The sequence below is a fragment of the Podarcis bocagei genome (genome assembly GCF_964188305.1).
Source record: "Podarcis bocagei genome assembly, chromosome: 14".
NCBI lineage: Eukaryota > Metazoa > Chordata > Lepidosauria > Squamata > Lacertidae > Podarcis > Podarcis bocagei.
Window position 1 is genome coordinate 9,428,812 of NC_138139.1, and position 72,089 is coordinate 9,500,900.

At 44.6% G+C, this 72,089-nt stretch overlaps 1 protein-coding gene and 1 long non-coding RNA gene across 2 annotated transcripts; both read left to right on the top strand.

Annotated features, from left to right (window-relative positions):
- Nucleotides 1-12,633: 12,633 nt before the first annotated feature.
- TBC1D21 (TBC1 domain family member 21) lies at nucleotides 12,634-54,696 on the top strand. Its single transcript, XM_081169252.1, has 11 exons — nucleotides 12,634-12,887; nucleotides 17,537-17,644; nucleotides 30,113-30,216; nucleotides 31,758-31,852; nucleotides 37,896-38,006; nucleotides 38,993-39,093; nucleotides 40,916-41,012; nucleotides 42,468-42,565; nucleotides 52,011-52,127; nucleotides 54,199-54,288; nucleotides 54,627-54,696. The coding sequence occupies exons 1-11, from the start codon at nucleotides 12,795-12,797 to the stop codon at nucleotides 54,666-54,668; spliced, it is 1,056 nt and encodes a 351-aa protein (XP_081025378.1). The 5' UTR covers nucleotides 12,634-12,794; the 3' UTR covers nucleotides 54,669-54,696.
- Nucleotides 54,697-59,047: 4,351 nt separating this feature from the next.
- LOC308572848 lies at nucleotides 59,048-60,307 on the top strand. The gene is made up of 2 exons (XR_014001894.1): nucleotides 59,048-59,435; nucleotides 59,750-60,307. It is a non-coding gene; the product is annotated as an uncharacterized lncRNA (long non-coding RNA).
- Nucleotides 60,308-72,089: the final 11,782 nt, after the last annotated feature.

Sequence of the window (72,089 nt, forward strand, 5' to 3'; positions counted from 1 at the left end):
CAATAAAGTGAGTGGAACAACTCTCTGCACCACCACCTCCCTCTCTTTCTCTTCCCAATCCCACTTTGTTTTCTGTCTTAGTTTTGACTGAGAGTTGACATGAAAGAAAGAGGAACATGCATCTTGAAAAACTGCACCTGCTAAGAGATGAAAACTTCTTTCCCCACTATGGAGATAGTTTGGCAGTCTCACAAAATGATGTGAAACCCGTCACCCTTTCAGAGTGAAGGCAGGAAGCATTGGCCACACTCCAGTTTGGTTTTGGGACAATAATCTGATATCATCATGGTAGCTTTGTGATCCGTGATTAGATGGCTTATATGATCAACAAAAGGAAGAGGCGAGGTGCCAAGAAGTACAGTGTAGAAAGAGTGAACTGGTGTGAAGTAAGAAGTGTGCATGCACACGAAAGCTCATACCAATAACAAACTTAGTTGGTCTCTAAGGTGCTACTGGAAGGATTTTTTTAAAATTTTGGTGTGAAATAGTTCACTCCTTAAAAATCACCTCTGCCCTAACTAATCCTTTCTCATTCATTCATAAGGTGGGGTCCTGAGAGAACCCCTTGACAACAAGGGATATAATAATAATAATAATAATAATAATAATAATAATAATAATAATAATAATAAATATATTATTTATTATTTATACCCCACCCATCTGGCTGGGTTTCCCCAGCCACTCTGGGCGGCTTCCAACCGAATATTAAAACCAATACAGCATCAAACATTAAAAACTTCCCTAAACAGGGCCACCTTCAGATGTCTTTTAAAGATAGGATAGCTGCTTATTTCCTTCACATCTGAAGGGAGGGTGTTCCACAGGGTGGGCACCACTACCAAGAAGGCCCTCTGCCTGGTTCCCTGTAACCTGACTTCTCACAGCGAGGGAACCACCAGAAGGCCCTCGGCGCTGGATCTCAGTTTCTGGGCTGAACGATGGGGGTGGAGACGCTCCTTCAGGTATACAGGACCGAGGCCGTTGAGGGCTTTAAAGGTCAGCACCAACACTTTGAATTGTGCTCGGAAACGTACTGGGAGCCAATGCAGATCTCTCAGGACCGGTGTTATGTGGCCCTGGCAGCCGCTCCCAGTCACCAGTCTAGCTGCCGCATTCTGGATTAATTGCAGTTTCCGGGTCACCTTCAAAGGTAGCCCCACGTAGAGCGCATTGCAGTTGTCCAAGCGGGAGTTAACTAGAGCATGCACCACTCTGGCAAGACAGTCCATGGGCAGGTAGGCTCTCAACCTGCGTACCAGATGGAGCTGGTAGACAGCTGCCCTGGACACGGTACTGACCTGTGCCTCCATGGACAGCTGTGAGTCCAAAATGACTCCCAGGCTGCGCACCTGGTCCTTCAGGGGCACAGTTATCCCATTCAGGACCAGGGAGTCCTCCACACCAGCCCACCCCCTGTCCTGGGACTGCTAGAAAATAGTTAATGGGAAGATAAATGACACTTGCACCTCAACTGTTATGTTAGTGAACATTCCATGACATAGCAGCAGTCAAGCCAATGAGGTCGCAGGTAACAGGCAATGAGAACATAGCATATATTACAGACAAAATATGCTTTCTGATTCTCCCACATCTGATTTTTCTGAACTGTACTCTGGTAAACCACACCAGAAGTGCAGGCCCATTCTGCCATTGTTTGTGGATGACACATCAACTGCATTATAATCACTTTGACACGATTAGAGCATCTCTCCACTACAAATGATTTGGGGTTTTTCAGGACTTGGGATTGCCCCCTGTTCCTTTGTCATAGGCAGCGGTGGGGAAACGTTTTCAGCTCAAAGACCACATTCCAGTATGGACAACCTTCGGGGGGTGGGTAGGCACATAACATTGGTGTGTGAGGCCAGAGGCAAAAGCAGGAAGAGCAATGGATGTGAATCAGATTTCATGTAAAGGGCTGCAGCTCCTCCAAACACATTTCACTATTGTTGATCCAGAAGCATCACAGCCCTTCAAGGACACATTCCAGCCAGGTGGAGCAGGCACAGTGAGGGGGGTGGCCTGGAGAGAGTGGGAGCATCTTCTGGGATGGGGGTGTAGCTAGGCAGAGTCCTGAGGGCCATGCCTGGAGTTTTGCATTCAGCCTCTAGACCTGAGGTCCTTCAGGCCCACAATAAAGAACAGCCTTGTTCTTCTTTACACATGTTAAGAGGATGCTTGGCGTTCCCATCTGTCTTGTCTCATCTGCTGCGATCACTACCGTTGATGTCTACTGCTGCAGGTGTTGCAGCTGTTGTTTCTTATGGATCCTCCTCCTCCTTTTCCTTTTCTGTACCTTAAATCAGAAATGAGATGTAACAGGCATGGGCACATCCCTTCTGAAGAGCATGCCCGTCCCTCGACAGCTGCAGCATCAGTAGACACCTGTGATGCATTTGCTGGTCTGGTGACTGAAGGGATTTCCCTTTGGATTCCTCCGCCGTGGATGGCAAATGAGCAAGCAGTTGGGGGCTTTGCAAGAGTTGGGGATAGGAAAGGAGGGACACAAAGAATCCATCGGAGAACACTCACCCGGAGAGACTGCATGTCAGCCTTTGTAACAATGACAGCTTTATTACAAAGAAAAAGTGGGCTCCCGCCCCCACTCTTCATAGTCCTTCAAGTCTGCTTCGAAGAAATAAGATCAATGACTCACTGCCAGCATTTGCAACTCAACAGAACCCCAACCAACAGCAAAGCCTCTGGTCTCACCCACACCGTACATTTATTTTTTATATTTTTTAAAAATATTTTGATTAACTTTCACGTAACAAATTTAAATTCAAACACATCATTCACCTCTTCATCTCGGATTCTCTGAATCTTTTGGCTTCCCTCCGCCCTTCCATGTTTACCGTTATCAATCTTTTTTTCAACTGCTTTTCTTCTTTTCTCTAATTTGTTAAAGAAATACAATCATACCTCGGGTTGAATATGCTTCAGGTTGAGCGTTTGCAGGTTACACTCCACGGCAACCCGGAAGTAACGGAACACGTTACTTCCAGGTTTCGCCGCTTGCCCATGCGCAGACTCTCAAAATGACATCACGCGCATGCTCGGAAGTGGCGAAACGCGACCCGCACATGTGCAGACGTGCAGACGCGTGTTACGTTCTACTCAGGATGCAAATGGGGCTCCGAAACGGATCCTGTTCGCATCCAGAGGTACCACTGTAATAATCCATTTTTCCATGGTTTTTCGTACATTACAAGCATTACTCAAATCCTGCCAAAGTTTTTAGTTGTTTACAGTGTTCTCTTAAGTACATTGTAATTTTTTCCCATTCCTTCTTGAAATTCTTCTCTTCCTGGTTTCTGATTTTCCCAGTCAGTTTCGCCATTTCGGCATAGTCCATCATCTTCATCAGCCATTCTTGTCTTGTTGGAACTTTGTCTTCTTTCCATCTCTGGGCCAGTAATATCCTCGCTGCTGTCGTCACTTACATGAATAGTCATTTCTGCTCCCTTGGAATCTCTGAACCTAAAATGCCTAGCAAAAAGCCCTGTTTTTTTCCACAAATGTCATTTTAAACATTTTTTTTTTCAACTCATTGTAAATCATTCCCCAGAATGCTTTAGTTATCTTGCATGTCTACCACATATGGTAGAGTTACAGATGGGTAGCCGTGTTGGTCTGCCATAGTCAAAATAAAAAAATTCCTTTCTGTAGCACCTTAAAGACCAACTAAGTTAGTTCTTGGTATAAGCTTTTGTGTGCATGCACACTTCTTCAGATACACTGAAACAGAAGTTGCCAGATCCTTCTATATATAGAGAAGGTGGGGAGGGGTATTACTCAGAAGGGTGGTGGGAATCGGAGATTGGCAGATAGCTGAGATGAGCCTGATGAGCCTGTTGACGACTCTTAACGACTGTAATAGGTCTTACAGGAAAAGGCAAGGGGTGGGAAGGTGAGAAATGGTTTAGTCATGTATAATGAGATAAGAATCCAATGTCTCTGTTCAGACCAGGTCTCTCCATTGTTTTAAGTTTGGTAATGAGTTGCAATTCAGCAGCTTCTCTTTCCAGTCTATTTCTGAAATTCCTTTGTAGTAAAACAGCTACTTTGAAATCTTGTATAGAATGTCCTGGGAGATTGAAGTGTTCTCCTACTGGTTTCTCTGTTTTGTGATTCTTGATGTCAGATTTATGTCCGTTTATTCTTTGGCGTAAGGTTTGGCCTGTTTGTCCAATATAGAGAGCTGAAGGACACTGTTGGCATTTGATGGCATACACAATGTTAGACGATGAGCAATTAAATAGTCCCGAGATGGTATGTGTGATGTTGTTGGGGCCAGTAATGGTGTTGTCCGGGTGTATGTGGCAGCAAAGTTGGCATCTGGGTTTATTGCAGGCTCTGGTGCCAGTGTCCGTGTTAAGTCTGGTTGTAGTATTATTGTGGGTTAGGAGTTGTTTAAGATTGGGTGGCTGTCTGTAGGCAATGAAAGGTCTTCCTCCCAGAGCTTGAGAAAGAGAACTGTCATTGTCCAGGAGAGGTTGTAGATCTCTGATGATGCGTTGAACTGTTTTAACTTGGGAGCTGTATGTGATGACTAGTGGTGTTCTGTTATTTTCTTTTTTGGGTCTGTCTTGCAGCAAGTTCTCTCTGGGTATCAGTCTGGCTCTGTTGATCTGTTGTCTAACTTCATCTGCTGGGTATTTTAGTTCTGAAAAGGTTTGCTGTAGATCTCTTAGGTGAGAGTCTCTGTCTGTAGAATTGGAACAGATGCGGCTGTAACGTAGTGCCTGGCTATATACAATGGACTGTTTGGTATGTTTGGGATGGTAGCTAGAGGCATGTAGATATGTTTGTCGGTCAGTTGGTTTACGGTATAAGGTGGTGTCTATGCGTCCATCCTGTATTTTTATAGTAGTGTCCAAAAAATGTATTTCTTGCATAGAATTATTCATTGTAAGGTTGATTGTGGGGTGAAAATCATTGAATTTCTGGTGAAAGGTGTCCAGGGTCTGTTGACCATGTGTCCAGATGATAAAAATATCGTCAATGTATCGCAGGTACAAGAGAGGTTTGAGTGGGTAGGAGTTTAGGAAACGTTGTTCTAAATCTGTCATGAAGATGTTGGCATACTGTGGGGCCATGTGGGTGCCCATTGCTGTGCCGCTGATCTGAAGGAACAGGTCATCACCGAATTTGAAGTTGTTGTGGGTAAGGACAAATTGGCAGAGTTTGGTGGCAAGGTCCGCTGTGGTTTTATCTGAAATGGTGTTCCTTATAGCTTGTAAACCATCGTTGTGTGGGATGTTGGTATACAGGGATTCCACGTCCATAGTAGCTAGTATAGTATTGTTGGGAAGGTTATTTAAAGATTGTATTTTCCTCAGAAAATCTGTGGTGTCACAGGAACTTTCTATCTTCTACCTAAAATACACAAACCAGGAAATCCAGGACGCCCCATCATTTCAGGTATTGGCACTATTACAGTGGGTGTCTCCGGTTATATGGACTCTGTTCTGAAACCATATGCCATCAGTGCTCCCAGCTATGTACGTGACACCACAGATTTTCTGAGGAAAATACAATCTTTAAATAACCTTCCCAACAATACTATACTAGCTACTATGGACGTGGAATCCCTGTATACCAACATCCCACACAACGATGGTTTACAAGCTTCTGGGAGGAAGACCTTTCATTGCCTACAGACAGCCACCCAATCTTAAACAACTCCTAACCCACAATAATACTACAACCAGACTTAACACGGACACTGGCACCAGAGCCTGCAATAAACCCAGATGCCAACTTTGCTGCCACATACACCCGGACAACACCATTACTGGCCCCAACAACATCACACATACCATCTCGGGACTATTTAATTGCTCATCGTCTAACATTGTGTATGCCATCAAATGCCAACAGTGTCCTTCAGCTCTCTATATTGGACAAACAGGCCAAACCTTACGCCAAAGAATAAACGGACATAAATCTGACATCAAGAATCACAAAACAGAGAAACCAGTAGGAGAACACTTCAATCTCCCAGGACATTCTATACAAGATCTCAAAGTAGCTGTTTTACTACAAAGGAATTTCAGAAATAGACTGGAAATAGACTGGAAAGAGAAGCTGCTGAATTGCAACTCATTACCAAACTTAAAACAATGGAGAGACCTGGTCTGAACAGAGACATTGGATTCTTATCTCATTATACATGACTAAACCATTTCTCACCTTCCCACCCCTTGCCTTTTCCTGTAAGACCTATTACAGTCGTTAAGAGTCGTCAACAGGCTCATCAGGCTCATCTCAGCTATCTGCCAATCTCCGATTCCCACCACCCTTCTGAGTAATACCCCTCCCCACCTTCTCTATATATAGAAGGATCTGGCAACTTCTGTTTCAGTGTATCTGAAGAAGTGTGCATGCACACGAAAGCTTATACCAAGAACTAACTTAGTTGGTCTTTAAGGTGCTACAGGAAGGAATTTTTTTATTTTGACATATGGTAGAGGGTGCCTTCTTTCTCCTTACATTTCCAGCAAACATTGGAAACAGTTCTATACATTTTTGCTAGTTTTACAGGTGTCAAATACCACTGATACATCATTTTCATATAGTTTTCCTTCAACGCACAGCACGCTGTAAATTTTAAATCTTCCCTCCATCATTTTCCTCAAGATGAAAATTGAATATTGTGCCCAATGTCCTGTGCCCATTTTATCATTACTGATTTGACTTCTTCATCCTTAGTATGCACACCGTACATTTAAAGCACATGGCATCCCCACCCAAGAACCACTGGAACTGCTGTTTGTTAAAGGTGCTGAGAATTGGGTTGCTGTGATGGGGAAAACTACAGTTCCCATAATTCTTTGGAGGGAGCCATATGCATTAAATGTGTTTCAAGTGGATGTGACTTCAGTGGGAGTCATATTGATGTGATGAGTTTCAGCGGTTTTGCTAGAATTGAATAAGACCAGCGGACAAACATGGCACAAAAATGCACAATGATCTCTGAGCCACATTTAGGCCAAAGTTAGGGAGCAGTGAATTTGTCAAGTCTTGGTTCTCTCCATTTTTCATTTTTCCAGTCTTCAGTTCAGTTAGCCATATCTCTGTCATTTTTTTGAAAAAGGAAATCTCTCATGAAAATTTGTTATAATAATAATAATTTATTATTTATACCCCATCCATCTGGTTGAGTTTCCCCAGCCACTCTGGGCGGCTTCCAACAAAACACTAAAATACAAAAACCTATTAAACATTAAAAGCTTCCCTAAACAGGGCTGCCTTCAGATGTCTTCTAAAAGTTTGGTAGTTATTTTTATCTTTGACATCTGGTGGGAGGGCCACCAGAAGCCCCTCTGCCTGGTTGGGATTTTAGTGCATATTCTCTCAGCCAGTGGTCTCGGGGTTGCCCGGAGACATCAAACGCCCTGGTAAACAGGGGTGTTTTCAAATTCCTCCTGAAAGTCATTAATAATAGAGACACACGACTCACCAGGGAGGGCATTCCAACAAACAACGGACCACCACCAAAAAGACCCTGTCATGAGTCAATGCCAACCAGGCACGTTCATTAATTTCCATGGGTTTAATCTGAGTAGGATTAACACCGGCTACAATCTGAATGTCAGTGTTAGGCTTCAAAATCAATATTGAGAGGAACCTGGAACTCTATTTACAATGCTTGAACCAAAATCAGAGCATCGCTTGGGAAGAACATTAGGATAAAAACGGTCAAAACAGAAGGAAATCAGATTTGTGCCAAATCCTTTGGCGGGCTTTTATTTAGGACACTTTTTGCAGGCAGGCAGCAAATGAATTGCTTATCAGTTTTGCAGCAGCAAAGCTGTGCATTGATAGCAGCGGTTAGCTGCTTGGCCCTCAGTGCTGGATGAAGCGCACAAGTCCCTCCCCATTCCACTCGCCTCTTGCCGGCACTAAATAACCAAACAATTCTCTCAAGTATTTAAAAGTGGAAGGAGAAGAATTACGAGAGAACATTAAATTTTGTTAACTGGGGAACATTAAACTTTGATGGCTCCGTGTTCGCTCTGTGCAAACCTGTGGGCAGAGACTTCTTTGGCAATTTCCCATTAATGCATCTTCCAGAGTGTTGCCGGGTGTGTAAACTTTAAATAGATGGCTCAGCAGCTGAGAACTGAGCCTTTCATAGATCTCTTTGATAGAGCAGTTTTTTGCTTTGTTTTTTAAGGATAAGAGGTTTTTGAAAATACAGGCAGGGAAAGGAATACTCACCGCCTTCCATCCATTCAAGATGGACGAGGCTGTCAGAGAAGCTAAAAGAGTTAGTATGAATATGCTGGATCCATGAACTTGCAATAAGAAACTCGCCAGCACCACCTCGCCTTTTACCTGGTGGCTTGGTCCATGGCTTCTTTGTTTTCATGACATCTGGGCAGCTAGTTCCTTTGCCAGCTGTTTTCTTTGGTCAGACATTGAATCCTGCAAGACTGGGAGCTGGGAAGATTGGAAGCTGCCTTATATTGGCCCATTTTGCTCATTATTGACAGAGGCTGGCAGCAGCTCTTCGGGAATTCAGACAAGGGATATTCCCAACCCTACTTGATGGCAGGGAAGCACAATTTGCACCATCATATGTGATGTATGTCCCCATATCTATTTCACTGCACAGTGGTACCTCGGGTTACATACACTTCAGGTTACATACACTTCAGGTTACAGACTCTGCTAACCCAGAAATAGTGCTTCAGGTTAAGAACTTTGCTTCAGGATGAGAACAGAAATCATTCTCCGGCGGTGCGGCAGCAGCAGGGGGCCCCATTAGCTAAAGTGGTGCTTCAGGTTAAGAACAGTTTCAGGTTAAGTATGGACCTCCGGAACGAATTAAGTACTTAACCTGAGGTACCACTGTACCTACATTAGGAAGTCATAGCCAATTGCAAGCCGCCATAAGTTTATTAATCTCTATGATTTTTCCCCTTGTCCCAACAGGTCTCTCCAAAAATGATTTGGAAAGTCTTAAATGAAGTGCTTTGAATTTAGCTGGCAGCTGTCTACTCTGATTTTGTCAGGTGCTGTTTATGAAGTCTAACATGCCACCAACCATCAAATAGTGTCCATACCATTGTGTGGATCAAACCTGAGCATTAAATGCTATTTCATGTCTGCTATCAAAGACAGGCAGGTCCTAATTGCCCTTTGAGTCATATATCAATCTCAAATGAAAGCTCGTTGTACATCTGATATTGAGCATTTGGGATATATTCACGTCAAATATTTGAATACAGTGGTACCTCTGGTTAAGAACTTAATTCGTTCTGGAGGTCCGTTCTTAACGTGAAACTGTTCTTAACCTGAGACACCACTTTAGCTAATGGGGCCTCCTGCTGCCGCTGCGCCGCCGGAGCACAATTTCTGTTCTCATCCTGAAGCAAAGTTCTTAACCCGAGGTACTATTTCGGGGTTAGCGGAGTCTGTAACCTGAAGTGTCTGTAACCTGAAGCGTCTGTAACCCGAGGTACCAGAGAATTCCCAGTGACTATATGACATCAGTGTTGCTGGTGGAAAACTGAAGGGAGACCTTTGTGAGCAAATTGGGTGTTTAGTTTTAGAAAGAAGACTGAAGCCCTATTGGAAAGGATAGAGCATGTGTTTGGGGTGAAGATGGCCCCAAATTCAATCCCTGGTATCTCCAGGCAGGACTGAAAACCCTAGAGTGCTGCTGTTAGTCAAATGAATAGAGTACTGAGCTAGATGGACAAATGATCCAACTCAATTAGAGGACAATGAGCTATCACCATGATTTCCTTGAAATTTTCCCTTGCCTAAATCAGCAAACACATCGCTATTTCTGTTTCTTCATCATCGTCCCATCCCCCCATATTGTTTGTAACCCAGTGATCGAAGCGCCAGCGGAGCTTGTGGAGGTCTAGTATCCTCTCCTATTTTGCTTTCTTGAAATGAACATTACTAGCAAAGTGCATTATTTTTCCATTAAAAATTCATTTTCTAGTGTATCACTTTCAGGGCAGGTAATTAACCAACAAGCAACACTGCCGTCTCCATTAACTGTCTCCAGAGTTTAAAGAGGTCCTCTGCTTCTGCTGTTTTTCCTCTTTTCTTCTTCATTTCCTCTTCATTTCATACTCTTCCAACCCATTTGCAATTTCTTTCAGCTTCTATGGCAAGGGTATCAGCAAGACTTCACCACTGAAGCTTCCTGAAGCCCTAAAAGCTTTACTAGTGATGGCATCATCATCTAATCTGATGGGTTTGGGGCCCATCAGATGCATCCGTAAGCATCAATGAACCATTATCAACCTCCTTTTAGGGCTCCCTCAAATGAACCACTTGTTATTTATTTCATTTATGAGCATTTATTGAGCAATCATCCTAATTTGCTTCCACAAAGTTTATGCACAAGTTACATTATATCTTGCCTTTATTGAGCATTCATTCTGCTTCATTATACACTCATCCTGATGTGCTTGTGAGGTATTTATGCATCTACCTGTATAAATACCTATCATTTCTTCCGTACTCCTCGAAACATTTCCCCATGGCTTCCCTAACCACACTGCCAGGCAGCAGAGGATCCAACCCCTGTAGCAGGTGGCCAGGAGCAGATAAGACAATGAAAAGCCCTTGGCATCTGCTCTTTATTCAATATTCACAGAGAGAGGCTTGGGAATGCAGCCTCTTGGAATAATGGCGTTGTCCTGAGTGAGTCTCCACCCTTCCGTCTCTCCCACTTCCTCATGCGTCATTGATATGGATGCTGAAAAGTTCCTTCTGCCTTTGAGTTCTTTGCTCTCCTTCAGTGCTTGTTGGGTTCTGGGAGGTGGAGGGTCTGGAATGCTTTCTAAAGACACTGTGTCTATCAGCTATTGCCCTCCAGGTGCTTCCTCCTCCTCCTGTCCCATTATTTCCCTGCTTTCCCCGTCATCTGCCTCTGAGCTGTGATCTCCCTCAAACCCCTGCTGTAATTCTGAACTGTCTTCTTCTTCTCTGGAAGGGTCAGGCCAGGGAGGTGGTCTCCACCATTTCTCCTCTGCCCAGTCCCTGACACACAAAAAGTAGTTTGTGCTTGGATGACGTAAAGGTAAAGGGACCCCTGACCATTAGGTCCAGTTGTGGCCGAATCTGGGGTTGCAGCACTCATCTCGCTTTATTGGCTGAGAGAGCCGGCGTACAGCTTCCGGGTCATGTGGCCAGCATGACTAAGCGGCTTCTGGCAAACCACAGCAGTGCACGGAAACGCCGTTTACCTTCCCACCAGAGTGGTACCTATTTATCTACTTGCACTTGGACGTGCTTTCGAACTGCTAGGTTGGCAGGAGCTGGGACCGAGCAACGGGAGCTCACCCCGTCGCAGGGATTCGAACCGCGACCTTCTGATCAGCAAGTCCTAGGCTCTGTGGTTTAACCCACAGCGCCAACAAGACTTCAATTGCACGAATCTAAATTTCCTGCTTTGCACTTGAATCCCTTTTGCAAAGTATTAACTTATTTGCCTTTGTGTCAATATCCTCAATAGACGTGGCAACCAAAGGGCACACAAATAGGGATGTGTGGACCACAACTCACGCACAATTTGTACTTATCCATGTTGCCATTTTTACCACTTTCCAAAGGAAGCGAGTCACTATAGACTATTCTATGATCCATAAGAACATAAAATGACTCTGCTGGATTAAGCCAATGGCCTATCTAGTAGCCAACCAGGTGCTAGTGGGAGGCATGTGATCAGGACCTGAGTGCAGTGGCTGCTATTCTCAGCAACTGATATTCAGCAGCATACTGCCTCTCACACGTGCATATCTGCTGGAATATCTATTGATATCTACATCCAGGAGACTCGCAAGGATCCAGCAGCAATGAACCTGATCTCAGAGCAAAGACAGGATTCTAAAATATACTCAGGCGGAGAGTGGCAAGAGGATTGTGGGTGAAACTGAAAAACAAAAGGCTACAAACCAAATCTGTGTGATTGTAGGGTGTGGAGCCTCACTGTTTGCAGAAGTATGGAAGCAATTTTAGGAGATAAAACCTAAAGGGCACTCCATTAAAAGAAAAGAAAGAAAGCAGATTCATGAAGACTGAGCATTCTTGGTTGCCATGCAATGCTGTGTGTGTGTTGGGGGGAGGGAATCTTGGAAGATGACATGGCAAGCTGGGACAGGAACCCTCTAACATTTTGTTGCAGGGCCCACTTGTACAACTCAACATGCCCAAGATACACACTCTCTGTATGTGCAAGAACATCAGTCACCACCAACCAAGTAAAGCAAGCCTGCAGAAGACTTTGTCCCTGGTGGAGGTAGGGTTGATGTTACACCAGCTAGTTTGTCTTAAGGACAGTGACGCACCTCATCCCACCAGTAAGCCACTTCTGCCCATTTTCTAGAGCAGAGATGGATAACCTCTGGCCATCCAGGTGTTATTGGACTCCATTTCCCATCAGCCCCAAATAACATAGTGGTCAGGGATGATGAGAGTTGAAGTCAAGCAACATGAGGAGGCCACAGGTTTCCCAACCCTATTCTAGAAATATAGAAACATCTCTCACACTAAGTATCTCCAAATGCCCTTGCCCCTTGAGAGAACATCCATTCTGCAAATCCTTTCTTCATCCAGTGACCTCATGCCTCTGTGACCTCATGCTTCTATGGTAACCACTTTCAGTTCTGCAGGGGAGAACAGTTGACTTCATCTCCATGAGTCTCATTCATTTGATGGAAAGACAAAGGAAAAGATCAAGGGAGCCTTTGGCTTCTCTAAGAAGTGTAAAGGGAATTCAGATCTGATCAGAGTGATATAAGACTATTTTTTGTGGGACAATGCGGAAAGGGATTTCTGCAGAAAAGGTTGAAGGCCCAACGCCCTCTGAAGAAAATATTGTAGGACTCAGGGCTTCTATCTCAACTCTACTGGTGAGTTCCCCTCCATTAGCATAATGAGGACCAATTGGAAGAGCTGGTGAAGGGAAAATCATGATAAGGCATGATAACTGTCTTCAAATATCTGAAGGGGTGTCATGCAAGAAGATGGATCAAGCTGTGTTCTGTGGTGCTGCAGATGGAACCAAGGGGTGGGAATGGCATGGAAGCATATTTTGGGTAAACAGCAAGAGAAACTTCCCTGACAATTGACCAAAGATGCCCAGCAAGATGTTGTCTACCCATGGTGTAAACCATAATAAGCCAAATGGACCAGCAGTCCGACTCGGTGCAAGTATATGTAATGGTGATGGTGCCAGAAAGGGCTTCCTGTTTGGTGTTAACACACACCCCCCTTCCTATTTGTGTGTTCACCTGTTGAATTTGCATTGTCATCATGGGAAGCCTTGCAAATATCCAAGGCTATCAATTTATCAGTAGGTATAAATGTAGCATTCTCTCCTAGCAGACTTTGGCCAGCTCTCAATTTCCCCGTCAATGATTTTTCAACCCAAAGAGATTCCTGTGCCTTGAAAATCCCATAATTTATTTTTCAATTCCATAGGCCACAGAGCTTCTGTGATTCTGATGAGATTTGCTTAAATGGCCCCCTCTGCCCGATGCCATTGATTTTATTTCCTCAGTCCCTCTCATCTGGTTGTTTGTAACTAATTACACATTCAGTCTTGAAGCTCCTTTGTAACTAAACCTAAGTACAAATATCCCAGCTCAGGTTTCCCAACTGGAAAATGTACCATTTGAGAAGGAAGTGAGAAGAGATATATATGCACACAACGTTTATATACTATTTGATTGTAATAAAACCTCAGAGCAGTCATATAAACATTTTGTTTGTTTGTTTGTTTGTTTGTTTGTTTGTTTGTTTGACATACCACCCTTTATCCAAACATCCCAGCGGAGTACAAAATTAGGATCATAATTTACACAGCATAATAAAAACATAATACACCTAATACAGCATAATAAAATAATAATAATAACAGGCCCTCCACACCACATTTAACAAGCCATAGATTATTTAATGGCTGAAGACCTGGGTAAACAGGAATGCTTTCACCCGGCACCTAAAGAGAGGTAATTATGGCACCAGAAGAGCCTCTCTGGGGAGAGCATTCCATAGACAGGCAGCCACCACAGAAAAGGCCCATTCTCGTGTTGTCACCCTCCAAACCTTGGATGACAAGCGCAGGGTCCTGCTTAGTTCATATAGGAAGAGGCAGTCCTTAAGGTACTGAGGTCCTGAGCCATGTAAGCCTTTATAGGTTAGCACCAGGCCTTGAAACTTATTGGCAGCCAATGCAGTCAGGCCAGGTTCAGTGTGATATGTTCAAACCATGTTGCTCTGTTGAGCAACCTGGCTGTCAAATTTTGCAGCAGCTGCAGTTTCTGAACCATCCTCAGAGGCAGCCCCAAATATAACACACTGCAGTAATCCAACCTAGAGGTTACCAGAGCGTAGGCCACAGAAGTTAGGCTATCTCTGTCCGGATAGCGGCGTGGCTGGGCCACCAGCTGAAGCTGACAGAATGCACTCCAGGCCTCTGAGGCCACTTGGGCCTCTAGTGACAGTAATAGATCCAGGAACACACTCAAGCTATGGACCTTCTCCTTAAGAGGGAGTGTAACCCCCCTCAAGGGTGGGCAACCTACCTTCCATCCTGTCAGGATGCTGTCAGCGGCTCCCGGCTGGTTGCCCAGGAAAGTGTAAAGACAAGGAAAATTTTCTTACCACCCTTTTTTATTTTAATTTACAGGGAGAGGCTATAGAACCCAGCCTCTTGGATAATGGCATTGTCCCGTGTGAATTTACACCCCTGTCTCTCCCACTTCCTCATTCATCTCCTCTACATGTGCAGCTACGTGCCCTCTGAATTTGAGCTCTTTGCTCTCCTACTTTTAAGGCTCGCCAAGTTCTGGGAGATGGAGGGTCTGGGATGCTTTCTAATGACAACGTGTGAGCTGGGTTTTGTTCTGGCTCTCCCATGATTTCCCAACTTTCCCCCTCATCTCCCTCTGAGCTACCTCAAACCCCTGTTGTCAATCTATACTGTCTTCCTCTTTCTCCTCCCTGGAAGGGTCAGGATGGGGAGGCGGTCTCTGCCATTCCTCCTCTGCCCAGTCCCTGACAATCTGGTCTAAGGAGTCACCTACTAACAGTGCCTCTGTCTTATTTGATTTAAGTTTCAGTTTGTTGGCTCTCATTCAGTCCATTACCTGAGGCAAGACAGCCGTCCAGCACATCTACTGCCTCACCTGCAGATGTAAAGGAGAAGCAGAGTTGTGTGTCATCAGCACACTGCTGACAACATACTCCCAAACTCTGGATGACTCCACTCAGAGGCTTCATATAGACATTAAACCACATGGGGAATAAAATATATTTGAGGCTATTATATGACTCCACAGCAAACTTTTTCTTTGACAGTTTTGCAGTGCACTGTAGAAAATGACACGGCCCATTTGGAACGCTGAAAGCTTTTGCAATACCAATAGATCGGTCAATAAATGGTGAGGATCACCCTGTGGAAGGATTTAAAGCAATGCTCAAGGCAAGAATGGTTTGTGTGGCCACATATGAATTGCCACAAAAAGTGGACACAAATTGGCATACAATTTGCATTTGTGAATTTTATATGCCTCTACACAAGTTATAGCTGAATAAGTACAATAAGTCCCCTGTCAGGTTTTACACTGTAGGTTTTAAATCTGTATTTTACCTGCCCTAATTTGATATGTTTTTTATTTAACAGAAGCCATATGCCACATACTCCACAGAAAGCCTCTAAGCAGTTTACAAAGAACAATTCAAATATTCATTTAAAAAAAAAAATACTGATAAAAGCAAGCGCTAAAAACAAATGGGCATAAAATGCCTGTGTGTGTTTGAATATTTGTTAATTTAACAGATTCCTTCTGAAAAGGCTATAAATGCCAGGTAATGTCTTTTAATTGTGTTTATCTCAGTCTGCTAGAAACCATTTATTTATCATTTATTTATTTATATTTTGGTTTTAATGCACTGAATCGAGAATTAAAAAAATTGCAATACAACATCTGCAAAACAAATAGAGAACTCTTTCACACAGATAACTGTCCTCTGTTAAGTAGGACACATGGCCACCTATGCAGCACACCTTCTAATATTTCACACTCTCTTAACATTCTTCTCATCCTAAGAATTTTTGTCCAAACCCTTCTTTCCGTGATATATAATTGCTGTCTTCAGTGCCAGTTCCTCCCAGCAACATCCTCAGGCAATGGCAACACTTGGGACCATAAATTAACCCTGGGTGGTGAAATACCATTTTAATTCTGCAGTGTCCCCAATATAGCATTGCTCCAAGGCACTGCAAGAAATTGAAATGCTAGGAACAATGGGGAGCTGCCATTTTAATTTCCCACAATGACCCCTATTCCCCACACAGAGCTACCTCTGGCATTGCTCACCCACTCTGGGAACTGTAGCTCTGTGCAAGACTATGGGGATTCTCCTAGCGACTCTCAGCACCCTTCAACCGCATCTCTCAGATTTATTTGTCGGAAGCTGTGACTTTTTACAGTGGCATCATAGCACTTTAATTGTATGATTAGAAGGTGGCTGTACACCCCAGGGGGAGGTGAGCCTTTTTTATTCTCTTTTGATATATATGTATTTGCTGTTTTACTGGGTAAACCTCCCCCAAAAGGCAACGATTTGAAACACGCAAGTGGGTTTGAAAAGAACATTGCTGCTGTTTCCTCAGTGGAAGGAAGGGAAAAAATCTTGGATTGGAGTTACCGTATTTTTCGCTCTATAAGACGCACCAGACCACAAGACGCACCTAGTTTTTGGAGGAGGAAAACAAGAAAAAAAAATATTCTGAATCTCAGAAGCCAGAACAGCAAGAGGAATCGCTGCGCAGTGAAAGCAGCAATCCCTCTTGCTGTTCTGGCTTCTGGGGTAGCTGCGCAGCCTGCATTCGCTCCATAAGACACACACACGTTTCCCCTTACTTTTTAGGAGGGAAAAAGTGAGTTATAGAGCAAAAAATACGGTACTTTGTCCTTGGGAGTTGGGAGATGGTGCAAGACTATGGAGGGGTATTCTGGACAGCTGCCCGGAGCAAATGGTGTCTTTTTGTCTGGGATCTGGCGTATTATGGCTTATGTTGGCAGAAACCAAAAATGGAATTGCTGTAAGTGGACAATATTAGGGGGAAATGTTTCACCAGAAATATGAATACCAGTGGTTGCACACTTAAATGAAAACTAAGTGAAGGATTGACATCAGAATGGTTTATTGACTAATTAAGACTAATTAAGAAATGCAATGTGATATTAGATTATTAGCATTACGTGAAATTCAGGGCATGGGAAGTCACCTAAAGATATATAATTTGGCAATATATTTGGCTTTTCTTTTCTTTTTTGGTTGTATTGTATTTTGGAATGTTATAGTCTTGTTTTTATTATATTATTAAATTGGAAAACTCAATAAAATATTATTTTTTAAAAAGAAAGAATGTGGCTTCCCCCAATATTGGCATCCCTACCTGTTTGGCATCCACACCATGGAGTGGGACAGCCTGACGTCCTTTTGCATTGCATCCTGGTTAACGGCAATCCCTTGACTTTGTTTCCAGAGTATGAAGAAGTTGCCCATTGACAGTTCAGAATGGCAAAGTTATTTTGATGAGAGCGGCCAGTTACTCAAGTCAAAAGAGTTCATTTCAGCCAAAATCCTGGAGAGGGTGAGTGGTAGCTGGGAACCTCTGCTTGTAGTGTGTGTGTGTGTGTGTGTGTGTGTGTGTGTGTGTGTGCATAGTGTTTTTTATTTGCACTGTGGGCTTAGTTGTGTTTCATTTCTCATTTTATTTGCACACCACTTGGAAAGCTTTTTTTATCAAGTAAGTGGACGCGGGTGGCGCTGTGGGTTAAAACACAGAGCCTAGGACTTGCTGATCAGAAGGTCGGCAGTTTGAATCCCCACGACGGGGTGAGCTCCCGTTGCTCGGTCCCTGCTCCTGCCAACCTAGCAGTTCGAAAGCATGTCAAAGTGCAAGTAGATAAATAGGTACCGCTCCGGCGGGAAGGTAAACGGCGTTTCCGTGCGCTGCTCTGGTTCGCCAGAAGCGGCTTAGTCATGCTGGCCACATGACCCGGAAGCTGTACACTGGCTCTCTCGGCCAATAAAGCGAGATGAGCGCCGCAACCCCAGAGTCGGCCATGACTGGACCTAATGGTAAGGGGTCCCCCTTTACCTAAGTAGTTTATAAATCTTCTAAATAAATAAAGATACAAGACGGCAGTTTCGTATGCGCAATGCATACAGACTGGAGGTGATGAGGCAGTTTCCATTCTCATGTTTGTTGCTATCATTTGCCATTTTTTACATGCAATATTAGATCTAACCCAGGGGTCAGCAACCCGCGGCTCCGGAGCCGCATGTGGCTCTTTTACACCTTTGCCGCGGCTCCGGGATGGATACTAGCGAGGGGAGGAGGCGCATTGTGCGCCCCGACACTCCCCACTGTGGCAGGCGCTGTACTGGCTGTGACGTCGCATGGGGGCGGTGTGTGCGTTAGTCACGCACCGTCCCGACGTCACCTTCCCGCCCGCCCGCTACATTGTAAGGGACATGTACGCTGGTCACTGCATTGAAAGGGGGCATGTACGGACTTCCGGAGGCGGCGCGAATTAAGTAATGGCGGTCCTCTTTGCGCTGCGAAGAGGGGCTCCGCAGGAAAGGGACGTTCGCTGCGGCAAAGCGACGACCCATTAAGATAAACCACGAGCAGAGCGAGCTCGTGGCCGTGGGATCCGGCGGGCACCTAGAGCGACCCCCAAAACGAAGAAGGGTCCCCGTAAGGGGGTCCGGAAGCGCGGAGGGGAAGCGGTGCTGTGGATTCATCGCTCTTTCTGCGGGAGTGAAGCCGCGCGGCTGTTGCTGATGAGCGCCGACCTTTCTTCCTTAAGAATTGGACTCTAAATCATCTACTCGTGAGTAGGAAGAGTATTAATTTCGGGACTACAAAGTAAAAATTTGGCTGAAAGCGGGAGACGAGAAAAAGGAAGTCCGTCTCCCGGTAGTGCTTAGAGATCAAAGGCAAAGGAACTGACAAGCTGGAAGCAATAGAAAGGGATTTTAAGACGGGAAGTTTCATGCGTCTGGTGGAGTTTGTAACTGAAGGGAAAGGCAAGCTTTTATTTTTCTATTTGCTATTGTGTTGATTTTACTGGAGGATCCTCTCTTTTACTGGACTTTTAAAACTTTAAAAACTTTAAAAACCCCAGTCCCGGGCTTGCAGGGGGTAAAAGGCTCCTTTGCGGATACATATACAAAGTTGAAATGGATACATAGAGGCATCATTGGTGGATACAATTAAATAACTGTATCTTGCATCTTCAGATAAACTATTGGGACAATATTGAAAGGGCTTTGCCAGTGGAAAAAAGTTTTCTTTGAGGACTATTGTTAATTTACTTAACTGCAGGAACTTTAATGGCGACTGAACTTTCTTCCTTCTTTCCTGAACTGCAACAACACTCCCTCTAGTGGAGTTTGGGATTTACAAATTCCTGAGAACCAACTTTGTTTTGACTCTCTGTGGCTTGGTTATTTACTTTGAGGCCTGTCTTTCTCATGGAACATTTGACAGTTTGACCTTGAATCCAAAGGCAGGTGTGGAATGAGTGGCCCACCGAAAACAAGAGCTGCGTCGAAAGCAGGAAAAGGCCAATTAGTACAAACAACTCTGATTTCTCAGGCTCGCAGATCTTCAGTCCCTGCTGTTTTACAGGGAGCTGTACCTTCAACAACAGCTCCATCTAAGGAAGCTGAACAGCCAACAACTGAGGATATGGCAGCAGGGGGATCTGGAACTCTTTTAGAGGAAATGCTACAACAATTTGCAATTTTGAACAAAAAGGTTGATGATCAAACTGCAAAAATTGATTTAGCTACATCTTCAATTACTAAACTTTCTGAACAGGTGGCTAAGCATTCACAAGATATTGGGAGTTTAAAGGATGCTACATCTGAAAATCGGAAATTGGCCGAGGCTGCGAATGAAAAAGCAGGCCAAGCAATTCAGAAAGCGGATGAATTGAAAGGAGAAGTAAGGCCGCTTTACAAACACGTCAGCGACCAGCAGGCCTACCTGTCTATGGTGGAACTGAGAAACAGGGAAAATAATTTGAGATTACGCTCTATCCCAGAGATTGAGAAAGAGGACTTGACTGACTTTTTGACAGCAGAATTTTCTAAATTCTGGGGTATAAAAGAAGATTCAGATTTTAAAATAACAACTGCATTCAGACTGGGAAGAGTTGCCAGGAAGGACAGGCCTAGAGATTGTTTGATCATCTTAAGGACCAAGCAAGAGAGAGACAAACTACTTGACCTACATTTCAATAAAGCACTTGAGATCCAGGACAGAAGAGCTCAAATTTACAAGGATATTCCTAAACAACTACTGGATCTCAGATCAAACTATACTGACCTAGCTGGACTTTTGAGAAGCAACGGAATACCCTACAGGTGGGAGTTTCCACAAGGCCTATCATTCAACTACAAAGGAAAGAAGATTAAAATCAAAACGAAAGAGGATAGCCGGAAGTTTCTGCACGATCACGGAGAAGACCTGCAGAAGGGAATAGCAGGTCCCTGGCCTCCACCTGAGTCTGGGAAAGTGCCAGCACCCTCGGATTTAGACAAGAAAGAAGACACCCCATAAAGAGCAACAACAGATCGATACAGGATGTCTCTACAGCTGTATAGTTGGAATATTAATGGCGCAAATTCCCCGGAAAAACGCAAAAGGATTTTTCATATTTTGAAGAAGGAACATTTGGATATAATCTGTCTGCAAGAAACCCACGTGACCAGGCTTCACAGGAAAGTGTTAATAAACAAAAGACTAGGCCAAGAATTTATCTCATCAGACAGAGTTAAAAAGAGAGGAGTGGTGATCTATGCAAAAGAGAATTTATCACCAAAATTTTTGTTTAAAGATGAACAAGGAAGAATCCTGGCAATTGAAATACAAATTCAAGGAGAAAAAGTTTTGATATTAGGAATTTACGCACCAAATGAGGGGAAATCAGAATTCTACAAGAAGCTTCATGAGACATTACTGGACTATCTGGACTATTCTAACATCATTATGATGGGAGACATGAATGGGGTGGTCTCTACCTATATGGATAAGTCACAGAACCAGAACCTGACTAAAGATGGAAGACTACCAAAGACTTTTTTCGAACTAACTGACAATATGGATTTGATTGATCTATGGAGGACGAGAAACCCCCTAGGTAAAGAAGGAACTTTCTTTTCTGAGGCCCATCTGTCATGGACAAGAATCGACCAAATTTGGACAACTAGAGGTCTGGCACCTAAGACCACAAGAGTAGAAATCTGCCCAAAGACATGCTCCGACCACAACGCTATGAAAATGGAAATGAGATTTACTACTGCCGACTCCTTCAGATGGAAAATGAATGACAACCTGCTAAGAGATCAAGAGATTGTAAAGAAGGCCCAAAAAACTTTAAAGGACTACTTTGAAATTAATCTCAACACCTCGGTGGAAAAAAGAATAATCTGGGACGCAAGTAAAGCTGTTATGAGAGGGTTTCTGATACAACAAAATACGATCAAGAAAAAACTTTGGAATGGGAAAAAGGATAAGATACTAGAGAAGATAAGAGTTGGAGAGAAAAAATTAAGACTGAATCCAAAATCAAAAGAGACTTTAAGAGAAATTAAATTTCACCAGTCACAATATATGAAATTGATCAACCAAGAAGTGGAATGGAAAATTAAACAAATGAACCAAAGATCTTTTGAATCAGCGAATAAATGTGGGAAGCTGCTAGCTTGGCAGTTGAAAAAGAGACAAAAATTAAACTATGTTACCAATCTAGAAGTTGAAGGAAAAAATATTCAGAAACCAGGAGAAATTAGAAAGTGTTTCCAGAAATATTTCAAAAAACTGTACACCCAAGGGCCTGAGGAAGTGACTGAGATAGAACAATTCCTGAAAGATAATGGCCTACCAGAATTATCTCAAGAGAAGAGATCAATCTTGAATTGTAAAATAACACAACAGGAAATTGAGGTTGCCATACAGAACATGCAGTTAGGCAAATCCCCAGGCCCTGATGGACTTACCTCCAAGTACTACAGGATGTTAAAGGACTACTTGACACAACCATTAATGGAGGTTTGCAACCAGATTATGGGGGGAGGGAGGGCACCAGATACGTGGAAAGAAGCATTCATCACTCTGATACCTAAAGTGGAAACTGAAAAGACTCAACTCAAGAATTACCGTCCTATCTCACTCCTAAACGTGGATTACAAAATATTTGCAGACATTTTGGCAAATAGATTTAAAAAGGTTTTAAATGAAGTAATTCATAAGGACCAAGCAGGCTTCCTCCCTGGTAGACATTTGTTTGATAACACCAGGAACATTATTGATATTCTGGAACTTTTACAAACAAATATCAACACTAAAGCAGTGTTAATTTTTATTGACGCGGAGAAAGCCTTTGACAATATCTCTTGGAAATTTATGAAGAGAAACTTGGAAGGGATGGGAGTGGGAAGGGGGTTTGAGAACGGAATAGAAGCAATCTATTCCGAACAAAAAGCTAAGTTGATAGTGAACAATGTGGTGACAGAAGAACTTCAGATTGAAAAAGGAACACGTCAGGGGTGCCCCCTGTCCCCTTTATTGTTTATTTCAGTCCTGGAGGTTTTGCTGAATATGATAAGGAAGGATCGGCAGGTACAAGGAATACGGGTCGGAGTGAAACAATATAAACTGACAGCATTTGCAGATGACTTGGTTTTAACATTACAGGAGCCAGAATCTAGTACAAAAAGAGTTCTGGAACTGATACAGAAATTTGGTCGGGTGGCGGGTTTTAAGTTGAACAAACAGAAAACAAAGGTGTTAGGGAAAAATTTGACAGTTACTGAAACAGAAGAGTTTCAGAAGGAAACAGAACTAAATATTGTTAAAAAAGTGAAATACCTGGGGGTCAATCTCTCTTCCAAGAACCTGAATTTATTCAAAGATAATTATGAGAAATGCTGGTCAGAAGTTAAAAAAGATCTAGAAATTTGGTCAAGACTGAAGTTATCCTTGTTAGGCCGAATTGCAGCTATAAAAATGAACGTTTTGCCAAAGATGTTGTTTTTGTTTCAGGCCTTGCAGATTGTGGACAGAGTGGAATGTTTTGGAAAGTGGCAGAAGGATATCTCTAAATTTGTCTGGCAGGGCAAAAAGCCCCGAATAAAGTTTAAAATACTAACTGATGCAAAGGAGAGAGGGGGATTTGCCCTGCCGGACTTAAGGATATATTACGAAGCTGCAGCCTTCTGCTGGATGAAAGATTGGATCTTGTTGGAAAACACTGATGTCCTAGATCTGGAAGGTTTTAATAACTCGTTAGGTTGGCATGCGTATCTGTGGTATGACAAGGCAAAAACATATGGAATGTTTAAAAACCATATTGTCAGGAAAGCAATATTTATGGTCTGGAAAAAATACAAAGACTTATTAGAAAGCAAAACTCCGAGGTGGGTATCACCAATAGAGGCCAAGGCTCGGAAAAAACCCAATATGGAGGCCGGCTGGCCGAAATATTGGGAAATAATAGAAAACATTGGAGATAACTGGAGGTTGCAGAGCTTTGAAAGGTTAAAGGGTAAAGTGCAAGATTGGTTTCACTATGCCCAAATTAATGAGGTCTTTAAGCTAGATAAAAAAACAGGATTCCAGGTGGAAAAATCGAAACTTGAGACAGAATTGTTAGAACCAAAGACCAAGCTATTATCGAGAATGTATAACTTGCTGCTGAAATGGAACACCCAGGACGAGACAGTTAAATCAGCCATGATAAAATGGGCTCAGGACATTGGTTATAACATCATGTCTGAGGACTGGGAAAGGTTATGGACCACCGGTATGAAGTTTACGGCATGTAATGCCTTGAAAGAAAACATTATGAAAATGGTATACAGGTGGTACATGACCCCAGTCAAGCTTGCTAAGATCTACCATTTGTCCGATAATAAATGCTGGAAATGTAAGGAGGCTGAAGGGACATTCTTTCACCTCTGGTGGACCTGTCCAAGAGTGAAGGCCTTCTGGGAAATGATATACAACGAGTTAAAAAAGGTGTTTAAGTACACTTTCCCTAAGAAACCAGAGGCATTCCTCTTGGGCATTGTCGGCCAGAAGGTGTTAAAGAAGGATAGAACTCTTTTTATGTATGCCACTACTGCAGCAAGGATTCTTATCGCCAAGCATTGGAAAACTCAAGATTTGCCCACACTGGAGGACTGGCAGACGCAACTGATGAACTACATGGAACTAGCCGAGATGACTGCAAGGATCCGAGATTTGGGAGAAGAAGCAATGGAGGAGGATTGGTGTAAATTTAAGGACTATTTGCAAAAGTATTATAAGTTATATGAATCTTAAGACGCCGTATGATTTGGAATATCAGCCCCAGCAACAAAAATGGTTTATATAAGAAATTGGATAATTTTTATGAAAGAACCAAGGTTTAAATGGGTAAAAATGACAATATGTTATATTTTAAAAGTAAATGGAAAACAAGAGATTTAAACTTAAACTGCAATTGTAAGTAAAAAGAAACACATGAAACAAGGTTATAATTTGCTGATAATTTTATTGTCAAGAATGCATTATGTGGGAGATGTGGGGAAGTCCGATAGAAATTGGAAATAAGTTGTTGAAATGGTTGAGATTTTCTGTTTTTTCTTTCTTTCTACTGTCTATGTTCTTTCTTTTCTATCTGTAATTTGGAAAAAAAAACGTAATAAAAATTATTATAAAAAAAGAAAGGGGGCATGTACGCTGGTCACTGTTTTGAAGGGGAGTGAAGAACACACACACAAAAAAGGTAACTTGTTAATTTAATGTTTATTTCTATGAGGAGGAGTAATTCTGAGGGTCAAACAAAGAAATAATAAAAAAGTGACAAAAAAGTTATTTTTATAATGACGAGTTTTGCGGCTCCCAGTTTTTTTTCCTTCGGAAACGGGTCCAAGTGGCTCTTTTTGTCTTAAAGGTTGCAGACCCCTGATCTAACCTTTAAATGTTCCCTTGCAATGCTGATGGTGTGCCCTTTCTCTTGGAAGCTGCTGTTTTTACTCTGGGCCAATATGGGGCATCGGTTAGCATGTTGAATAGCAGCTGGGAAGGCCTGGGTTGAAATTCCCACTTAGCAATGAAGCTCTCACTGGGTGACATTGGGCCCGTCACATTCTCTCAGCCAAACCTACCTCACAGGGCTCTTAGGAAGATAAAGGGGGGGGAACCATGTACACAGTGTTGAATTTCTTGAAGGAAAGGTAGGATAAAAAAGTCACACTCCCCATTGCATCCAGCCAAACAGCATCAAAAGTTTTTAATCATGGAGAGAAAAGAATAAAATTAATTTAATTCAGGGGAGGGTTCTGGAAGAGACCTGAGAGGACAAACTCTAGAGTGGCCACTTATGTATCACTCAAGATGGGTGGGGTATAAATTAATTAATTAATTAATTATATTCTATTATTATTATTAATAATAATACAAAAACAAAAACAAACAATGATACATCCAAATAGTGGTATAATATCATGTGCATATCTAGCCCAGGTTCATTTTCTTACAAATTTGAAATAACTCCAAACAGACCTAAAATCAAAGGTCTATCTCTCCACCCAACCTCCATTAGCCTGGAGCTGTTTTGTCTTCAGGAGAGACTTCATTAGCACACCTTTGTCTTCGGTGGCTTTCAGAGAAAGAAGCACTCTTCAAAATGACAATTTGCAACTGAAGAACCCTCTCACATGATCTAAAGTTAAGCACCACGAGAGAGGTAGCAGAGCAGATACATTAACAGTTTATTAGTAACTGATAAGGTTCCCAGAGAGCTCTTCTTAGATTCAATGGCATTTTCCGTGTTAAACTTTCAGCAATACACATTCAAACACATTTCCCATTTCAGTGTCAATTAAACAATTACTCTTAACATTTAAGACTGGGAAAATGTGAACAGCAGAGAACTGAAACTGTCAGATTTCTCCATCTCTACCTGTTGGACTGCTCAGTCACCCTCAAGGCCTGTACTACTCTGTCTTCTTCAGGTTCTTGATCTTTAAACCAGACTTGGACCAACCAACCAAGTTGTGCTCAGTAAAGCAGACTCCCAAAGCACATAGCCTGCTACAATACCCCCATAGCCAATACCCCCATAGCCCAATACCCCCATAGCCTGCTACAGCCCTGCATTTATTTATTTATTTTATTTTGCAAACATTCAGAATAATACTCAGAGGGAAGGTAAAACATATAATGAAGCTGACATGGGAGAGTGGAGTTGTTTCCTGGGAGTATTGTTACATGATTCATCGCTTCAGATTTTTTCTGTAAGGAGGGGAAATAAGCCTTTTAGAGGCATCACTGGGGCAAGGACACGATGGCCTTGTTTCTACATCCCTGAATGGCCGAGTGGGACTAAGCTGTCTATGAGCATCTAATACATGTGAAAGATTTGTGACTTTCCTTCTGCTAGCTCATTTAGCACATCTCCAGAGCCAAGGTGAGGTTGCCATGGTAATCAGAAGCCCCGGCAGCTTCGGGAAAGGATTCTTCTCCAGGGAAGTTTCTTTTCGTGGCAATGGAAGCGGTCTTGCCCAGCAGATGTAGGTTTGGGGTCAGAAGGATTTTCCGTTCACTGGCGTTCCAGCAGAACCTAGAGAGAACTGGAGAAATCCACCTTGGGGGATGATAATCATCAGTGTTGCAGAGCTGCCAACCAATTAAACTTGGATTAAACAGCTACATTTTAAACCAACTAAACAACATGTGGGTGTTGCAGCAAAATGTTGTAGTGTAGAGTGCTCCTTTTTTAGGATTCCTGCCATTCACTCCCATTTCCCCCCCCCCACCACCACATTTTCTTCCCCATCCCAACAGTCAGTCAACATTCCTTGCCCACTGAGTATGCTTATTCCTCATTAGACTTGGGTTTTGGGGGGAGGGCTTCCCCTCCCCTTATGTTCCCCCGGCACAGTAATGTTTCTTTCTACTTCAAAAAAGCTTTTGTTTCCTGAAGCCCTCTTGTTTATGGGTCATTTCCCTCTTGTTCATGGGTGATACTGTTTTGCCTGCATAAACTATGGCACTCATAGTCTAACCCATGGGTATGCAAACTAAGGCCTGGGGGTCGGATTCGGCCCAATTGCCTTCTAAATCCGGCCCACAGACAGTCCGGGAATCAGTGTATTTTTACATGAGTAGAATGTGTCCTTTTATTTAAAATGCATCTGTGGGTTATTTGTGGGGCCTGCCTGGTGTTTTTACATGAGTAGAATGTGTGCTTTTATTTAAAATGCATCTCTGGGTTATTTGTGGGGCATAGGAATTCGTTCATTATTATTTTTAAAAAATATAGTCCGGCCCCCCACAAGGTCTGAGGGACAGTGGACCAGCCCCCTGCTGAAAAAGTTTGCTGACCCCTGGTCTAAACTTTGGAAATATGAGAAATCATCATGCAGACGCTCCACAAACGTTTTAAGCAGCATGAGTCTTGTCCACAGGCACACAGTGTAACCCATGGATGGTTCTTTCACATGTGGTGGACTTGTAAAAGGGTAAAAGGGTATTGGGAAATAATCCATAATGAATTGAAAAAAAATGTTTAAAAGTACATTTCCAAAAAAAAAAAAAAACACCCCAAAAAAGAAAACAGAGTCCTTTTTGTGGGGACGATCCAGACGGAAATTCACAGGAGCCAAAATAAATTATTTATGTATGCCACTACTGTGGCCCATGTTTTGTTAGCCCAAAAATGAAAATCGAGTGAGGTCCCAACCAAAGAAGTGTAGCAACTTAAGCTGACAGAATATGCACAACTTGCAAACTTAACATAAAGAATAAGAGAACAAGAAGAACATAGGTTTAGAGAAGATTAGAAAATGTTTATTGAATACATGGGGGGAAATGTTGGCAGCATTAAGATAATTTAATGTAAGTGTAAATAAGTATTGATGAATGTAATACAGTGGTACCTTAGGTTACAGGCGCTTCAGGTTACAGATGCTTCAGGTTACAGACTCCGCTAACCCAGAAATAGTATCTCGGGTTAAGAACTTTGCTTCAGGATGAGAACAGAAATCGTGCAGCGGCAGTGCAGCGGCAGCGGGAGGCCCCATTAGCTAAAGTGGTACCTCAGGTTAAGAACAGTTTCAGGTTAAGAATGGACCTCCAGAACTAATTAAGTTCTTAACCAGAGGTACCACTGTAATGGAATATTGAATGGTTTAGTTTTTGTAAAATATGCAGGGATTTAAGATATGTAAAATGAACCATGGAAAGAGAAGAAGGTAAGCCATTGATATTTTAAGGGTGTTTAAATGGGTATTTTAAATTGTAAAACAGAAAAGATAATAAAAATGAGAGAGAGAGAGAGAGAGAGAGAGAGAGAGAGAGAGAGAGAGAGAGAGAACCATGGATGGTTGTTGAACTCCTTCAGCTCCTCTCATCTCTGCCCGTGACCCCTGGTTGTGGCTCATGGGGCTGAATTCCAACGGCATCTGGAGAACACTAGGTGTGGTCAAAACCTTTGCAATCCAACCCTCTACACATTGCCTTGAAATAATTCACATTAAAGACAGTGAGATGTGCTTCCAAGTAAGTGCTTTCTACATGTTGTTGGACTTCAGCTCCCATAAAGCACAGCCAGCATAAGCCAATGGCCAGAACGATGGGAGATCCAACAGTGTAATCTCCAACCAATCCATCTGCCAATTAATCCGATGAAAAGCTTGAACATTTTGCATCTCCCTATCACGTCTTTGGCAAATTAGTTTCACCCATCATGCAAGGGGTTTTTCAAGCAGTCTGCATGTTCTAAAGTTGTTTCTTCAGTCGGTGAGAAGTGCTTTTCCACCTTCATTGGAGGGAAAGAGACAGCCACCAAAGCCCAGATGAACCCAAGGAAACCTAGCACTTCTGAAGAGAGCTGTGAAAATGTTCTCTCTCCCCCCTCAAGAGCTCCACAGTCTGTCATAAATGTTAGTCTTTGCCTTGATAAATTTAGCCAGTGCCATGACCTTGGCAGATCCCATTTGTCTCTCATGTAATTTTATCAAAATTGCCAAGTTATTCCACATCTGCATCCTTTCCCCTTCTCATCTAAACCACAGCATCTGTCTTTGGGACTTGGAGAGTGCTTATTCTCAACCTCTGAACTTGTTGCTTTTCTACCTGGAAAAGCAGTTTGATTGCCACTGATTGCTTACTCAAGTTTAATTATTCTCTAGCGCTTTTAATTTGGCTTCGGGTGAAAGTACTCTATTGGTTAGTTTCTGCCGGCATCAAAACACAGCTAAGCTGCTGAGGGTATGGATGCAAGAAGGCCTCATTTTCCATTCCACCCTTTATTCAGCACATGCAGCACTGTTTCCATTCCACTGCAGTTCACCTTTCACTGGAAAGGACGTTATTTTTTCACCGTCTGCTATGGTGCAATTTACACAACATAATTTACATTGTTATTTTATTATTCCAACTCATTCATGCCAGTGCAAAGGAAACACAATGCAAAGGGTGCGCAGGATGTAATCATTTGCAGACTGAACGCAACAACAGTAAATACCCAATGTATTGGCTGGGTTGATTTATATTCCAAATAAAGGACAAATAAATGAACATTGACAAATTCTCCTCTTGTTTCTGTTTTCGTTGGAATTCTCTGACATTTCATCCCAGTGAAATGGGGGGATCCAGCTGTAGTCTCAGACTATGAAGCTGTTCCTTCAGGGGGAATGCAAGCCCTCCCAGGATAAGACATCCATCTAATTTTTGGAGCTACCTCAACCACAGCACCTCTGTCTTATCAGGATTCAGCCTCTTACATAGCCTTTCACTTCTTGCCTAGACTATAGACCAGGCACCCCCAAACTCAGCCCTCCAGATGCTTGGGGACTACAATTCCCATCATCCCTGACCACTGGTCCTGCTAGCTAGGGATGATGGGAGTTGTAGTCCCAAAACACCTGGAGGGCCGAGTTTGGGGATGCCTGCTATAGACCCTTGTGGTTGGTGGGGGGTGAGAGAGATGGATGAGTAAGCTACCTGATTCACCTTTTTTGGCCTCACCCCCTCCTTTTGTTGTTGTTGCAGGGTTTGGATCCCTCTGTGAGATCAGAAGCATGGAAGTTTCTCACAGGCTATTACTCCTGGAGGAGTTCCTGTGACGAGAGACTGACAGTTGACAGCATGAGGCGGTGTGTGGATAATGTCAATATACAGTTTAGTCACTAAATGGCACTAGGCTTAGTTGTGGCTGGGTGGAGGCAGGAGCTTCCTGTGGCTGTTGTCTCCTCCCTGGAAGGAGACTATAAAGTTCTTGTACAGAGTCCTGTCTTAGATGACAGTAAGAACATGGAACAGGTCTGTTCTTCTCCCACCACATACACACACAAATGCACACATACACACACACATGTAGCACAGATTGGTCCATTAGGGCAAATGGAGCAATGTCTCACTCTTCCCTCAACCACGCCCACCAGCCTGTCTTCTTAGCTACAGCCAATCAGGGTGTGGCTCTGCCTGTCCATGGCTCTGGCTCCATTTACCATTGGTCTCCCTGCCTTCTGCCCCACCAATCAATGGGCACCAGCCACTGCTGCACATATGAGCTTGGGGCAGTCCTCAAAAGAACTTCATATCAACAAAAATCCAAAATATCCCATGAGCAATAAAATCAGAGAGCATGCTGAGTTAGAGTCACAGAATCATACAATTGTGGAGTTGGAAGGGCCCCTGCAATACAATTGCCTGCAATGCAGCGATCTCAACTAAAGCATCCAGATCGACTCCTTTCCTAAGGAGTGTTGCATTCAGTTTGACAGACCTTTGTACAGGGGAGGAATGTGTCTGCTTTTAAAAGTTTTAAGGCACTGGGGGAAAGAGATGCACCTATGATGATCGTCCAGCCTCCTGTTCTGCCCATAGCTGTCAACCGTCCCTTATTTGGTGGGAAAGTCCCTTATCCCAGCACCGTGTCCCGCTGCTGTCCCTTATTGATGATGTCCCTTAAATTTCCCGGGTTTCAAAGGAAGCAGCTCCTCTCCCTCCCTCCCTGCCGGCCAGGGAGGAGGGAGGCTCCAACTGTGTTGCTTGTCTGCATTGCTCACCCAATAAGGAGTCTAAGAATGACTGGGGGGTGGAGCTTGCATGCCTTAAGCCGATCAAATCGGCCACGTTGCCTGGGGACTCGCCTTTGCTCAGCGCTTCCCAGCAGAGAGGTGATGGTGGTTTTCGTTGCTGCATCCCCTTTGCCAGGTTGCTGCACTGTGGGAACCACCGCTTGAGGCTTTGTTTGGCTGCTGGCTGGGCTTTCTGCCTTTGGCTTGGAGGGGCTCAGAAGTTGAACATACCTGTGCTCCGAAAATCCCTTATTTTGGCTGCTGATCCCTTATTTTCGAGGCTGCTGGTCCCTTATTTTCAAATCTGTAAGTTGACAGCTATGGTTCTGTCCCTGTTGCTGCCTTTGCCCACAGGAGGCCAAAGAAGTGTGTCTTGGGAAAACAGATGAAGGAACAAGCAAACCCAGTGGCAGCACTTAATTCACCAAGGCAGTGGCAGAAGTCCCAGCTGCAGGTCTGGCTGATAGTGGCAGCCTTTTTAATATCCCCACAATGCCCCCACAACATCACTTCAATCTGGGCAGTGTAGGAAATTCAAACAGAGGAGGGGTCCACCAGAGGGCACTGGCTTATATTCTGTTCTGTGCAGTGACTATTTCCTCCCTTCCTTGCAGGAAAAGTTACGAATCTTTGTGCAACATGTGTGAAAAGATCCAACCTCTGCTGGAGACTGAGCACAGGGATTTCATGGAGGTGCGAAACATCATCAGTGAGTAGTCAGGAAGGCAGCGGTCAAAATGAAGGGAGCTTTCACAATAAATGGTATCTGGGTTTTAACTAGGTGGCTTAAATGCAATCAATGGGCATTAGGAAACTGACTGATCCTAGGTTTCACCATTGCTCCATCTAGGCTGGGGGTAATGAACATGATGCTCTACAATCCAGATGTTGTTGAACTCCAAATCCCATCAGCCTCAGCCAATAGTCAGGGATGATGGGAGTTGTGGTCAGCAAGATATGGCAGGCATCCTTTGCCTACCCCAAATTTAGCCCAATGTTTTATCGTGTTTTTAATATTCTGTTGGGCGCTGCCCAGAGTGGCTGGGGAAACCCAGCCAGATGGGCGGGGTATAGATAATAAATTGATGATGATGATGATGATGATGATGATGATGATGATGATGATGATGTTATTTGACTGGCAGCAACTGTTTGGCAGAGGTCTTTCTCATGACCTGCTATCTGAACCTTTCTAACTGGAGCTGCTGGAGACTGACCCCTAGACAAAGTACAGATTCTACCACTGAACTATGGCCCTTCCCCAGCCACATCTCTTGTAGGTCTAGCATAAACATGCTTTTATTTACCCTTGTCTTTGTTTTGAAAGCTTTCTAAGAAAGGTCTGTTAAATTGGAAAGTATCTCTGGCCACCTCCAACCACCTAATCCTGGGGCAGCTGCCATGGGGCCATCTCGACGTTTTGCAGGGCAACTCACATCCCTAACCATTGGCCATGCTGGCTGGGACTGACGGGTTTGGAGTCTAACAACATCTGGAGGGCCACAGGCTCACCACCACCACCATGATTGGTTGTCTCTGGCTTGAAAAGAGACCTCGTTTCTACAGGATTACAGCCCTATTAGTAATGAAGAACTGTGTTACTGAATATAATAATAATAATAATAAATTTTATTTATATCCCGCCCTCCCCAGCTAAGCCGGGCTCAGGGCGGCTAACAACAATATACCGTTAACTCTGAGTGGTCTGATAATTCTTTTCACCATCAGCACACCTCTGCTAAACTATGGAGAGAAGGCAATCCTTTCTGCCTTCATGGTGAAGTCATCTTCATTGCAGATTCAGTGGTCTCTATCACCACAGGAAAACACTTTGTCTTAGTTTTCATGGCTTAGTACGAATGTGTGGTCTCCCAGAGTTATGACTAAGTTGCTATTTCTCGAGTCCTCCCATTGCCTTTTTGTGAGCTAACCCACAGTTTGGCTTAGCACATTGTCCAAACGGCCATGGCTTAGTCATTGTTTGGCTTAGCCACTCCTCTGGACTGGGTTATTGAAATGAAATTTTGAAATAAAAATCTGTTTAGATAAAAACAATTTTTAAAAATTGTGAATAAGTTTGAGAATACAAGAAGTAAGGTCACAGGAATCTCAAAAAGCAATTGATAAGCATAAAAAGTGATTTACAAGGAACAGTTTAAGACTACATATGACATGAACATACACACACACACACACACACACACACACAAATGATGGTTTCAAACACTTCAAATATTACATGAGATCTGCTGGATTGCATCCAATTTCATACTTCATCAGAAACAAAATGATAATTTCTTGTAGCTGGCAGCTGTAGATCCCCCTAAAGCCAATTGTTTGATTTTTCCAAAGTGTATCTTGTTCATCCAGTATGGTTCTTCTAAAACAGGTATGTTCAACCTTTTCAGACCCAGGACTCCTTTCTGAAACCTTCACCCTATATTTGCCTGATGGTTGAGCTCCTGATGTGACCCACCTTTGATCAGACGTGACCAACTAGTTGAAGACCAGTGTTCCCCAATACCTTAAATCATTGGAGCTCTGCTACAAATACTTTAATACAAATATAGTATTGCCAAATTTGCAAAGGAGCGATTGTGTCTTGCAGAAGGTCCCAGGGTCAAACTCAGTGGGGCTGAGAGAGACCCCTGCTACCGGTTGCTGTAGTCATTACTGAGCTAGATGGAGCAATGATCTGACTCAGTATCAGTGGCGTAGCGTGGGGGGTGCAGGGGGGGTGGCCGCACCGGGCACAACATCTGGGGTTTAGGGTTAGGGGGCGCAAATTACTTGCCTTGCCCCGGGTGCTGACAACCCACGCTACGCCACTGCTCAGTATAACACAACTTGCTGTGTTCCTACAGTGTTCAAAACATGTGGCTGCTGCTCAAATGATATTTCGCACATGAGTATCAGCAGTGTGGCTTTGTCTTTTTTCTCTGTCACTCTTGGGCTACTTCTCCTTCATTGTTTTGTGTGCATAAGGTTGTTTCGCTTGCCCATACCTGAAGTAGAGCACCCTGAGCTTGTTAAGGGGCAGGAAAGGGTTAACAAAATGTAATTATACAAATGTAATGCACACATAAGGAACGCGGGTGGCACTGTGGTCTAAAGCACTGATCCTAGGGCTTGCCGATTGATGGGGTGAGCTCCCGTTTCTCGGTCCCTGCTCCTGCCCATCTAGCAGTTCAAAAGCATGTCAAAGTGCAAGTAGATAAATAGGTACCACTCCGGTGGGAAGGTAAACGGTGTTTCTGTGCGCTGCTCTGGTTCGCCAGAAGCGGCTTAGTCATGCTGGCCACATGACCCAGAAGCTGTATGCTGGCTCCCTCGGCCAGTAAAGCAAGATGAGCACCGCAACCCCAGAGTCATCTATGACTGGACCTAATGGTCAGGGAACCCTTTACCTTTACCTTTTTAATGCACACATATGTGGGATAAGAGGGAGGCTCCACCTACACTGTGCATTTAAAGCAGTATTATACCACTTTAAACAAGCATGGCTCCCCCCGCCCCAATAAACCCTGGGAACTGCAGTTCGTTCAAGGTGCTGAGAGTGGTTAGGAGACTCCCTATAGTCTTCTCACAAAACCACAGTTCTCAGAGTTGTTTGACAGTCAATCCCCTCTTCCCAGGGAATTGTAGCTCTGTAAGGGAAATAGGGGTCTCCTAACAACTCTCAGCTCCCAGGCTTCATTGGGGTAAGCCATGACTGTTTAAATTGGTATGGTACTGCTTTAAATGCATAGTGCAGATGGGGTCAGAGTTAGAAAATGATGTTCCCAAAGTCCAAGGCCACAAAAGCACCAAAGAGTATATTTTCTCACAAATGACAGGAAGGCAGCACGTAAGTGATTATTATGATTATATTCAGATTCCCATGCAAGCGTCTCCCAGTTGTATAACAAAAAGAATATTAAACGATACCGCAGAATTAATGTTACAAATCAATGTAATGGTCATAAATCTGGCCAAGGGAGCCTAGAGAAAGATTTATAGCTTAGGTGGGACCCAGGCGGGACCTTCAGAGGTAATAGATATTCCATCTCAGCAGAGGATTCCTTAAGCAGGTCACATACCCAGGGAAATGTTCCCCTTTATTACTGCCCTTCGTTCTCCCAGGAATTGGTCTAAAATGAAATCATTTCCCACTTTTATAGAAAAAGATAACGTGTTAGATAGCAGTTCCTCAACGATGAACACTTCAAGGGCACGTGGGGTTTCAAGACATCTCACCTTCACCATTAGATTTTTGAAATTTCCTGTCTTGTTTTAAATCGCCTCACTGCCTTTTATTTTAGATCCCCCCTTTTTTACAATCAGTTTCTTCACTTGACTATGAACTCTTTAACCTCTAGATGTGTGGATGAATTAGCATACATAAACGAGCGGTTTTCACTTCTCTTGCTCTTCTGAGAAAGACAGCAACTCTATTGGTTGCTAACATGGAAGGTAAAGGGACCCCTGACCATTAGGTCCAGTCGTGGCCGACTCTGGGGTTGCGGCGCTCATCTCGCTTTATTGGCCAAGGGAGCCAGCGTATAGCTTCCGGGTCATGTGGCCAGCATGACTAAGCCACTTCTGGCAAACCAGAGCAGCGCAAGGAAACACCGTTTACCTTCCCGCCGGAGTGGTACCTATTTATCTACTTGCACTTTGACGTGCTTTCGACCTGCTAGGTTGGCAGGAGCAGGGACCCAGCAACGGGAGCTCGCCCTGTCGTGGGGATTCGAACCGCCGACCTTCTGGTTGGCAAGTCCTAAGTTCTGTGGTTTAACCCACAGCACCACCTGTGTCCCTAACATAGCCATGTTCTAATGTGTTTTTTAAAGCAAACTGACTAACTGGGAATCATGGTGAGGAAGGAATAGAGAGTTGCAACCCAGCTGGAATGGATTTGGAATGAATCTGCAGCTTTTGCCTGTGTCTGTCTCTGGAAGTGGCAGTAGGGCGATCAACATCAGCCATAGCAGTAAGGGAGAAGGACTTTTGGTTGCAGTAGCAGCAGGTTCATTCCAGCCCTTTTCTTCTCCCTACATCTATCTCTGTCTCATGGCTCTGTCTCTATCAGAGCTCTACTCAACACCTTTCATGGAGAACAGTCTGTGGGGATGAACAGTGCTGGATTTACGTATAAGCTAAAAACCTTGATGTACATTTCCAAAATAAAAGATAAAAAACAAATAAAATAAAACCTACATACAGCAACAGTGTTTTGTGTTGTGTAGGCACCTGCGATGTAAGTAAAGGGCCCCGCCTGCTAGCCTGCTCCCTAAAATATCACTGCTTTGCTCATTTCTATATATAGGGTGCCTCCATTCTGCATGGACTGGTTGCATGTGTTTGCATTATTAAGTTTGTTATGAATAAAAATCATTTTAAGTTAGAGCTTAATAATTATTTCACTATTAATATACTTCTTCTTAATTGTATTCCACTATTAATACACTTCTTCTTAATTGTATTTCAGTTCAACAATTACTTTGATAAAATAGGTCCATCACTTTCCATATAGCATATATTCAACACAAAAAAACAGAGGCAATTTGTTGTTGGCAAAGGACAGCTGGACATATAAAGGGCCCCATTACCTTCAGTAGCTTAGGGCCTCATCAAACCTAAATCCGGCCCTGGACATGAGGGGATACTTTGTGGTGTACAAGAAAGGAGGAGGAGGAGCTAGTTTGTATTTTTCAAAGTAAAGTTTATTTGTTAATTTCAAAAGGTAAGTTTTCGTTTCAGCTGGACATGAGTAGGCATGCCACTTGACTAAGATCTCTGCACAGTCTTGTAGAACTCCTATGATTCTGCCTCTGACATTGTGCAGAAGGGTCCAGAGTGGCCCATGTCAGCAGAGGCAGTGCCATCAGTTCTGCTGCTCCTTCTCAGTGCAACAGTCCAGAGGTGGGAGACCTAAGGCCAGATTCCCCCTGCAGTCCCTCAGCTGACTGAGACACAGATTGTGCAGTGGGCTAGATGCAGTTTAGGGAGTACAAATTTCACACTTCTGAAGAAGAAATAGAAAAGGCCATGTTTCTTAGAGAATGTGCATACTGGCTGAAGAGTGTGCACATTGCCCAGAGAATGCGCAAAATGCAGTTGAGATGTGTCATTCCCCAAAGCCTGTTGGAGGTCATGCATAATGGCCAGATGAGGAACAAAATTCAGTCAATATATGCATATTACCCCAAGCCCTGGTTGGGGATTGTGCATAATGACTGGAGAATGTACTAAAATCTAGTCAATATATGGGCATTTGGAGTTGGAGGTGTATGGAACCTACCAAGACCCACACTGCACTTGGGTCCATTGTCAATCTGGGAGCTTCCTGAGCAATTGCAACAGCAGGGAGGGCACTCAAAAAAAGGGGGCACTGAGAGAAGATTGACTTACCCCACAAATAAAAAACAAAATACCCTGGGGCCATTACTGAACGACACAGTAGGTGACATTCATGAAAAGATCCAAAGATTAAAAGGAGACTGTTGGAATGAATTAGAAGGAGAAAGAGGAGATACTAATGTGCAAATGAGATGTTTTAATGCATGCTGTGAGACCAATCAGCAAGTGAATGTACTGCCTGGCTCACTGGCATCTACTACAGCATAAATTATAATGGTTGAGATCGAATCCAGGTCTTTTGCTTGCAGCAAGCTGGCAATATCACTCAGAGGGGTTGCAGCACCTTTCTCTCCTTGTACTCTGGCTTGGTTTGTGGCAATAGCTCCATGTGGCTATTTCTTTTTCCACAGAATCTGATGTTCAGCGGCTTTACATCAAAGATGCACAGGGCAACACACTTGTAGACAAGAGCCAGCTGGAAAAGATCCTTCTGCTGAACTATGTGTGCAATGTGAAAGCTGGTAAGTAGATGAACAGAAAATCCCCTCGTATCTGGCCTTTGTAGAGGTTAATTCTGATGCCATTGCCAACCCATACTATTTTAGTTTTTTTCTGGTTTTCCTCCCATTTTCCCCAGACCAGATTTCTGGCGTATATAGTTGTTGTTTAAATACAATTACATTGCCTACTTGTCTCATGGTAGACAGGCAAAGTGCTATTGAATTTTTTACAAAGGCTACTGTACCCTTAGTTTAGGGATGCAGGTGGTGCTGTGGGCTAAACCACAGAGCCCAGGACTTACTGATCAGAAGGTCGGCGGTTCGAATCCCCGCAATGGGGTGAGCTCCCGTTGCTCGGTCCCAGCTCCTGCCAACCTAGCAGTTCGGAAGCACATCAAAGTGCAAGTAGATAAATAGGAATTGCTCCGGCGGGGAGGTAAACAGCATTTCCGTGTGCTGCTCTGGTTCGCCAGAAGCAGCTTAGTCATGCTGGCCACATGACCCGGAAGCTGTACGCCAGCTCCCTCGGCCAATAAAGCGAGATGTGCGCCGCAACCCCAGAGTCAGCCATGACTGGATCTAATGGTCAGGGGTCCCTTTGCCTTTACCTTACCCTTAGTTTAAAACTTCCTGGTTGATCTGGGCTAAGTCTGGCAGGACAGCTTACTCTATGGTTTTAACCCCTTCATGCATTAATTTGACTTAAGCTTGTTGGTTATATGAGACTGGTTATCCCACACTTGTGGCATGGGAGTGATGTGGGCTCTCCTGGGGGAGGAAGTCTTCAGAATCAGAGGAGGCTGGTACAGCAGTGTCCTCTGGCCTGGAAGGACGATAAGAGACACCACATCAGTGGTGCTTGAGTGTAGGTTGTAACTGGGGACAAGTTGTAACAATGAATTATCTGGTTAGAAAAATGGGGAACTAGAATAATTATAGAACAAGAGTGATGGGCAGAAAGTTTCATCTCTATCTCCCCATCCCATACTCTTTCTGCTCTCTGGCAGAATATCAGCAAGGCTTCCATGAGATGCTTTTGCTTTTCCGCCTACTTGTGGAGAAGGAGCATGAGATCTACTGGCTCTTCCAATTCTTCCTCCAAAAAACAGTAAGTTGGTTGGTTGGTTAGTTGGTTGGTTGGTTGGTTGGTTGATTTGCACCTTGCCTTTGCAAGAAGAAGTGTCCAAAGCAGGTTGCTATATTTTTAACTATTCAAGAAATTAGCAAAAATCAGAATGGAGCCAATAAAAGAACTCACCAGCAGAAGAAATCAAAATACAGCAGGGAGACTAAAGACTCAGAATGCTAAATGCTTGCTGAAAAGTACATTCTGTAAAGAATGATAGTGATAGTGCGCTGGGTGGCAGAGTTCCGCAGTCTGTATGCTGTTGTGCAGAAGACCTTTCTCCTTGTTTCTCACCAACTGTACAACAGCTGGTAAGAACACAAGAAGAGTGCTGCTGGATCTAGTCCAGGATTCTGTTGTAACCTTCTGGAAAGCCCAAAAGCAGGGCCCAGGTGCAACAGGGCTTTCTCCACTTGTGATCCCCAGCAACTGATATTCGGAGATATGGTTTCTATCAGGTACTGTTAGCCATTATGGGTCCACACAGTCTCCAGAGTCAAAACACTTTAGAGCTGGTAGGGACTTTGGAATTTGTACTCAACCCTCTGCTCAATGCATGGTCTGCAGTGTAGGATTCTACAGAATCCCCGAGAGATGACTATCCAGCCTCTGTTTAAATGCTTGCACCAATGGGAAGCCCCCATCCCCACTTAATGCAATCCATTCCCCTGGTAGTAAGCTCTTACTATTAGGAAGATTTGCTGAAAACAACTTCCCAGCCAGTCCCACTCCTCAGTTCTAGTCTTGGAACAGCTGATAATAAGTCCATTCCATCTTCTACTGCATGCTGAAATATGAGAGGCCACATCAGTATTGGCATTCCACCGGCTCTTGAATACACATGTTTACACAAGCATTCTCCTGACCTCCTGGCTGGAATTCCTCGCTTTGATTGTGGTTTTTGCTGTTACACTGTTTTAATAGGCTTCTTTACTATGTATTTTAATTGGCTTCTTTGTTAATGTATTTTAATTATAGATGTTTTAATGTGGTTGTTTTACTATTTATTTTAATTACAGGTAGCTGTATTTTTATAATTGGTTGATACTCATTATTTGGCTGTGTGCTTTTATTGCTTGTGAACTGCCTCCGTATATCAATTCTAATAACAACAACAGCCACCCTTCAGATATTTGAAGACAGTATACCACTGAATACCAGTATGTTGATGAGCAGCAGGGCTATTATGCTTATCCCCTGCTTGTGGACTTCCACAAGCCCAGCCACTGTGTGAAACAGTAAGCTGGATCCTATTGATAAACATGTATTCTGATACAACAAGGTTCATGTGCTCTAATTCATTTATATATTTGTTAAGCCATCTTGTGGGTCCTGATGGATGGGAAGCTTCGGGTGGAAGTCTTTTTAAAGAGTGCATTTGCTTGATGTAGGAAGGTCTCTGAACGCCAAAGAAATGCTGGGGATTTTCTTTATAAAACAAAATAGAAGACACGGGGCAGTGCACAGCTCCAGTTACAATCTCTTGGAGCAATGAGGCAAAGGACTTTCTGCTGAAGCAGAGGTGCAAGAGTGCCTGTTCTGCATTCTGTGCTGGGGAACAGAAGCTAGCACATCCAGCATTTTGCTAGATATCCACAATAGGGACCCCTCCCATACAGGTCTGGGCAGAGTACAAATGTGTCCCTGGAACAACTATATATTTCAGTTTCCTGGGTGTCTTGGGGAGGACTTATTCCCATCATGTGGACTGACCTATGCAAGATCAGGACGCAGCCAGCCTGTGCCATCTGGCCTCATCATGCTCCTTTGAATATTTTCACAGCCCAGGATTCTTGTTTTCCAGGAGAATAGCTGCATTATGAACGTTGGGGTGGAGAAAAACCTGATCATGCTTAGAGCCTTGATTGCATTTATGGATCCAACCTTTGCAAAGCATTTGGGTAAGTTCTGCCACCTGCCCAGTTTCTTCAGATATCACGCCACATCAACATGCCTGCAACAGTTTTGGGCTTGCCAACCACTCTAGCAGGCCACGGTATATGGGTAGTGAAAAGTATTGCTGGCTTTAAGGGCCAGAAGTTATACAGGCCAAGATATGTGTGCAAAGAGTCCCTATTACTGATATTTAGTTACAGAGACAGATTCTTTTCCTGCTTTTCTTTTATTTGTTATTTTAAATTTTATACACTTCAATAATTTTACAATCATTTTAACATTTCAAAACTCAACTTCCTTGACCCTCTTTCTGTGGTTCCTTAATTTTTTTAATATATTTTCTGCATATTCCAAATTAATTTAATTTACTCATTTATTCATCTACTTTAAATATATAAAACTGCAGGTTATTACAACAATCCTGCCAACGTTCTTATCTGTTTACAGTTTATTTGTAGATACAGTGGTACCTCAAGTTACAAACGCCTCAGGTTACAAACTCTTCAGGTTACAAACTCCGCTAACCTGGAGGAGTTACCTTGAGTTGAGAGCTTTGCCCCAGAATGAGAACAGAAATCATGTGCTGGTGGCACAGCAGCAGCAAGAGGCCCCATTAGCGAAAGAACGCCTCTAGTTAAGAAAAGTTTCAGGTTAAGAACAGACCTCCAGAATGAGTTAAGTTCATAACTAGAGGTACCACTGTATTCCACAAACCATTTCCATTCTTTTTTAACAAGTTTGTTATCTTGATTTCTTATTTTTCCGGTGAGGTTCACCATTTCTGCATCTTCCATAAGTTTTTGTATCCATTCTTCTTTCGCTGGGACTTCTTCATCTTTCCATTTTTGGGCAAGTAACATTCTTGCCACTGTAGTTGCATACATGAATAAATTTCTATACAATTTGGGTATATAATTCCCTATAATTCCCCAAAAAGGAAAGCTACAGACAGATGTGTTCATGGTAAGAGCAATTGGATCATGGAATAATTTGCCTAAAAGGTTGAAGGTCTTCAAGCCAAGGCTGGACAGCCATCTGTTGAGAATACTGTAGCTCTGGATTTCCTGCATAGAGCAGGAAGCTTAAGCAGATGACCTACATGATTCTATGTCTCTACCTTCTGTCCTCAACACAGAAGACAGCAGGACAGGAAGTCTTGTACCTCACTGTTCCAAGATGCCATCAGCTTCATTGATTCACAAAACAACAATAGGAAGGCATTCCCAGGGGTGGTGGGCTCTCCTTTGCTGTCAGTACTTAAGCAGATGCTGGCTGACAGGGCATCCTATCAGGGATATTGTTGTCGCATCCTGCACTGCACTGCGGATCCTACATGGATCAGGAAGTTGAACTAGATGAGCTCAAAGGTACCTATTTGTTCTGTTAGGGCAATCAGCCAGTCCCTCTGGGTTGAGATACAATTCATGGGTTCTAAACTTCCATTTCCTTAATATTTCTAGAAGAGAAAGGTCGAGTGGTACAGTCCTTGTTCCCTTGGTTCTGCCTGTTTTTCCAGCGAGTTTTCAAGTCTTTTGACGATGTCTGGAGACTTTGGGAGGTGAGTGGTTTTTGCTATTTACATGGCTGGAAGTTTATGCTGCTGTAGAGATGCTGGATATAAAACACCCCTCAGTACCTGTTTGGGTGACTAAATGGACAAATCGTCTCGGCTGGTATAAGGCAGCTTCATCTGTGCATCTTAATGCATTGGCATATTTTGCTTGCTACCATGCTGGCTAACTGGATTTAGATTGCTTCCACATGTCATTCCTAAGAGCAACAGTGATAGAGAGGCAGTTCCTAAAGCAAATGCATAATTAAATGAGAATATATATCTAGAGAGAGAAGGAGGGAAAGGGAGATTATCAGCACAGTCCTGGAAACCTGCATTCAGATTCCAGTGAGCAAAATCTTCTCCGTGCAGCGGATGCCACAGTGGATTTTAAATGCAAAATCTGTTTCACTACGGCTGGCAGTTCTCTCCGTTTTGTTGACTCTCTGGGCAAAAATTAGGGGGCTTGGCAGCCTTGCCAGACGAGAAGCAGCCTCTCCATGGTACTGCGCCAGTTGCCTCCCTGATGCTGGCCAGTGATTCCTGCCAGCTACACAGCTGGTGCGCATTAGTGGTTGCGCCACAGCTCCTCTTAAAGCCTTTTTCTTTTCTTTCTTTTCTTTTTTCGCCTTTTTAAGTCGAATCCCAAATGGAGGCCAGGACTGCTGCTGTAGCAGGATGTTCTGACCCCGCCAAACAGCAGCCATTTGTTTAGCAGCCTCAGCCGCCCCTCCTGTACCCCGGTGCCTTTTATTATTTCAATTAATATGTGCAGAGAATTTTTCCCTTGTGTTTGTCCTTCCTGCTGAGTCGGCTTCTGCACACCAGCCGTTTGCCGGTAATTATGTGGAAGGGAGGTGAAAGGGCAAAGCTCCATCTGGGTTGGGAAAGGAAAGTTCTTCGCTATCTCCAAAGAAGCTCAATTAATCCAGGCCATTAGGATTTGCATTGGTGTTATTGTTGTAGCCTCCTAGCCAGTTCCTCTAGGGGTCTTTGGGCTTCAAGCAGTTTATTGCAAATGCTGAATATCCTTCCTAGGGTTGCCAGACCTCAGAGTTTGACCTGATCTTTTAATGGTTCAGGGTTCTTCTATGGGTCTCTAGTAGAAGGAGTAAAATTTCAGGGTGAAGGGTCAAAATCAAAGGGACAAGCTCCTTTCCTTATGGCTTAAGAGGTTTCTTTTTTCTTTTGTAACCCCCTCTTCTCATACGTCTGTCAGTCTCTATCACCAAGAAACCAAGCAAAGGAAGGACTGTGGACCAGTGGTGGGGCATCTGCTTTGTCAGTGTTTGAAAAGGAAAAGGTTCTGACCTCCTTTGTGAAATATACTTGGAGTCAAGAGTGGATTTCATGCTCTTTATTCAGCTCATAGTGGTGAGGAGGAATGGAAGTTCCCCCAGAATGTCTGCTTTATATACATTATTTACACAATGGGCCCCATGTGATTGGCTAATTCCGGGATTCACCTGTAGGCCAATCAGGTTGCAGATTCACTTCCACCTGGAACTGGATTGGGTGGCTCCCATGGACCAATCAGACTGCTGCATTCTGAATCCTATTGTTCTAGGACCAATCAGACTGCTGCCTTTTGGATCCTATTCAACTCAGTACATAACACTTTGCCTCCTTTGCCTGGTCCTTGAGAAAGAGTACTTTGCAGAATGCTGCTTTTATTCTTAAAAGTCGTCTTGTACAACCATGACCAACAGCTTTATACATATCAAACGCAACCATCTTTCTACCATCTGACCAACCCACCGCACACACAACCAATGACAACTCTATATATACAGGCATATGCAGGTGAAAGGTTGTATGAGTCATGCAGGCTTTGCCGATTCATGCTAACTCAGTTCCTTTTGTATTAAAGAAACAGCGGCTAATTTTTAGCCGTGACATGCTTTGCATGTAGAAAGTCTCGCTGCCAATCAGTGCAGACAAATACTGAGCTTCCTACATGCCTTAAGTCAGGCTTGTTCCAGCTATGTGCATTCCTTTGCCCACGTCATACTCAGGGCCGTCTTTACCCGGGGTGCGAGTGGTGCGAGGCACCCAGGCGCTGAATTCTGGGGGGTGCCAGGTGCCCACCGCTGAAGTTGCCTAAGCTCTTAACTGTCTACCTGCTATGAAATAATAAATAATTTTGATCAAGCTAGAAAAACAAAATACATATATACCTAGGTATTACCAAAATGTACACCTACTGTTTCACTAAAGGACTTTAGACTTTCTGCACTCATTTACCAAAGACGCACCACGCTTGTCATTCACAACGGCAGCGCTTGTCAGACTCAATGACAGCGCTTGTCATTCACAACAAGAGATAAGGCATAAGCGTGGTGTCTGACATAAGCATAATAAAAGTTAATTTGGGGGTGCTGGGTGGATCTTTGCACCCTGGCGGTGCATATGCTAAAGACAGGGCTGGTCATAGTTGGGTTACAAGCAGAAGTCTGGGATGAGCCAGGAACCTTGAATTAATAACCATGGAACATAGCTGTCAACGTTTCCCTTTTTTAAAGGGAAATTCCCTTATTCCCAATAGGATTCCTCGCAAGAAAAGGGGGAAGTTGACAGCTATGCCATGGAACCAGTCAGTAAGCAGAGTTGAGGAGCAAGCCAGAACCAAACAACCACCAAAGAAACATGGACACACTAGAGCACAAGAAGACATTCCTGCTCAAATAAAGCTCATCTGGAACAGGAGTCCTTTTATACTCTCTACTGCCCAAAATGATCCAATGACCAGCCTGAATGGGCAGAGTCAATCCAGAGCATGAAGAATCCAGTGAGAAGCTACCACCTGTAGTCCAGTAGTTCACCACACCAATCCAGATGTTCCTGAAAGTGTCACTAGGCTCCACCCCTTCCCCTAACAGCTTCCACCCCTTCTGCACCAGCTGAGACCACCCGTCCCCTGAGCCACAGGAGACCTTAGTACAGGCTTCCTCAAACTCGGCCCTCCAGATGTTTTGAGACTACAATTCCCATCATTCCTGACCACTGGTCCTGCCAGCTGGGGATCATGGGAGTTGTAGGCCACAAACATCTCGAGGGCCAAGTTTGAGGAAGCCAGCCTTAGTAGCAACCTTGTCCCTGCCCTTTTTCCTCCACCAAATAATGCCACATTCATTTTCCCTGCACTGGTTTAGCTTACCTCTGTCTTGCTTAAGAAATAACCAAAGGTCACCTTCTCTGTTGTACTGGCTATGTGGCAGAATTGGATTTAGCTAAGCTCTGTTTAAAAATATGCATGCGGAAAAAACTTTTCAGCCCAGATCAGTCTGTGCTCCATAGGAAATCTGAGTTTTTTCTGTTCATAAAGGGCTTTGCTTCATTTCCTGAAGGCTGCAGTGACTCAGTATCCTAATCTTGGGCAGGGCATGAAGTGGGAAAGGAAAATATAGGGAAGGGGAAGCACCTGAACAGTAGGTTACCTGGTCTCCTCCAAATCTTGAAGGTGGGCCTCGTTGTGGCAGGATAAACCCACAACGGTCACATCCACACCTAGGATTCTCATCTTCCAATTTTGTCCCTGCATTTTAGAGTTCTGGAATTGCCTGCCTTTGCTTCCAAAGCAGATTCAATGCATTAAGAATTCTCAATTTTTCTTGGTTTTTAAACTCTCCAAAGGTTGCATGTGCCACACACCGCATGCACATTCTGCTACAACTTTCGGCGACTCTGTTGCATTCACATCTTCCTCCCCAACCTTCATGGTTACCGGTAATTCACACGCAAGCCTAGATAAAAGATGGAACAAAAAAGCCTTATTAATAACAACAATAATAAATAAGCTGTCCTTCATCCTAAGGTCCTAGGGGAGGTTACAACAATTAAAACATAAAATTAAAAGCAGTTTAAAAGATATTGCATCCTAGAAATAAGGTGAGTTCTTAAAATATACATCCCACATGGCAAAAGTGTGGGTAAAGAGTTGCAACTTCCGCACCTAATTCTGTGTTCCAATGCAATAACTAAGGAAGATTCTTCTGGTGTGGTGTTTTACTAATGCACAAGACCAAAGACAAAAAACATTCTTGATGTGCAACCACACCAAGAGAGCCATTTTGCAGTGTTTTGTCAATCCACCTGTGCACAGCGGAGGGGTCTAAGAGATGCAAATTCTCTGAAGGAACGGAAAGCTGTGAATGAGGCATGCTCCAATTCTGAAATTGTTGCTTGCCGTTTTCCTAGTTAAACCAGAATCTGGGATGAGTGGCACGCAGAGCAAAACAAATCAGGAGAAAAACAAAGGAAGTTACAGAGGAAATTGACTCGTTTCTAAGGCTCTAGGTGCCTTGTGGTTCCTGCTGGCACCCAGCTATGTGTCAGACTAGACACTTCCTTGAATGGTGTGCTGAACTACTCCTTCTATACAGATCCTGAGAAGTCAGGGATAAGATTCTTTGCAGTGTGATCTTCTGGTGTTACAAAACAGGCATCTTCTATAATAACCAGGCATCGCAGTGTGGCTCATATCACCTTGTTGTCATCCTTTCTCCTTCAGACATAGTGCATGTCTGACACAAAACAACACTTGGGTGCACACATTGCTGTTGACCTAAAATGACTGATGGGGAAGAGAAAGTAGAATAAATGCTAAGCAGAGATTTCAAACGGTTCAACCCTCTCCCACTCCCGCTCCCCCATGACATCCACTGATTCTAGTGAGGTTCGCTGGAAGAATTCAGCTTCTGTGCATTCCGGTGCAAATTGATCTGATCTGCAGCAGCTCCCAGACCAATGTTCTGAGTGAGATGGAATAATCCTTCAGATCTTACACTTCTCTGAATCTTTCGGTACAATTTTCAGCTCAAAATGTAGCAAAGTGTGCCCCAAATTGCAGAAATGTGTTAAAATATGTACAGTGATAAAGAACACATACTTAGATAAAAACTTTTGTCCAGATCTTTTTTTAAAACAACAACCAGCAAGTGGCAAATATTTGGGTTGCAGGGAGCATTTTAGTAGCCACATATTCAGAAAAGGACAATCAAAATAATCCAGGGAATGCAGTGACTCCCTCAACGAGAAGAGGTTAAAGCATTTGGGGCTTTTGAGATTAGAGAACAGGCAAGGTGACATGATAAGTTTATGGAATTATGCGTGGCATTGAGAAAGTGGATAGAGAAGGGTTTTCTCCCTCTCTCACAACACTAGAACTTGCGGGCATCTAACGAACCTGAAAGCTGGACCATAAAGAAGGCTGATCACTGAAGAATTGATGCTTTTGAATGATGGTGCTGGAGGAGACTCTTGAGAGTCCCATGGACTGCAAGAAGAACAAACCTCTCCATTCTGAAGGAAATCAGCCCTGAGTGCTCACTGGAAGGACAGATCGTGAAGCTGAGGCTCCAATACTTAGGCCACCTCATGAGAAGAGAAGAGAAGACTCCCAGGAAAAGATCCTGATGCTGGGAAAGATGGAGGGCAAAAGGAGAAGGGGACGACAGAGGGCGAGATGGTTGGACAGTGTTCTCGAAGCTACTAACATGAGTTTGACCAAACTGCGGGAGGAAGACAGGAGTGTCTGGCGTGCTCTGGCCCATGGAGTCACGAAGAGTCGGACACGACTAAATGACTAAACAACAACAACAACAACAATAAACCTGAATGATGGAAGATTCAGGACAGAGAAAAGAAGGGACTTCTTCACACAGTGCAACACAGTTAAACTCTAGAACTTGCTCGCACAGGAGGCAGTGAGGCTTTAAGAGAGGATTAGACAATTTCATGGAAGATCGGGCCAATCAATGCCTACTAGCCATAATGGATACAGGTGGTGCTGAGGTCTAAACCACTGATGTGGCTCCTTACATGGGTCTCCCGCTCCTCATTTAACCCCTGCAAAAACCCTGTCGGTGTCAAGAGCCGATACAGAACAACAACCCCCTGTGTTGCAAACTTAACACAACAAACAACACAAGTGACACGAAGACCAGTATACTAGATAGCACTGCAATTCTTATTGCATAAAGGTAAAGGTAAAGGGACCCCTGACCATTAGGTCCAGTCGTGACCGGCTTGGGGGTCATCTCACTTTACTGGCCGAGGGAGCCGGCGTACAGCTTCCGGATCATGTGGCCAGCATGACTAAGAGCAGCACACAGAAATGCCGTTTACCTTCCCACCGGAGCGGTACCTATTTATCTACTTGCACTTTGACATGCTTTTGAACTGCTAGGTTAGAAGGAGCAGGGACCGAGCAACGGGAGCTCACCCCGTCGCGGGGATCCGAACCGCCGACCTTCTGATCGGCAAGTCCTAGGCTCTGTGGTTTAACCCACAGTGCCACCTGAGTTGCATAATATACAACAAAAACAAATTGTGTACACTTGTAAATTCTCTAAAATATTTGAAATCAAATGAACACACATCTGTCAATCTTTGAAAGTCCGTAGAAGTATAATGAGTCTATAGTTGAAACAAAGTGATAAATGCTATCCTGTGGGCTAAGTGGTAAAACTTTTTAGGCGTTCATAGTGCCAAAATAGTAAGTGAATAACAACGTAAGACAGTGATCCTGGATAATCTGACTGTTTCGCTGGAATTTACAAGTGTACACAATTTGTTTTTGTTTTTGTTGTATATTATGCAATAAGAATTGCAGTGCTATCTAGTATACTGGTCTTTGTGTTGCTTGTGTTCTTTGTGGTGTCAGGAGCTGGCCAGCGGTAAATGACACAGAGTTAAGTGAAGCTAACTCTTCATTAGAAAAATGAGGATCGGTACAGGAGTGCCAGGCCTAATGAGCACACCAACTCTCTCTGGTAGGTCTTGCTCCTACGAGGCAGTTGTGGAGGCTGGAGGTCCCTGTCTTCACACAGCTGCCTAAGTGCCCTCCTCTCCCAGGGTTTCTGCAAGCAATCTGAGACTGTGCCAGCATGCCTGTCCTCTGCTCCTCCTGCTTCATGCCTCCGTGGGTTCTGGGAGACCAGCAAGGAGAGGAGGCTGTCGCAGCAGCAGCAGGAGACACCTGTGCCTCTTCACCAGCCAGAGTCTCTGCCTCTTAGACTCCTTCCTCACCTGCTTCTGATTCTGGATTTCTCTCTGCCACAGACTCGCCCAACTCACCAAGCCCTTTTTATCTCTTTAGCTTTGTCGCTGTGGTCTAAACCACTGAGCCTCTTGGGCTTGCCGATCAGAAGGTCAGCGGTTCAAATCCCCCCAACGGGGTGAGCTCCTGTTGCTCTGCCCCAGCTCCTGCCAACCTAGCAGTTCGAAAGCACACCAGTGCAAGTAGATAAATAGGTACCGCTGTGGCGGGAAGGTAAATGGCGTTTCCGAGTGCTCTGGTTTCCGTCACGGGGTTCCGTTGACCCAGAAGTGGTTTAGTCCTGCTGGCCACATGGCCTGGAAAGCTGGCTGTGGACCAACGCCGGCTTCCTCAGCCTGAAAGCGAGATGAGCACCGCAACCCCAGAGTCGCCTTTGACAGGACTGAAGCGTCCAGGGGTCCTTAACCTTCCTTCCTTCCTTCCTTCCTTCCTTCCTTCCTTCCTTCCTTCCTTCCTTCCTTCCTTTCTTTCTTTCTTTCTTTCTTTCTTTCTTTCTCCCTCGCTCCAGGGTTGGAGGCCTTTCTGAATGCCAAATGCTGGAGACCACAGCAAGGGAGAGTGGTCTTGTACTCAGGTTCTGTATATGGGTTTCTCACAGGCATCTGGTTGTTCCCTGTGAGAACAGGATGTGGACTAGATGGGCCATTGACCTGATCCTGCAGGTTCTCCATACAGCGGCGTAGCGTGGGTTATCAGCACCCGGGGCAAGGCAAGTAATTTGCGCCCCCAAACCCGGGGCAAGGCAAGTAATTTGCGCCCCCTAACCCCTAACCATGGTCATTAATACTGACGGCTCTACTCTGGGGCAAACGTCGTGGTGACTACTGCCCTCCGTGGTGTTGTTTTTTGCAATTAAAGGACCCCTGCCTCAAATAAAGCATCTTGGGGATTGGGGACTGGGATTTGCCAAGGGAGCTGGAAATTGCAGTTCAGTGGCGGGTCAGGGGGAGAGGGTCCCTTCCGCGTCTGGGTGCCGCGGGCCCCTTTGCGTCAAGACGCGCATCTTTGGGCGTCGCGGCGCAGCCTTCTCAGTCCCCCTCCCCGGCCCGGCTAGTCCCGACGCGGCTTCTTTCTGGCGCGGGGAGGGGGCTTCTTTCTGGCGCGGGGAGGGGGCGGCTCTGAGGCCAGTGCGTCGGCCGGCCTCCGGCGCGGGTGAGGGGGGGCCCCGTCGGGGCGGGTGGGCGGTCTTGGCGCGCAGGCACTAGAGCGCCGCAGATGGTGCGTTTGGCGGGCTGCGCGCGTCCAGACAGTGACCCGAGCCTGGGCGGCGTGGCGCTTGGTGCCGGAGCCTCCGCCCGCAGCGCCCCGTCGGGAGACCTGGGCGGAAGGAGCCTCGAGCCGGCTGTCGGACGCGGTTGAAGCAGCCAGGGCGGCATGGCAGGCGGCGTGACCCCCTGCACCCCCCACGCTACGCCACTGCTCTCTGCCCCACCGCCAGGCTTCGGAGCAGCCTTCCAAAGGCTGGCGGCGGGAGGAGGTCTCTCCGCCTGGACAGTGGGGTTCCTGCTTCCTCAAGGAGGGCCGGCCAAACGCGCCCCCCCAAATGTTGCGCCCGGTGCGGCTGGCACCCCTGGCACCCCCCACGCTACGCCACTGTCTCCATATGTTCTTATTGGGGTGAGGGGACAAGCCAGTGTGGTGTAGTGATTAAGAGTGGTAGACTCGTAATCTGGTGAACCGGGTTCGTGTCTCCGCTCCTCCACATGCAGCTGCTGGGTGACCCTGGGCCAGTCACACTTCTTTAAAGTCTCTCAGCCCCACTCACCTCACAGAGTGTTTGTTGTGGGGGAGGAAGGGAAAGGAGAATGTGAGCCGCTTTGAGATTCCTTCGGGTAGTGATAAAGTGGGAGATCAAATCCAAACTCCTCCTCCTCTTCTCCTTCTTCTTCTTCATCATCATCACCTTCTATAAAAGAATGGGAACCAGGAATTTGGCACAGGATTCTATATTCCCATTATATGAAAATATGGGAATGAATGTTAAATAAGTGCAAAGATTTGTTAAAACTGTGACATAAGCTAATTTTTAAATGTCATAATAAATACACATAGACAGGACAAGCTGTTTTAGAGGTTATATAACAACAAAATGTGTTGGAGATAATATTCAAAATGTATAGTTCACACAAGAACAATAGATCATGTGCAAGCAATATTTGTTACAACACCCTCCAGAATATTTATAATGGTGGTATTTTACTTTTAACTTTTTGGGGGGGAAATCTTCTGTGTCTATACAAAATTAGAGTTCAGATTTTTTAATGGAAAAAAAATCACAGATGAATGCAGAGATGGAACAGACGTATGAATGAGCACACATATAATTGGCACAGGCTGGGAATAGACTGATCCATTCACCCCTAATTCTAGCTTGTGTTGGTCTCCTCCAAGGTGTTTCTGACTGGGCTGCCTTGCAGAAACTTTCAAGTGATTGTAGCCTACACAATGTTGCAGACAGTGAGAGATCAGATCCTCAGAGAAGACATGAATGGAGACGACATTTTAATGGTGAGTCAGACTATCAGAACACCTAAAAATTACATGAGATGCAATTTAAGCACCAAGACTATAATCCAGGGTACCCTGGAATTCCCACATAGGCAAGCTACCTACAAAAATCTTGGTGAACATTGTATGCTGCGCTGATATTTTATGATACAGCGGCATACACATACTCTTATAAATAAATAAATGTTGAATGGTGAAGTTGTAGGGTTGGAAGGAAAGCAACGGGAACTTCTAGATTTTTGCTGCTGCCTGCCACAAAGATTATAATGCATCAATACAACCTAATCGTATTCAGCAACCATGCTATAAACAAGGGGTAGGAAACCTGTAACCCTCTGGATATTATTGACCTCTAACACCCATCAGCCCCAGCCAGCCTGGTCAATGGTTAGGGATGATGGGAATTGTTGTCCAGCTACATCTTGAGGGCCACAGATTTTTTATCTCTGCTGCCGCCAATCGGTTACTCTCCTGGTAAAGGTCACCTTCAAGATCATCTTCAAGTTTATTCTTTTACATGTGCTTTTTTACTCTTTAGACTCTTTGGTTCAAGCCCTATGGTGGGCAAAAAAGATTCCTGAATTGGGGGGGGGGGTTGAATTAGATGATACTCATGGTCTCTTCCAACTCTACAATTTTATTATTCTGAGAAGTTTGTAATAGTTGGGGGAAATTAACAGATCACATTCCACTGTGTGTACGTTTTAATGTTTTATTAATATTCTTAAGAAGGGGACGACAGAGGATGAGATGGTTGGACAGTGTTCTCGAAGCTACTAACATGAGTTTGACCAAACTGCGGGAGGCAGTGGAAGACAGAAGTGCCTGACATGTTCTGGTCCAGGGGATCACGAAGAGTCGGACATGACTAAACGACTAAACAACAACAACAATATTCTTAAATATGCTTTATGCATCAGCCCAGCAGATTGTAACAGCCTGGATCCTGGGGAAAAATGCCAAAGATCATTTGGATGAACTTGAATTGCACTGTGAACTGAATGTGAATGGACTAGTTCATTTTGTGAAGGAACCAATATTAGTTCCTTTTTAAACATTTTGAAAACTAGTCCCTAAATAATAGCTTTCTAAGCTCTGAGTTTAATTCAGATATAACAATCAATGAGTGCGCAGTCTGGGCACACAATAGTTGAGTATTACAAATCAACAAATCAACATGTCCAGAGGAGGGCAACCAAAATGGTCAAAGGCCTGGAAACGATGCCTTATGAGGAATGGCTAAGGGAGCTGGGCATGTTTAGCCTGGAGAAGAGGAGGTTAAGGGGTGATATGATAGCCATGTTCAAATATATAAAAGGATGTCACATAGAGGAGGGAGAAAGGTTGTTTTCTGCTGCTCCAGAGAAGCGGACACGGAGCAATGGATCCAAACTACAAGAAAGAAGATTCCACCTAAACATTAGGAAGAACTTCCTGACAGTAAGAGCTGTTCGACAGTGGAATTTGCTGCCAAGGAGTGTGGTGGAGTCTCCTGCTTTGGAGGTCTTTAAGCAGAGGCTTGACAACCATATGTCAGGAGTGCTCTGATGGTGTTTCCTGCTTGGCAGGGGGTTGGACTCGATGGCCCTTGTGGTCTCTTCCAACTCTATGATTCTATGATTCTATGATTCTATGATTCTATGATTCTATGATTCTATGATTCTATGATTCTATGATTCTATGATTCTATGATTCTATGATTCTATGATTCTATGATTCTATGATTCTATTCTATGAACAAGTCTAACCCTTTTATGCAAACACATGGACCTGTGTTTGGTGTAATGTGTAAACAAGACTCAATGAAAGCAAGGAAGAGTAATAGCAGAGTCGGGAGGCTCCAGGAGTTGGTGGTGCCATCCTGCAGGACTGGTGGGCATCACCAGTGATGCTTCCCACTGGTGTTGGAGCCGAGTGACTTTTAGTCTGATCAGTCCACATTCTTCTTATATTCTAATATTTTCATATCAGAGACTGCAATACATTTGCAACCAAACAGAAATGGCAATATAATCTGTGAAACAGCAAGCCCAGCTGACTGATAAGCTGTCACTTTTCTTCTCTGTTACAGCTGTGCAATAACATCGTAGATCTGGATGCCGATGAATTGATCTCCAAATCCTGTAACACATATGAGGTTCTCCTGAAATATAAAGATAAGGTAAAGGGGGGGGGGACCTGGAACTCTCCTTCCAATATAATATTTCTGGGTTCAGAGAAGGATTCCATTCACAGGCTTAAGCCTGTCCTCACAATAACAAACAAAGGCTGCTCAAACTCAAACACAACTAGACTTTGTTACTAATCAGTCAAAAGCCTGAGAAATGTCACTGTTGGGGGTACAGCTGATGCAAATACCCCTGTTCCCCTCTGTGAGGTCATTTGTTCCCTGCCACTTCAGGCAGTTTCCCTAGTTAAATAAAGGGTGGCGGGAGGTGAACAATGATTTATTCCCTTTGTTATATATATATTGCTGATGTGTCCTCCATTTGTCCTCAGGTTCCGAAGGAGTTCAAGGAGTTCTTTGGTCTGTCACTGTAATAAAGGTGCCTTGTTATAAAAGTCGAAAGAGTCATGTGGCCTGGGTGGTGTTAGTGACACAGAATGGAAGTCAACTGGGGGCAGATGTCCCCTCTCTGCCCCTATTGACGTGGGTCAGAGCAAGAAAGGTAGACTAACTGCATGCACTGTTGCCTTAGCACCAAATGGAGCATCAAGCTAGTTGAAGCCAGACCAGATCCACAGACAGTGGATCCTTAAGAGGATACCATGTTCATAAAGATGACTGAAGCTGTGATGGGGCTGGCTCCCCTACTGCACATTACCGAGCATAAGGAATGGGCAGAGTTCAGAGGCAGAGTAACTCTGCACATGCAGAAGGCTCCAGATTCAATCCCTATCTTCTCTGGGTAGGATGGCAGAAAGTCACAGTGGACAACACTAAGGTGGCTGCTCCAAGGGTCTAGTAGAGCAGCTTCCTCTGTTCCTCTGCACCACTTTATTTAATATTCTGTTTCACATTTCCCCATGGCAGGATTACCTGGAAATATGTTAACAGCCCTCCTTTTGAGAAAGGGATCAGGTGGTGGCAAGGACCCATCTCTGCCTGAGCCCCCAGAGAGCTGTTCCTGTCAATGTAGACCAGGGATGAGGAAACTGTGATTTTCCAGTTGTCATTGGACTCCAAGTCCCATCAGCCTCAGCCAGCATGGTTTATCGTCTGAGATGATGGGAGTTGGAATCCAACAACACTTGGAGGGCCACAGGTGCCACACCTCCAATGCTGAGCCAATGGGTATAATAATAATAATAATAATAATAATAATAATAATAATAATAATAATAATAATAATATATTTATACCCCGCCCATCTGGCTGAGTTTCCCCAGCCACTCTGGGCGGCTCCCAAGCAAGTGTTAAAAACAATACAGCATTAAATATTAAAAACTTCCCTAAACAGGGCTGCCTTCAGATGTCTTTTAAAGATAGGATAGCTGCTTATTTCCTTCACATCTGAAGGGAGGGTGTTCCACAGGGTGGGCGCCACTACCGAGAAGGCCCTCTGTCTGGTTCCCTGTAACCTCACTTCTCGCAATGAGGGAACCGCCAGAAGGCCCTCGGCGCTGGATCTCAGTTTCTGGGCTGAACGATGGGGGTGGAGATGCTCCTTCAGATATAATGGTTCGAAGCCCTTTAGGGCTTTAAAGGTCAGCACCAACACGTTCGGAAACGTACTAGGAGCCAATGCAGATCTCTCAGGACCAGTGTTATGTGGTCTCGGCGGCCGCACCAAGTCACCAGTCTAGCTGCCGCATTCTGGATTAGTTGTAGTTTCCGAGTCACCTTCAAAGGTAGCCCCACGTAGAGTGCATTGCAGTAGTCCAAGTGGGAGATAACTAGAGCATGCAAGACTCTGGCAAGACAGTCCACAGGCAGGTAGGGTCTCAGCCTGCGTACCAGGTGGAGCTGGTAGACAGCTGCCCTGGACACAGAATTAACCTGTGCCTCCATGGACAGCTGTGAGTCCAAAATGACTCCCAGGCTGCTCACCTGGTCCTTCAGGGGCACAGTTACCCCATTCAGGACCAGGGAGTCCTCCACACCCACCTGCCCCCTGTCCCCCAAAAATGGTGCAGCATGGCAAAAAGTGGCTTTCCAATTCAAGCTGCTTCTGTCCTCTGGACAAAAACTTCAGCACTTCTTTTGAGACTTTTCGGCTCTCAAGAAGCACGAAACGCCAACTGACTCCGTCACGTGCACTTTCATTTGAAGGGAGATGGGGAGATGGGAGCAGGTCCTTGCCGAGTAAATGTTTTCATTGGCCTCCTCACCCCCAGCCCGCTCTTTCCTCCTGCCCTGCTAGCCTCTCCTGGAGCTGGAAGCGCAGGCATCGGTTTCCGTGGGCGCCTGGCTACTTAAAAGCCAAATAAACAAACACGAAAGGAAGAAAATTGCAAACGAAGTGGAGCGAGGCTGCCCGCCGAACTGTGACATGTTGAAAGTGACCTTGACAGACTCGGTAGAACCTTGATTTGACACTTATCAAATGCGACAGAGGGAGACGCAGCGGGAGGGAAGGGAGGGGCACCTTCTCAACATTCCCCCCAGGACTTGCTCAGCTCTAGAGCTAGAGTAACTCAGTGTGTCTTAGGATGCTGGTGGGATTTCTGGTTACAGAAATGGGCTGTGGCTTTGCTTGTTGTTGCTTTGCTTACAATGAGGACGCATCCTGCTTTTCAGAAGACAGCCCTCTGTTTCAGAGGTGAGCAATTAGATTTGGTCAGCAGGGTGGATCCAGATACCCCCAACCTCTATGGACCACTTTGACAGGTGATCAGGCCTGCCCACCTATCAATTACCTGATATCATTATGGCATCAGGTGGCAACTTCAAAGGGGCTCACTGCCAGCACCAATCAGCTGATTGGCGCTGACATTGAGCCCTTCTTTGTCCTTTTGCAGGCATGGTTGGGATTCACACAATGCCTAGAAGTGGGAGTTTTCTATCTGCAAGCTGGCAAAGCTATCAGCAGAGGGGAAATGTCCACTCGCAAGCTTAGTTTGAAGTGTGGTTCACTGTCATCGTCAATCAGCTGATCAGCACTGTCAGTGAACCCAGCTTGCAGATGAATAATCAAGAGCGGGCTCCAAACTCCCAGTTGTTCCTTTGTAGCTGCACCTTTACCTGCTGCATACCAGATGTCATAGATGATGCCAGGTGTGCAGCAGGGGGACATGGTTTGGGGGAAATGGCCTTTCAGGTCAATTAGGATGCCTGCTGGGCCCAGTTAGAACCTCAAGCTGGAAGTTCCCCACCATTTGTCAAGCAGTGGGTTCTCTCTATTTGAAGGACTATCTGATCCAAGTCTGGTTTGACAATCAGCAACTGAAAAAGGTGAGATCAGAGTCCTTGAAGTTGCCAGTCCACAGTTAGAACCTGGACAGCGAATGGAGGAGGCAGGCACACAGGCCAGTCTTCTGCACTACAGTGAGATACACTGAATTCCTAAATGAATTATAACAATTGCTTCTAAATTTGTAGCTATACATATGAATTAACTTGTGCAAATTTTATGCAAATCTCTTTCCTCTTTGGTGGTGTTTCCCCCCCCCCATGCATTCCCTGTTTTTTAGTGATGTGTCAGCAGCTAAGGTACTCCTGCTGATGTCTGTTTTTGTGCAAAGCAGACATTACTCAGTGACAGAGCGCATGTTTTGCATGTAGAGGATACACCCAGTTTAATCCTTGGCTTATTTGGTTAACAGATCTCAGCTGGAGTCAGGAGTAGGTCAATAAAAAACACCGGTGTCAGTGAAGTTAACACTTTATTCAAAGAAATCAAAACAGCACAGGCCTACTGAGCACAGCAACTCTTCCCAGTAGGTCTTGCCTACTAATGAAGCAGTTGCGAGGACTGAAGGTCCCTGCCCTCCCAACCGCTCTCAACCCGGTTCCTTCCCCAGCAGTCTAAGGCTCTACAGGAGAGGGATGCAAAGCAGACTCTGGCCAGGGGGCCATTTTGGCAGGTGGGTTGGGTCACCGTTTTTTGGAGTTTGGGGAGTTTTTTGGGTTTGATATCCTGCTTTATCACTACCCTAAGGAGTCTCAAAGCGGCTAACAATCTCCTTTCTCTTCTTCCCCCACAACAAACACTCTATGAGGTTGAGTGAGGCTGAGACTTCAGAGAAGTGTGACTAGCCCAAGGTCATCCAGCAGCTGCATGTGGAGAAGCAGGGAAGTGAACCCGGTTCACCAGATTACGACTCCATCGCTCTTAACCACTACACCACACTGGCTCTCACCGTGACACTATGTGACCCAAGCTTATTTTCTATGTAGCTGAAGATCCTTTGGATTGCCAACAGCAATTCCAGCTTACAGCAAGGGAAGTTGGGGAATTCTGATGAAAAAAGAAACCGGAGTGGAAAGTGACAATGTTCCCTTATTTGCCCCTTCTCCAGAAGAGAATTGAATCTGGCGAATCCAATTAGTATTTCCTGCTGTTGCTGCTTTCAATCAGCAAACGATACTTAATGGGATGTGGTGGGTTCCCCCCCTCCCTCAAATTGCATCATTTCCCCTTTGCACTGAAAGTCCTGGGGTCGAAGGAGGTGATCACAATGTAACTTACATAATATATGTGATTAATTACGTATATAAAAGTAAAGGGTAAAGTGACCCCTGACCATTAGGTCCAGTCGTGGCCAACTCTGGGGTTGCGGTGCTCATCTTGCTTTATTGGCCGAGGGAGCTGGAGTACAGCTTCTGGGTCATGTGGCCAGCATGACTAAGCCGCTTCTGGCGAACCAGAGCAGCGCACGGAAATGCCGTTCACCTTCCCGCCAGAATGGTACCTATTTATCTACTTGCACTTTGACGTGCTTTCGAACTACTAGGTTGGCAGGAGCAGGGACCGAGCAACGGGAGCTCACCCCGTCGCGGGGGTTCAAACCACCGACCTTCTGATTGGCAAGTCCTAGGCTCTGTGGTTTAACCCACAGCGCCACCCGCGTCCCAATTACGTATGTAAGTTGCTGTAATTTTGCCACCACAGACAGTGAGACGAATAATGTTGTTTTTGGCAGAGGGCAGACTGCAGCAGAATGGAAATGGTGCTGCATGCGACGAATACAGGGCAGGGCAGGAAACAAGGCCTTCTTACATCACAACTTACCCCAAGCCACGCTTTGAGCAGGCTTCAGTGAGGAACTCTGTGGGTTTGACATAACAGCCAAACAACATTGGCATTTCGCACCAGTCCTACTTTAGGCAGGCACTGGCTGCGCTATGGAGTACCCAATGTTGTTGTTGTTGTTTAGTCGTTTAGTCGTGTCCGACTCTTCGTGACCCCATGGAACAGAGCACGCCAGGCACTCCTGTCTTCCACTGCCTCCCGCAGTTTGGTCAAACTCATGCTGGTAGCTTCGAGAACACTGTCCAACCATCTCGTCCTCTGCCGTCCCCTTCTCCTTGTGCCCTCCATCTTTCCCAACATCAGGGTCTTTTCCAGGGAGTCTTCTCTTCTCATGAGGTGGCCAAAGTCTTGGAGCCTCAGCTTCACGATCTGTCCTTCCAGTGAGCACTCGGGGCTGATTGCCTTAAGAATGGAGACAATAGGGAGCACCAATCCCAAGGAGCTTGCTAGAAGTGTTGACCAGCTGGCTATAAAAGTGCAGGGCCAGCCCTCTCATTAGGCAGAATAAAGGAACTATCTCAGGTGGCAGATGTCAAGTAGCAATGGCGCATTGGACAACAGACCTGTGTGCCCCACCTACATTAAGCCAGATCCCCTCAAGAAGACACAGCACTGTGGCTGGCGTCAAAAAATAAGATTCAACTGACATTCTGGTCAGCTTCTGTAAGTGGAAGGTGAGGGAAACAGCTCCATCTTGTCTTTAGCCTCAGACAGAAAATTGCCTTGGGCCAGTCCTGGAACCAGTAAAGCAGAGAGGGAGCCCCTTCATAATTAAAATGACTTTTTGAGACATGTAGGCAGGTGTTCTGAATCCTATATCCTGGTGCATCGTACATGAAAGACCACCTCTATGAACAAACAGCTGGCGGCTGTGCCATTGCCTATTAGTGAAGCTGTTCATCTTACGTGATTCTGCAAGCATGGAATTCCATGTGGAATCGAGTATCTGGTACAGAATTTTAATTGCTGAGATTCTTAACTTTACTGCTTGTTTATCCATTTGTTTGTTGAAAAATGTTTCCTCGTAGTTGTGGAGGGATGTTTGAACATGTGCTGGGGGATGCTCTTCAAAGGGAGATGCTGTACTGAACAGAGCTAATTTATCTTTCTTCATGATCTCCAGCCATATTTTCTGACCCTTGTGTGAATTTAGCACATCTATTGCATACATGTCTTCTCCAGATGCTCCAGTGCTCCTTATGTACACATACAAGCATCTCAACTGAGATCCTGGGTTCAATGTGCACCCGGGATGGGGAGCCTGTGGCCTTTCAGATGTTCTTGGACTCCAGCTCCCATCATCTTTGACAATTGGCTGTGCTTGCTGAGGCTGATGGGATTCGGAACCCAACAATAATTGGAGAGGCGCCATATTACCTACCACTGTTCTATGTGGTACATTCCAGGCAGCCCCAGGATCCTTCACACATTTGAACCAACCTCATTGAGCAACATATTAGTCCCAAGGAGGCACCAAAAGAGGGGAGTAGGGGAGGCGATGAGTAGCCATTAAAAGCTGCCTTGTGTACCCAAGCTGAAAATAAGTGAAATAAGCCCATTCAAAGAGCTGGACTGGGCTGCTATTTCTGTTCCTGCAATCCTTAAGACCCTTCTTTAAAGGAGGGAGGGAGGATGAAATATACTCAGAGTGCTTAGTACATAATAGAGGAAAAGCTTCCACTTCTCTCCATTGATTAACACTGTGTTTTTAAAAGGGGTTGTGTATGGTTTCTTTCCCCTTTGCTGACTGCTGTTATTTTAATTTGCCATTCAGCAGTTTTAAGAGTTTTCTGTTTTAATGGATGCTTTAAAAAATTTCCAGGGGAAAAAGTTTTTGCATGTCACTTTGAGCACTCTTAAGCAAGCTGGGAAAGTGGTCCAAGGTTTTATCTAAATAAATAAAATACTGCACCCAGAGTAATCCCCAGCTCTGAATAGTGTTGTGAGTCCCATGTTGCATCTTGCAAAGGCAGAGTCTACCTCTGCTCTTACCTTCCATTCAACACATCCATTGCTACTTTTTGTTCTCCTTCCTGGGAGTCAAAGCCTTCCCTAGGGTGGCCATTTACCCATCAGCAAAAGTCTGTACGATTTGCATATAATTTACAAATACTAATTTGTATGTATAAATTTCCTCTTGTTAAATCTATATCCCTCCCTTCCTCCCAAAGGAGCCCATATATGTGCATGGATGTACAATGAGAAACAATCGCGATGATTTTAGTAGAAACACAATCCATCTCATATGAGGGAAGACTGCATGACCAGGTGACCTCTTTGCCTGCTCAGTTCAGAGTCCCTGTCAATGAGCAACTTCAAGGCCCCTCCTGCACTCTCTTCTCAGTTCTTTTCCTTTAACCCAGACTTGGATCAGCCAGCCCTTCAAATAGAAGACTCCTTTACAGGTACATGGAGGACTGTCCTCTTCATAGAATCATGGAATTGCAGAGTTGTAAAAAAAAACTCCAAGGGTCATCTAGTCCAACCCCCTTCAATGCAGGAATCACACCTAAATAATTCCCGACAATTGACCATCCAACCTCTATTTATAAACCTCCAATGAAGGAGGGCCCACCACCTTCCAAAGTAGCCTGTTAACCGCCAAGCAGCTCTTAGTGTCAGAAAGTTCTTCCTAATGTTTAGCTGAAATCTCCTTTTTGCAACTTGAATCCATTGCTGTGGTTCCTGCCCACTGGAGCAACAGAAAACAAGCTTGCTCCATCTTTCATGTGACAGCCCTCCAGATATTTGAAGATGGCTATCATATCACCTCTTAGTTTTCTCTTCTCCAGGCTAAATATTCCCTTCAAAAAGGAGGCTGCCCTTTTTGGGCACCTTAGGCCTTCCTTTTGACATACCCATTCCTAACAATTCTATTGAAGATATTAATATTGTGCAGCTTAAGCAATAGGATGAATAAAAACTGACTCCTCTTGGAATAAAAATTGTACAGACCCAAAATATGGTTTCAAAGCTTTGCTAACAGAACTTTCTTCAAACAGACTTAAAACAATAAATGATACATCCAAATCATTGCATAAAATCATATGCATGTCCAAGCACAGACTCCGCTTCTTACAATAACTCCAAACAGACTTGAAATCAAAGGTGAGTCTCTCTCCACAGCCTCCATTACAGCCTGGAGCTGTTTTCTCTTTGGGAGAGACATTAGCACATCTTTCTTCTACAGAAACTGAAGAACAAAGACTCCCTCAATGGCGATTTGCAACTGAATACATTACTCATGTGATCTAAAGTTAAACACCACGTGACAGAGCAGAGCAGAGATATATTCTAACAGTTAATCATCAACCCATTAGGTGCTCAGAGAGCTCTCTAGCTCAATGGAATTTCTCCAATGTTCCCTTTAGCAATACTCATTTAGACCCATTTTTCCTTTTCAATGTACAGCAATTATATTTAACAGACCCTTCAATATGTTTCCTGCGAGGAGCAGCTTCTCATTGGATACATTAATCATGGATCCTGTGTGGAGAGGCCTGGCCTTTGGATGCTTCCAAGAAATGCACAACACTTTTATCTTGGTACAATCAGCATAGAGAGAAGGAACCTGCTTTGTACCAGGTCAGACCATGTTGTCAGACCATTGATGAGAGAAACACCACAACAAAATCCAGAGGGCACCATCTCGGCTTCCCCCATCTACTCAGAGAGGCAGTGGCTTCCCAGGGTCTCTTGCCTTTCCCATCTCTTGCTATCGCAAATCCTCTCAGGGAAATCTTTGCAGTGTGGCAGGCAGAACAGAAAAACTGCCGATATCATATTCAGAGCCACTAATAAGCTATGAAGGTGTCCAGTGAACATTAATATAGAGTTACATCTTCCTTTTTCTGGCAACTGGCTTTTATTATTCCGGACATTTTGCTGATGCCGGACTATTTGTTTTGCAACAGAAGCTCCCTGGGTGGGAATCAGGGGAGTCTCTGCTAATACAACCTGACACATTTCATCTAGAAGGCAATACAAGTTGAGCAGGAACAGGAAACTCCCCCAGGACAGAGGATCCGTCACATTCAACTCCAGGGTTGGGCAAAAGACCTTGGATAGCCACACCATATACTCCAAATGTCTCTATTTACCAGGGAGAGTATCTGTTTCCTTTTCTACCTTTGGCAAATTAGTGTTCCCATTATTTTGGCCCTTCATGCATCACAGGGCTTTTTGAGGGGGTTGCTGTGCAAGTTACAAAACATATTGTTGGATGGGGTTATGAGCAGGTTTGTGGTTAAGCACCTCCAGTTCACTAAGGAGTCCAGGAGTTCAGTCTCTCCACTGCAAGCTCCATTCTGACGTGGAGTGATCTGGGCCTTAGACAAAATTGAGGAGCCATACAAAGTCCCTAATTAAAGATGCAGCCGTCAACATTGTTTTCTCCTCCTCCCCCTCCTGACCACATGCTTAATTGGGGTTTTAATTAAATTAGGCCGTGCACCACTGAATACCAGCTTCTGGGGTGCAAAACTAGGAGTAGCTTTTGTCTCCATGCTCTGTTTATGGCTGGGGTTGGGGGACCTCAAACCTGGAGGCCAAATACAGTCCTCCAAGCCTCTCCATCAGACCCTCGAGACTCTCCCCCAAGAGGATAAAATGGTAAAGGTAAAGGACTCCTGGACTGTTAAGTCCAGTCAAAGGCGACTCTGGGGTTGCGGCACTCATCTTGCTTTCAGGCTGAGGGAGCTGGCGTTTGTCCACAGATAGCTTTTGAGGTCATGTGGCCAGCAGGACTAAACCACTTCTGGTGCAATGGAACACCGTGACGGAAACGAGGGCGCACAGAAATGCTGTTTACCTTCCCGTCTCAGCAGTACCTATTTATCTACTTGCACTGGCATGCTTTCGAACTGCTAGGTTGGCAGGAGCTGGGACCGAGCAAAGGGAGCTCACCCCATCGCGATGACCTTCTGATTGGCAAGTCCAAGAGGCTCAGTAGTTTAGATCACAGCTCCACCTGTGTGCTCTCCCAAGAACACACCCCAGGTAGATCCTCTTTTTCCAAGCCATTCTTTGCATCTCAAGTGATTTAGCCTGATTTGGTTGTATCCCTGAACTCTGAAATTGCCTCTTGCTTGCTTGGGTGGAGGCCAGAGAGGGCCAGGTGAGTCTGTGCAGAATCCAGGTGACTGTGCAAAGATAAAGTCTGCATGTATTATACCTCACAGTTTTGCCTCTGGCTCCACCCACCAGTGGCTTGTTGCAATAAGAGAATGCAGCCCTCGGGTTCAGAAGAGTTTCCCACGGGATGCTGGTTACCAATGTGGGAAACGTACTAGACTAGGTAGGTCTTTGATCTCATTAAACCAGGTATGGGGAAACTTTGGCCCTCCAGATTTTGCTGAACTGCAACTCCCATCAGCCTTAGCAAGCATGGCCAATGACCAGGGCTGACAGGAGTTGCAGTTCACCAACACTGGAGGGCTGCAAATTTGCCATACTTGCATTAATCAGTGCTCTTCAATGCTAGTTCTACTCAGAGTAGACCAATAGAAATGCATGAGCCAAAGATAGTCATGTTCATCAACTTCAATGGGTTAAATTCAAGTAGGTCTAGTAGTGGCTGCCACTCCTTCTGTTGACAGTGAATGTTTCTTGCCACTTTCCTTTATTATTTTAGCCACTAATACTTCGTATGCACATTCCTGAATATTTTCGTGTGAGAGAGAAAGATCTTGTTGGCCTCTCCCTTGATTGTTTGCTGCCTCGAATGATTAGGAAAGGTAGCAGTATAAATTGCTAAGGAAAGTAAATGTAAATATTTTTAAAGCGGTGGTGGTTTGTTCACAGCAGTTTTCTGTTCGGAAAATTCCAGGCAAACAGACTGTCCCCGAACCAAAAAAGCACTTGAAATCTCTGTGCAGTCCGACCCTTTGTTTCTGTAATTAAAACCTGCTTCTCCAGCTGTTTGGCATCCATGGGAGAAAGATTTTAATGAATGTAACTCTTTAAGATCTCAACAGGGGGTTCCTTGTCTCTCACCTCCCCTTGCCACAACACACACACACACACACACACACACACACACACACACACACACACACAAATCCACTGTGGGATAGACAAGAGGGATATATCAAAGTGAATTTTTGAAGGCGTCCAATCCTGACAAGTAAAAACAGCTTTGCTAGGAAGGTGAAGCACATCCACCCGACTTGCTCTATAGGTCCATCCAAGAGATACAGTAAATGAGTAGATTTGGATTTCTGCCAGTCTCACCTCTGTCTATCTCCATCCCAGCATTCCTCAGATGCTCATTAATTGTTGCAAAGCATCCAGGACCGCTTTAGTAATGGGCTCACCCTAACAAAAACAAAAACCATTCTCCCCTGGCCCCTGAGCATCACAATGCCATCACTCCCATCTCTTGCCCTTGTAGCAAAAGACCATGCACAGCCACTGGGAATGAAGGAACGACCAGGGTGACCACCTTGTTTTCTAGCATGGGTCCCGCTGCCTTTATCATCCAACAATTATTTTTTAAAAAGACTTTTATTGAGCATAACATAATATTTTAACAATAAAACATATCATCCAAAAGTTTTTCCCCTAATTTTTTTCCTCCCCCCCTCCCCCCCAAAAAAAACCACCCTCCCCTCCCCCTCTTTCTGGTTTTTCCATACTTATAATTCTCTGCATATTGTAAAATTGTAAAGATCCTTAACTTATCTGTCTATGTATTATTAGTAATAAATTTGTGAGTGTTTATTCAAAACCTGCCAAGGAGTGCAATTCATTTTGTTGTTTCTTTAAGTACTTTGTAAAACGTTCCCATTCTTCTTTAAAGTCACAGTTGTCCTCGTCCCGCAGTTTGTGTGTCAGTTTCGCCAGTTCCGCGTAATCCATCAGTTTCTCTTGCCACAGTTCTTTAGTCGGGGTTTCTTCATTATTCCATCCTTGTGCTATTAAGACTCTTGCCACAGTTGTCGCATACATAAAGATATTCTTAAATTTCCTTGGCAGGTCTTTCCCAACAATCCCTAACAAGAATGCTTCTGGTTTTTTAACAAATGTTAATTGGAACATTTTCTTCAACTCATTATACTGTATATCATTTCCTGAAATTTTCTAATCTTACTGCAGTCCCTCCCACCACATATGATAAAAATCAGCCAACAATTAACAGATATAACTGCTTTCACGATATACAGCCAGAGTAAGAGTAAAACCGGCACCAGACACACAAGGATTTCAAGCCTGCTTACTCCAAACACACTTTGGACTCCAAGGAATCTAATACTGCTACTTTGTGCCATTACCTCTGTCAGGCAGGAGAGGGTTTTCTGCAGAGCTGGTGAGTTCTCAAGCTGCAGCAATGGTTTATCAGGCTTCACATATCCTGCAAGTGTCCTAGAAAAAAAGGGACATCCCGTTTTTTTCTCACAAAAGAACAGCGGCCATTTTTGATGCCATGATCTCATGAGATTTCACACCACGATTTCCCACCAAAAAAGGACTTTTTCTGGGGCCGGAATCTACACAGGACTGCTTTCAGATGTCTTCTAAAGGTTGTATAGTTACTTATCTCCTTGGCTCAGGGGAAAAAAGCAAGAAAGCTATCACAATGAAACATCAACATGCACAAATATACAGTGGTACCTCGGGTTAAGAACTTAATTCGTTCCAGAGGTCTGTTCTTAACCTGAAACTGTTCTTAACCTGAGTTACCACTTTAGCTAATGGGGCCGCCGAACCACCACTGCGCGATTTCTGTTCTCATCCTGAAGCAAAGTTCTTAACCCAAGATAATATTTCTGGGTTAGCGGAGTCCGTAACCTGAAGCGTATGTAACCTGAAGCGTATGTAACCCAAGGTACCACTGTATGTGGCATTCGGCAGTGCTATTTTTCTAGAAAAAGAGGTGCCAGGGCCCATTATAAACACCTCCCTTGTTCTTTTTGAATGGCAATGGTGCCCACCTGAGAGGTACCCAAACCCACCTGAGAGGTGCCGGAACTGAGTTCCTGTGAACTCAGGGGGGAAACCTGAAAAAAGGCCTGGCATTCAGCACCAACAAATCAGTATCAGATGCCAGCAGGGAATCTGTGTGCTGCTTTGGTAGTGCAATATTGCAAATAATAAACTCCTGGCAAGAGGGCTGTCAGAATGTCTCTTTCTCCTTCTCCCCGGACATGTAGGTCCATGAGTCTCCCCTTCCATCTTCCCAACAGCCCAGCCAGGTAGGTCAGGTCAAAAGACGGGGGCAGCTACATCTGCCCCTAGATCTGGCACTCTTAGTTATCACACCATCCTAGATCTCTTCGCAGTCTCCCTTGCTGGAACACCCAAAGGGTTCCTTAACTTTCTGCGCTTGGCACCAATATGGTTTTCGCTTTGTGTTTTATGGCCCTTTTATACTTATCCCCTTATTCTTCTGGCTGGTCTTCTGCATCTTGGAGAGCAGGCCCTGGTTCTGATTTTGAAGAATCACCCAAACAGGAGAAAAATAAATTAAAATAACCCTTGTGACAGATCAATTATATGCGCGCTATAACTACACTGCCATAGCTCTGTCTTTTATATATCATGGTTTTATCACCTTGCAATATATTATAAGATGTACTTATAACAAGATGTGTTGTGTACATAATAGATCTGTCACATGGTTGATTGATTACTTTTCCCTGTTGGGGCGATTACTCAATATCAGGACTATTTCTTTCTTTCTGTCTTCTTTTGCAGCATTGAGAATCGCCTTTTTCCTTCTCAGTGGCTTCTGTTTTGCGCGGTATGCAAATATTCGAGAGGTGCAGTTTAACTGTACGGGTGGCCTAATTAACTTGGACAAGTGTGGCAATTTCTGACCCTCCAAGCGTCCCTATTTTCCAAGGACAGTCCCACATTTACAGGAGCCATCCTGGTTTCTGATTTGATCCCAGAATATCCTGCTTTTCCTTAGGACGTCCCTATTTTCATCAGGTGTGTTGGCGGGTATGGAGTTATGCTCAGAAAGGAGTTGCAAAAAGGTTCCACACCCAGTGGCGGATGGTGCCCAGCCATTAGGTGTGGTGAATCCCTCCCCTATGGGTGACCTACACAACCTGCCACCGCCACTGGCAGAGAAGCAGCTTCAATTCACCAAAATTGCACAAGATCTCACCAGAAATCAGGGTTGATACTGGTGGTGGCAGGGCAGTTGGCAGGCACGTCATCTAGGGGAAGGCCAAGGGGCTGAGGCACCCCAAAATTTCCAAGGAGGGGTCGGGCCCCCTCAGTATTCCAGAATTTGTGACAGGGCTCAGTAGGTACCCGCAGCCACAGCTGGCCTTGCCAGCATCTTCTGTAGCTGCAACGGACCCCATGGAGGCCAACAGTAGGTGGCACCAGAGCTACTGATAGGTGGAGCCCACTAATTCTTATGTTGTCTCCATCATCCTCCCTACTGAGCTCCATAATGACAACACGGAGACTAAGGAACAGGAAGCTGACTGCTTGCGCCACCTGCTGGGCCCTGATGGACCAGCCACCTCTGTTCTCTTCCCAATGTACATCAAAACAGACATGGAGTGAAGCCTTCGGCAATGTGTGATTATGGACGGGGCACTGCACATCATGATCTGTGGGAGAAAAAGAGGCATGTTATGTGCAGATTTATATTTTCATTTAAAAGGGACGCGGGTGGCACTGTGGTCTAAACCACTGAGCCTCTCAGGCTTGCTGATTGGAAGGTCGGCGGTTCGAATCCCCGCAACAGGGGCAGCTCCCATTGCTCTGTCCCAGCTCCTGCCAACCTAGCAGTTCGAAAGCACGCCAGTGCAAGTAGATAAATAGGTACAGCTGCGGCGGGAAGGTAAATGGCGTTTCCGTGCACTCTGGCGTCTGTCACGGTGTCCCGTTGTGCCAGAAGCAGTTTAGTCCTGCTGGCCACATGACCCAGAAAGCTGTCTGTGGACAAATGCCGGCTCCCTCGGCCTGAAAGCAAGATGAGCGTCGCAACCCCATAGTCGCCTTTGACTGGACGTAACCATCCAGGGGTCCTTTACCTTTACCTTTACCTTTATTTTTAACCTGCTTTTCATCTGTGAAGCAACAGAGAGGGTCAGGCAGCTGTGGCGCCACTTCATTCAACGGAAGAAGTAACTATCACAAAGGACAGGTTGGGCTTTAAATGGCTGCCCATCGCTGCTCTTTTGGAACAACGAATAGCTCTGACAAGGGAGAAAATCCTTTTTTCCCACCTCCACCACCTCCTCCCAGCAAACAGCCGCACAATGACCTGTTGGGATCAGGGAGGATTTATTGTACTTGCAGTTTTTGTCTGTGTTAATTGTATCTGGCCTGGCAGCATTGGACGGAAATGGCCCTGATTTATTTATTTTTTTTCAGTCTGTGGGAAGGGGGCGGGTGCAATCTCACCCTTTGTGATTGAGAAATGAACTGTGTGACAGCTGTGGATTTATTTTGCAGGTGAATGAGGGATTGTTCCAAAAAGAATTTGCTCATATTAATTATGTTCAATCCCCGCTGAGATTTTTTAACAAGATTATTCTGTCTGAGCAGAGCTGCTTTGCTTTTTTTAAAAAAAAGAGAGAGAGGAGAGAGAAAAGAGAAATTCTGGTGTGTTAGAGGTTTTCTTTAAAAAAAAACAAAACAGTGGATAGGAATGGTTTTTCCCCCAGCTCTCCTAACTTGTAAGCAGAATTGAGCAGTGTGTAACAACTGCATGAAAGTTGAAATATGAACAGGTGTGAGACTGTCGAAGGGGGGAAATATATTGTGGTCGCCTGAAATCCGAACATTGCAAATTCATGCAGGGGCAGAAAAAAAGGTTTAGAAATGTGTCCGGATGTCAGGGACTGGCCTAAGGAGGAAAGGTGGGGACTGTCCCCTTCCTCCTGAACCTTCCCAAGGAAAGGACAGTATAGATTTACAACAGTGATTTGCAGAAGGTCATCGTTCAGAGGCTGCAGAAGGGAGAATCTGGGAAATATTGGGAGAGCAGCAGGAAGAAGAAGAACCAGGGAAGAGACAGCTGACAGACTCAGGGTCTTTAGAAAGCATTCCTGACCCCCCCCCCCACACACACACAGTATCTGGCAGGCATTGAAAGTAGGAGAACAGAAAGCTAAGAGGCAGAAAGCACAGATCAATTGACACAGGGATGACATACAATAGGAGAGACGGAGGGGGTGGGACTTTGCTCGGAGCAGCGCCATTATCTGAGAGACTGCTTCCTACGTCTGTCTCTGTAAATATTGAATAAAACACCTTGGTAAGAGTATCTTGTTTTTTCCATTACTGGCAGCCTGCCGTGAGGGAGGGGGATCAGATTCCCTGAAGCCTGACACCGGCCATTCACTGTCTGCTTGCAAAACTTTGCCAGAATTGACTGCGGTCTCTGTCATCCTACAGCAGCAACCATCGTGAGTAGTAAGGCCAGAGTGGTATAGTGGACTCTGGGTCAAATCCACACTCAGCCTTGAAGCCCATGGGGTGATCTTGGGCTCTCTCTCTCTCTCTCTGCCTAACTCAGCTCACAGGGTTCTTGGTACTATGGTTGCATGCAAGAGCTATAAAGAAATAGCACTCTCCTCCTGTTGTTCAGCAACATTCACACCATGCATTTGAAAGGCTATGATACCACTTCAAAGAGTCGTGGCTTCCCCCAAGGAGCCCTGGGAGCTGTAGTTTGTTAAGGGTGCTGATAGCTCTTGGGAGACTCCTATTCCCCTTATGGAGTTACAATTCCCAGAGTTCCCTGGGAAGAGGGATTGATTGTTAAGCCACCCTGGGAATTGTAGCTCTGTCAGGGGGATAGCAGAGTGTCCAAACAATTCTCAGCACCTTTAACAAACAACATCTCCCAGAATTCTTTGGGCAAAGCCAAGACTCCTTAAGATGCTATGATAGGACTTTAAATGTCTGGTGTAAATGTGACCTTTGGCTGAAGGTCTCCAGAGCAGCAGTTCCGCTTCCACTGTAAACTCCACCTTTACTGATAAGTAAGACCAGTCAAATTCGACTATGGGGTGTGGCACTCATCTTGTTTCAGGCCGAGGGAGCTGGTGTTTGTCCGCAGACAGCTTTCTGGGTCATGTGGCCAGCAGGACTAAACCTCATAGGTAAGAACCAGTATGCTCTGTCAATCTTTTGTTCTGACTGAGTAGAGGAGACTCTGACTTCATGGAGGGCCGCTGCAATAGGGTCCTCAGAATCAGAGGATGGCAGCAGAACATTCTCGGATACAAAGGACACAGAAACCATGAGCTCATCCTGCTGACTTGCCTCTGGGACTGACTCTGATTGCAGTTCCCCTTCAAAGAGCCTTTAATCTCATCTCCTGAACAACAAAAATCCAGTCCCAGCTGGGAAGATAAAACTGAGGCGAGGGAAAATCTTAGATGCTGCCTTGACTTCCCTGGAGAAAATGTCATATATTTATATTTATTAAGAAGCAAACTCAAATCTCTGGATGTCATTCCTTATGTAGCCTAAATGACACCACCCACTCACAAGAGGAAGGTTCTATCATACTCAAAAACACCAAAAAAAATATTTGGGGAATCCTCTACAGGACCTCCAAAAACAGTTCAATGAGAACTGAGTCTATTGTTGATGTTATTTTTATTCCTATGAAATCGGCAACCCTTCTAGTAGGAACCTGCAAGTAGGAAAAGGAAGTGCCAAGACTTTGGCTCCATCCAGATGAGCTGTTAATTGTGCCCTTGTTCCAATTTGTTTGCAGGGAGGTTAGACGTCATCAGCTATTGACTGAGCATTCATTCTGATTTGTTTGCAGGGAAGGGCAGTAGCT

Coding starts and splice junctions, on each gene's coding strand:
- TBC1D21 (XM_081169252.1), top strand. CDS start 12,795: ATGCGGAAAGGGATTTCTGCAGAAAAGGTTGAAGGCCCAACGCCCTCT. Junction 38,007..38,992: donor TGTGTGCAATGTGAAAGCTG/GTAAGTAGATGA, acceptor GCTCTCTGGCAG/AATATCAGCAAGGCTTCCAT. Junction 41,013..42,467: donor AACCTTTGCAAAGCATTTGG/GTAAGTTCTGCC, acceptor TAATATTTCTAG/AAGAGAAAGGTCGAGTGGTA.